This window comes from Anabas testudineus, chromosome 11 (assembly GCF_900324465.2).
Source record: "Anabas testudineus chromosome 11, fAnaTes1.2, whole genome shotgun sequence".
NCBI classification, from domain to species: Eukaryota; Metazoa; Chordata; class Actinopteri; order Anabantiformes; family Anabantidae; genus Anabas; species Anabas testudineus.
In genome coordinates this window covers 8,666,463-8,730,812 of record NC_046620.1, presented here as the reverse complement: position 1 = coordinate 8,730,812, position 64,350 = coordinate 8,666,463, and the positions used below count along the sequence as shown (strand labels likewise).

At 41.1% G+C, this 64,350-nt stretch overlaps 1 protein-coding gene across 1 annotated transcript; it reads left to right on the top strand.

The window, feature by feature from the left end:
• Nucleotides 1–3,704: 3,704 nt before the first annotated feature.
• On the top strand, nucleotides 3,705–53,296 carry efna3a (ephrin-A3a). The gene is made up of 5 exons (XM_026349294.1): nucleotides 3,705–3,896; nucleotides 45,860–46,161; nucleotides 46,440–46,505; nucleotides 48,106–48,183; nucleotides 52,354–53,296. Exons 1-5 carry the CDS (start codon nucleotides 3,787–3,789, stop codon nucleotides 52,470–52,472), a joined length of 675 nt encoding a protein of 224 aa, XP_026205079.1. The 5' UTR covers nucleotides 3,705–3,786; the 3' UTR covers nucleotides 52,473–53,296.
• The last annotated feature ends 11,054 nt before the right edge of the window (nucleotides 53,297–64,350 follow it).

The window sequence follows — 64,350 nt, the reverse complement described above, 5'->3', positions numbered from 1 at the left end:
TCCTCTAAACAGATTTTCTTCACACTTAATCTCCCTGCTCCTCCAGTCTTCTGTCCTTTATGACCATTTACCAACACGACTCCCTTTCCCCAAAGGCTCAGCCCTTATCTGAGCATCCATTTCCCGGTGCTCCCTTTTCATCACAGCCTGATGCTGAAGAACATCGTTCTTGATTGCTTGGCAGATGCCATTATGCTGGGCTTATGTCTTCACAATCACATTAGCTATTTGCACAGCTGGGTACTTACTGAAGCGAGACAGGTTAAGCACCACACTCGAGGGGACAAAACGATGGAGGCCCACCTGGAGCTTAGGCCAGGACTCTACTCAGCACCATGCCATTACCAAAAACACTGTTGGCCTCTCTTCCATTTAGCTAATACCTTAGTGTCCCCCTCTCCATCTTCCTTGTACATACTCCTGAGTTCCTTGGTTTCTACTTTAGTCTCCTTCAACCTTCTCTACCTCTACCCTGATTTCTGCACTGTCATTTCCTTCTACCCCCAACCTCGATCCAGCCGTGCCCCAAGCTTTCTCCATTTATTCCTCTCACTCCGTGTAACTTTTTGGTCCCACATTTTTTATCCATCCTTCACTTTATCGCATTTGTTGGGCACAGTAGAGTTAAGGGACTTCAAAATGCAGATTCATACAAAACGAAAAAGGTAGAAGAAGGAGGATGATGGAGGTGGGTGAGGTAACTGTGTGTCATCGCAGGTTGTTAGGCTGGGTGACGGGCCAGAGATCCATTTTTACACATTACTTTCATACAAAGATGTTTATTTGTCTGTGTGTCTGAGTTCAAAAGGCTTCATCTTCTGTTGTTATTTTTGTCAGACTTACTTTATATTCAAAGTCTGACATTTCACTAGATTAATCAAATAATTTGTTGTTTACTGACACTGCCACTGGACATTAAATCCAATCAAGACAACCTCAATTTAATTCATTAACATTAAAGCTGAGATAATTCCAAAATGAGAGGTAGGCAAAAGAGGAACAGATGGGTGTAGCAAATTACAGATAGAACAGATAGAAGCCAGGAGGAAGAATAAAGAAATCCCACTGAGGGAGAAGCTAGCACATTTTCTACTGTAATATTGCTTACACTAGGAATGAAGTCAGTTAGAAAATCAATATCAAGTCAACAAGGATATATGAAAGTGCTGATGCTGATTGATGATAACAAATTATCTGAATAATCAATAATGCCCATAGCTGCTGCTTACGAATTAATCACAAACGGTCAGCATCAAGGTAACTAGCCGTGGTTACTATAGTGTGCACCGATGCCTATAGCAAATTACACACCATGCAGTTGCAGAGGCCGCAGGAGGCAATGAGCATACATAAATAGTGCATCACATGGTATAAAGTCGACAGAACAACTGTGTTTAATAACTTATGGGACGTTTTACTCAAAATGCAAAATACACAATCAAACACACAAAGCATAGCATAAATATGTATTTGCACCTCTGCTGTTGAGATGGGTCCAGGAAACATATTAAATGCCACTCTCTACATTTTCATCTCACTTTCATTGGCACAGCGTGGTGGGCGCTCACAACAGGAAGCGAGAGATCATCATTTTATGAAGAAATGCGGGAATATTGTCCTGATATGCAGCGCTTTCCTCCTGAGTGTGAGGCGACAAAAGGATGACAAATGTTAGAGCGGATGGAGACGAGTGATCCAGTGGAGCCGCACAGATAGGCGGTGGGACAGAGTGAGGGAGAGTTGGAGGGGGGGGGGGAGTGATGATACTTGCTCTTTCAGCCACCCCTGTACTCCAGTCGCCACGGCAACATGCCTGGAGGGCACTCAAGAGAGGCGTCATCACTGACAAAAACAACAGAGAGGCAGAGAGTGAGTGAGAGGAAACGAGACCAAAGACCTGGCAGCGTATGAATGAGAGCTGAGAGAGGTAAAAGTGACGAGCAGATCCACAACTGACTCCGACTTCTTGTCCTCACTCGAAGAAGTGTGAATTTAACCTTCAGGGACACGGCTAAGAAGTGTAATGAACATTCATTCATCATTGGAGGTCGTTCAGATTAATGTTTGGATCTCTCAGCTAGTTTCACCAACAGCATGTACAACCACGTTTATGGGTGTGAATATCACTGATATCCCCTCCAAAAAGGACACTATTATGAGATATGAAATTGGCAGAGTTAATCAAACCGAGGCTAATGCTTAATATTTGGAATTAACTGAGCCATTAATACAGTGCTGTGTCGTTAGGCTAGATAGAGTGGTTAAACCACCACCGGCGAAATTAAACAGGTTAATTAAAGTCTCAAAATTTTCATACAGTCCACACACTCTATATTGCACAGTGTTACACACACACACATAATTGCTCACAGGCATGTATTATTAATATACTTGTTATGGCCTTGCACTGACTGTATTAATTTTCTTAATCTGTATCCAAATTTTAAGCATGAACCCTGTTGAACAGTGAATCTGATATAATTCTATTTTTAAATCCCTCAGCCACAAAGACCTAAAAAAACAACAAAACCATCAACAAAAGAAATCAAACACACACACACACAAGCATATATTTCTGGTCTCTTCTAGCAAATTAAGCCTGAGACCTGTTGGAATATCACCATTATTTATGCTGGGAACCTGTATAGACATGATGGCTACATGTTGCACACTTCCTATCATATCAAATGATATCATATCACTTGCCATCTTTCACATTAGTGGGTTTACATCATGACGATTCAGCCCTGCACCCTGTTAGACACTGTTCTGGACCATCATCATTTTCCTTTTATTTGTATCAAAGTAATTCCACGTTTTCTGGTTGTCAATAGAAAATTGAACAATGTGCTTATAATGAACTGTGATAATGATTTAATGGGTGATAATGAGTCATTTCACAGCTGGTTAGGGGTTTGGTCTGTTCCTAGTCTACTCTCAGAGTAAACAATGAACCTAACTTATAGACTGAGCAGCCTCCAGACAGAACATGCTGCAGAGGTGATGATTTCTAATTCTTATCTTAGTCTTAAACATAAATGGTCACTCTTACTCTTATACAGCGAGGGATCTGTCCCGTTTTCTCTCCTATTTAAATGGAGAGCTTAACCTTTTCTCCACACTGTTAGTGGAATACACACAGGGACGCACACCGGTGCCCACGGAGCTTGTTTTGAGGGGGGCGGGGACGCAGCATAGATAGACATGTGAGCGCACCTCGGCCATCAGAGGGCGGGTTTGTAGCGTTTTGTGCGCAGCGTGTGGCGACTGCTGCTGCTGCTGCTGCTGATGCTGCTGCTGATGATGATGATGATGATGAGAAGAGCGGCAGGTACGCAAACCCCTCATCGGAGAACCAGCTGCTCGGACGCGACTTTAACGCTGCGCAAAGAACAATAAACACCGGCCGACTTCAGCTGTCAGTTGTGAATGTGGTAGCCAATCTTGCCTTATCCTTACCGGTAGCCTTTGTACTGTTGCTCTTACTCAAAGCAGACTTGCCAAAACAAAAGGTGTGACCTGAAAGTGCGCGGCGGGCACGAGAAAACTAGTCCAAATAGATGTGGAGCGAGCGAAGGTGCCCAAATGGGTCTGGACGCGATGGGATTTGAGTTGAAGAACACGTAACCTTTCACAAGTCGCCCTGGTCGTTAAGGTAGCTGGGAACTTGAAAAAGGTCTTTCCTGACCGCTGGGATGTTGTGAACGACTCGTCGCTTGGGACAGAAGGAGCAGGGACGCAGAAGGAAGAGAGGAGAACCAGGGCTGGACGAGCACCGGAGGGATTATGGCTCTCGCAACGTTTTCTCTCAGCCTCATCACGCTGGCGCTTACAAACTTGCACCTGTCCAGAGCCAATAACCGGCATACGGTGTACTGGAACAGCTCAAACATACTGTAAGTGGCTTTCTGCAGCTGTAACGAAGCCGTATCCGTGTTAACAGCAAATTAACTTGTGTTACTCTTTGTTGATGCGCACCTGTGCTGATAACTTGTTTACAAGACAGTGACCGTCCACTGCAGAGATGGGTTTCTTTTGTCTCCAGCAGGAACCACTTGAAACCCAACTGAGAGACATCTAACAGCACAATAAGCCAATTAACATTTCAGGTTAAAGATTAGGGATCAGATTATGATTATGATTGTCAGCAACTGTCTAATTAAATACTTGTTGTTAGTTGTTTTATCTCTGAAGTTAAAAAAAAGAAGCTCAAATTTCTCTTTCCCTCCTAATTATTGGATCCGAATACAGTAATGCACCTTGAAATGGAGGTGAACCATTTGTTCAGCGTGCCTGCCTTCTTTCCACTCTGCATGCAGAGTGGTTATTGTATAAATATTTCATTTCTGTCTAACGTGTATTCCATCGACTGCTTCACAATAATGACTCATATAAGCAAACATCTTTTCATCAACCCTGCTTTCGGTTTTCTGTTGTCCATCACCCCATCTGCCCCTATGCATCACCCATGTATAATACACACTCAAAATTCTATAAATCAGCAGGAGTGTGTATACTCACTATATATATAAGTATCTATGCCTCTCACACACACACACACACACACACGTGAGCCTATCCTTGGACTCCTATTCCTCCAGCAACAGTAAGGTTGCTTACCTCAGGTAAGCCTCCCTAGGCCATCCTATCCCTCTCTACCTGTGAGCAAGCCAGCTTGCTGTGGGGCAGAGATCGATGTGGATTCTACTGCCTTTGTCTTCTCATTAGCCAACAGTGAATCCATCTTTCTCACATTCTTTTATCGCCTCTCCTCACACAACCTCCCGCTTTGCCCCCCCACTCCTTCTCCTTCTCTATCTGTGTTGCTCCTTTGTCCATTTGTATTCACCTCAGATGCAGGTCTCTCCTATCGCCTCTCTCTATCTCATACTTGGTTATTTTCTTCTCTCTCTGATTTTTCCACTGTTTCTCACCAGCCGGCCTGTCCTCCTCAATTCCCTTACTTCTGCATCTCATTACCGCCCCCCCATCTGCTCCTGGTCCCCCATTCACCTCCCAGGCTCTCAGTGGAGAGCACACATAAAGTAGATGATTCGAATAAGAAATTATATGAAAGTTATTTGAATGTAAGAAGATGTTGAATAGTTCAAATATTTGAAGGCTTCCTTAAGTCAAACAGTGAAGAAAAAGCAGCCAAGGTGATGCCACCCTGTCACTTCCTCCTTAATGTTAATGTGTGAATGAGTCACATTCAAAACTATTTGAGATTTATGACTGCACTTAATCCCGTCAGTGTGACGTGAATAGGGAAGGGGTATATTAACGGAGACTGACTTGCATTTAAGCGCTGTAAAAGTGCACAGGTTTTGAGTGTCATAATCAGTATTAGTCCTATCTATCAATTTTAATTAGTCTTTCAGCATGTGCTCCATCTAAAATGATTTTCATAGCATGGGTATGGCTGTTTAGTGTATTCGTGCATGTCACCGTTAGCACGTTCTTTGACTTTAAATTGACATTTATGTGTTAAAATGACAAATATGTGATCACATTAATGAATTCAGAATCCCGTGTGTGTGAGAGAAGCCGAGAGGGAGGAAAACAGAGACACGGGGCAGGTGTGGGTCTACATGCCTGCGTGTGCAAAACCTCCCCTTTCTCCACAGTGAGATACAAATCTCTAAAATAATGCAAAAATTGACCCACTTTGCACGTAGCAGACAAATCCTCTGAGGCTATGGCAAGAATACTGATGGCCATCAAGCTTTAAAAGGCCCTAGGCTCAGGACCAATTCTCTACTTCTCTGTCTTCATGCATAGAGAACAAGCTGAAGGCCTCACTTGCTCAACGATGCAGCTCCTACCCTCGTCCAGCTGTGGTTATAGAGACGAGCTCAGGAGGGAGCAGTTAGAAGTGAAGGCTGCAACAGAGAGCCAGAATACAGAGACCTTTAGGCCCAAATTCTGGTTGAGGCCTTGATGTTTTACCCTTGAGCACAGCATTCAGCGCAGATGGTTATGGCACAGCTGCAAGAAATGGGATCACTTGGAAGCCAAGCTGTTTGTGCCAAAGCCATGAAAATGGCTTTTTATGATAACGCTCAGCTAGAAATGTCTTGCTCTGGCGTATTGAAAGTCAAAAGGGGATTGTCACACAGTGGTAATACTCAATAATACTGTGCTATACTGTGATTCTTTGCAGCTTTTCTGAGGTAAACAACATCAGACAATTTAGTGCAGCATTTTCTCTGCCTCGTACGATTTGAATTGAGATGTCTCGATTATCATAACCCAAAGAAATAGCTCAGAGTGCTTTGATTACCCTAGTCCGTCATGACCGCACTACCCCCCATTAGAAAGTGTTGCTCTCAGCTTCAGCTCTCAGCACACCTAGCCAACTTGTTACAGATGTCCCTGCTAATGGCTGACTGAGGCAGAAAAAAACACACACCCAGGCCATTAAATCATCTCGCATCTGAGGCCATCTGCCAATTAGAGGAGGGAGATGTGGAACATCTTGAGAGCACGCAGGAGCAGCGGTGCACTGCGGTAGCTTTGCCTACCCACAATCAGCTTTCCATGCTCCTGCCACCTCCTCCCATCAGGTGTTTGGCCTGACTGTTTAGACAGGCCGTTCCTCTCCGTAATTGGGCACCCCATGTCACAATGATCAAAACAACAGCGTAGCTTTCATTCACTCTCCCACTCCTTCCCTAAGTGATACTGTGTCTTTACTAATGCTTGTAACTTAGCAGAACACCAGAGCAAAAAGCCTTTGCACCAGTGTGGGAAGGAATAGCAGGAACTGAGTTTGAAAATGTACCACACATCTCTCTCACAAGTCACAATTCTCTTCCCTGCTCAGTAAGATGAAAGTCTTTCACTGTTTGTGGCTGATCCTTGGTGAATTAGAGCTCTGTGTGTTTCATGCTACACATTATGATGCTGATTTGAACCTCAAATGATGTCTGTTAGGCCCCTAGACCACATGAAGAAAAAACAATCTAGTCCCTGATATACCATATCTGGTGCTACAAAATAAATGATCACCTTGACAAATGGCATCTATGAGAGTTTGAGGTACAAAGGCCTGGTGATCAATGTAGAGTCGACTTGCCGTCGTCCTCAACAGGCTTGTAACCGCCAGGTTGGTCTGTGTGGGAGTGTGCAGACCCAGCAGGATTTAGAGGTGGTTCCCTATGGAGCATTTGCGAACCTTGACACCTTAAGGGAAATTGTAGAAATGTATTTGCGGTAAATCAAAATTATCACAAAAAAGTGAAGAAAAGAGAGATTGATTGATGGAGAAGGTGACGATAAGGAGAAATCAGAAAATAGATCAGTGAAAAGAGAAGGATGCAAACGATGAGAGGTGGACAAAATGCAAGGAGAACATGCTGGAAAGGTACACAGTGAAACAGTCTCTCAGGAGAAGAAAGGGAGTGATAGATTGATTGAGTTGGCCAAAAGTCAGTAAGGGTGAAAGAGAGTACGGCTCTCACCGGATATGGAAGTAAAATTATTTGCCCGAACGCGCTGTAGCTGCTGCTTTTTTTAAGTAGATGATACCCATGGGAGTTGATCCGTGTTAATATGGACACAGGATGGGTCAGTCATGTGGACCAATGCTCAGAAACAATAGCATCTGCCATTCACCTGCTTCTCTGCCCTGCGCAACGTGGCACAGACAGAGCATAGAGGAGACATCGGCGGATTTGCCACCTGATTACATGCGCGTCCGTCTGCCTGCACCTCCATCTCTGCGCTGTCTCGGCAATTTTGCATACAAATGCATCTTATTCACTGGCATTCAATTTATTCTCTTACATTGATTGTACCATAGAAGCGCCTCAGACAGCATTGGATAGCGTGTTGTTTTTTTCCCTGGTTGCAGTTCTGTTAAATGAGAATGTCTGAATATCAGTGATTGAAAAGTACAAATTGACCTTTTATATGCTTTTGAATTTAACACATTTCACTATCTCATATGAAGTATTTCTCTCTCTAACTATTCAAGTTCTATGTGAATGTTTTAATCCTTTATACTTTTTTCTGGCTTCCCAAAGATTAAATTTGATGAACAGTTCTGTTAAATGGGTAGTTAATTTGACAATATAACCTGGCTTCATTATGCTGTAGATCTGCAGCAGTGTCTCAGAACTTATTGGCCTAGCATGTTGTGGCCATTTTTAGCACACTGGAATCTGCTATGAGTCACATAAATGGATTGAGAAACACTGAAAGGATATTTAATGGTTCACATGGATGCTAGAATGGGCGTGCAGATCAATACATTTATATGGCATGGGAAGGTGAATAGACCCTAGCTGAACAAAAACACAACAAGGTTGCTTTTCGAGCCGCGATCAATCTGGGTGCATCAGGTGATCAATGTTCAAATGCATTTTTAATTTGATTTCATGGTGTCAGTAAATTGCCATGAAGTATTCGGGACTAAGCTTGGGAAGCTTAGATCAGGTATTGCCTAGGAACAGCATGCAGGAGAGAATTGATTAAAACAGGCTTGTCAGTCACTGCTCTGGGGTTCATGCTCCACCAAGGTATTTCTACACTAAACAAGGCCATGGTATAGCTGCATCGAAGACAAGGTTAAACATGAGATCAAATAAGAGCATGTTTGAAAAGTCTAATACCTAAACAAGTTACAACTTATTGCTCCCCAGGATAAAAAATACAAGGTTTTTATGTTTTTTTTATATTCGGTGCACTTCAAGGATTCATAGTTTAGGTATGAACATTGATTTAAACTAGTTTTAACATCTGTGTAATGTATTATTTATTTTTTATATTTGAGGGATACTGTTAGAATTTACCACTCTGACAGGTAAATGTATGTGAAAACAACTGTTAAAGACTCAAGACAAGAGCACAAATTTACTACAATGTTCACCGGTGGGCTGTTGCTCTTAGTAAACATGAATTTGAACTCCACTTTGCAGTGAATATGGGTTAAATTAAAAGGTGGGTGGGGATACAGATAAAACCTCAGGAGGGGCCACTTAATCAACATGGAATTTAATAGTTATGAACCAAAGGGAAATTCAAGCACTTTGAATATTACTCTGTGAGAGTAAAGTCTCTCATCTTGGCTTTTCTTCTTTTTATCCTCCAAAGCACCTGAAGCCTGCTCTGCTTCATTATTATGAGGAATTGGCAGGTTTGTTGGGCCATTATATCCTGCTCATGGGCTCTGATGGGAAGCTGCCATGGGACTCATCTAAAAGCTACCCCAGCTGAGAGGGAGTGTTACTTTCTTCGAAGTCCAAAGCAAAACATAGCCAGGCCCTTCATACGCCATCAAATGCCATTAGCATTCCTTGCGCTCCAAGGTTATAAAAACTGCACTTAACTGGCAGTGGGAACCCACAGGAGATAGACCTGATCCCAGACAGGTAGAACCAATTTCAGACTCAATGATTTGAATGCAAATGCTTTCTACAAAGAGGGCTTTCCAACTTCCGAACGGTTGCTCCACAGTACATTACACTGGGAGTCCACGCTGCAGTGCCTGTTACCCACTGGGAAATTACATTGCTGCTATGATGGAAATGGCTGCCACGTAGGTAAAAGATCAAAGCTGTTGATAGGTGGATGGTCACTGACTAAAGTTTGATTATTTGGGAAATGGGCCTTGTTACGCTACATAGCCTGGAAAACGATAGGCAGCCCCAGCAGTTGGTCAAAGTAATTTGTTTTGTTATTGAGGCGCAAGGCCTCTTCTGAGTTATGGCAATTGAGGTGGTATTTTGCACTGACGGTCGCCCTCTGAGTTATCAGCGTTCCTTCATAAAAAAGGCAGCAAGTGAGGACACAGGTTTGTGTTCTGTCATATCTTGTTCTCAGTTCATTCCCTCCAGGTCTTGAGCCGTGACAGGTCTTCCCTCTAATGCTCTTGGGTGCTTAACAACAGCGGAGTTACGAGAAGTGGAAACTGTCCTCACAGCTTAGTGGATGATATGGCTCCAGTTTTCCTTTCATGCGAGGGCAATTTCAAATATGGACAGCGTAATAATTAGGTATTCTGTTATAATTGAGATTTTTCCTATTGAAGATGTAATTATATGAAGGTTTGAGACCCTTTGGCAGCTGTCATCTCTTTAATGAGAATATTTGAAGAAAATTGAAATCTCTCTCTAGTGCTCTGTGCATCCAGAATGACTGAAAGTAATTTGACCCTTCAGCAGCAGCAGCCACCACCTCCGGTGGCTTAATGTGTCCCTCTTATATTGTTAAAGAGAACATTTAAATCAGTACATCTTCAAGCGAAACTGTTCTATTACAAATATGATAGCAAAGTCTCCAGAGCTTGAAAGTGTGTTGTAAGTGGATTGGACAGGAAGCTGTATTTCCTGGGTAGGATGCTGGAGGATTACGCCGCAGAAATGTTATATTTGTATATAAACATTCTGCCTGGTGAATTAGTAGAGTTATGAACTGAAACAATTTGTTTACCAGCTGCTATTATAAACTGTAAACTCTACATATAAACCATTATGCCATGTTTAAGTTGGGACATGATTAAATTAGACAAAATATATTACAATTATATTAATACAATGCTGTTTTACAATAAAATATGGATCACATTTCTACATTATTCTGAACTTTTTATGTTGGTAGTTAACATCTTTTAAAGCAAAAGATGTCAGATCATTTCTAAACTGATCCACTGATGTTTACAGAGTTTCTATTTTAGCAGCTTGGCGATGAGTTGATTATGATTTTAATTATCTTTAATTGATGTCCCAACTGTGGGTTAGCATCTAGTAGAATTTCGTCTTGGCCAGTGATTGACTGCTGTGTAGCTGCAATGTACAATGCAGGAAAATTATGTTTGCAGGTTTGTTTATTGACAGGCAAAAATATGTAGTTCTAACTTTGTTCATTTTGTAGTTTGTCTAACTAACAAAATGAATATTGATACAGCTCCTAAATTTAAAAAATAAGACTCCCGCTGACAGCTGTACTCTTGGGACATTTTACCGTAGTTTTTAAAGGCGTCATTGTCACAATAGCGTGCTCTGACTCAAACCCTGAATACCTACTTCAAAGTCAGCAGATCAGAGTACAACTCTAAGCCACACTTCCTCCATTCATGTTTCCACATCTTCTACCTCATCATTTAATCAGGTCTCGTGTTGGTCTGCATCAGAAATCTATGTGGAATTCATTTGCAGCCTTGATGTGTAAATTCAGCTATGGTTAATGCATGAGCTACGACACATGCATAACCATGTCTCTGTATTCACACGCGTGATTTTTTTTTCTTCCTGGTGTTCTCACCCATTGATTTATATGGACAATACGTGACTCATCTCACACTACTGGCATCCTTCATCAATGGGGGGGTTCCATAACCCTCTTTTTTCTGCCTTCTCTCTCGATCAGTGTCTAGTGTTGGTAAGAAAAACGGCTTTATAGTGCAGTACAGTCAGTGGAGGTGATTTGAAAAAGGTACATTAAGGGGTGAGCCCCTGCTTATTATCACAAAGTATTCAATGTTTTACAATTAATGACTAGATTATGAGGAAATGTCTACCTGTTCACTCCCCTGTTAAAAGCACATGTTCTCCAATTGGCTATGCGCCAATCTGCTCCAGTGCTTTGCTTGTTGAGATATTTATTTGGTTGGTTCAGCTGCTTTTCCGTAGCTTTGGGCTATGTACATCAGGCATCTGTGTGTGGTGTTTTTATGAGTGTACTAGTGTTAAAGCCACTTCCCGTACATGACATTTACTTTTTCGTGTATGGTGATGGTCAGAAAATGGCTTACATACTGTTTTCTCGTGGTAACGACCTTTGTAATGCTGCATGAGAATGTGTCTAGACCGGCGTGGTGTGTAAAACTGGGAGACACACAGAGACTAGCCCAGATCCTCACCATGCTGTGTGTGGGTGTATAGAATATCAATGTCCTGCTGTGCTCTCTCACTCTGTGTTTGTATGTCTGGCTGCTATTAGGTTGCGTTTAAGGTGTTTTCATGTTTCATTGTCTGGGTTATTTGTGTGTTTTTGTGAATGTATGTGTGTATGTGTGTGTGTGTGTACATACATGCGTTTTGATTGATTGTTAGTGAAAGCAGAGTAATGATTCTGTCTTCCTGTCTTGACCCCTGTCTGTCTCTGTTGGTCAGTCTCTACCTCATGCCTGTGTTGTGTGTTTCCTTTCTGCTCGTTGCATTTGGCTCACAGCGTAGCAGCCCTCTCTTGTTGCCGTGTTGTTTGAAGTGTTTTTGCCCAGCCTTCTGTTCCTGCTCCGATCTCACCTTGTGTGGAGTCAATGGGAAGTCCCCGAAGACTGCTTCGCTCAACCGCATTGCCGTGCGTGGGAGGAGAGTGGGCACTGCCGCCCCTTTACCTCCCTTTAATTTATTGCTATTCAGAGAGTGAATCACATATTGTATATTGCGTTATTATTCAGAAATCCTTTTGCCCGCTGCACACTTGCCTTTCTAGTACAGTGTGTAGGTACACATGAGAGAGTGTTTTCTATTTCTCTGCAGTCTGTGTGTTTGTGTGTGTAAGTGTGTATTTCAGTATAGCATAAGGTATATGTACAGTAAGAGATAGATGGTTATGATAAATAGATTTGCTTTTGCAGCACTTAAAGGGATTCTGTGCCACTTCCCAAGAGGAAGAGGAAGAGAAAGTGATAGAAAAAGTTACAACAAATAACCAAAAGGAAGAGGTACAAAGTGAGGCTGGGGGAGGGAAGTGTTTAAAAAAAAAAGGTGATATAAAGATATAAAGCAGTGCAGAGATGTGAAGGCAGGAGTGTAAGTGGGGATAAGGAAGGGGGTGGGTGATGTGGGGTTTTTGTATGTAGAGGAAAGGAAGTGTCTGTATGGAGAATATTAATGGTGTGTCAGGAAGTGGAGTATCGTTAAAAACCTCCACCTTTCTTCTGGTGCTCATGCGTACTGGATCGGAACAAGCAGCTCGGAGGCACTGGCTGTAAAGCCGGGGAAAAAAGGGCGAATAGGCAGCTGCATCAGTGGCAGAGTTCTTTTTTAACCTTTTCATTTGTTGCCAGCAGTAGGATTTACAGGAATCCAACTGTAATGACCACAACAACTGGAAATGAAATATGACGGGGAAGCTGAACAATGTCACTTTTCTTATTTAACAGAACTTGCTTGCCTTTGGACCTTTTTTTCTGTTTTTATTAAAAAAACAGTTGGCCTGGAGGTAGAGATATTTCCTGTAACACCTATTTTAGTGTCTTCTTAGTATTTCCCATTGACAAAGTTTTTTTCTTCCACTCACGTATAGTGAAACGCACTGATTTGTGAGTTACTGTTGTGTCAGGGCTCTCCCTGAAATCTCCCAGCACCTGTCAGCGCCATGAACTACAACAAAAAATAAATAAAAAATAAGAACAAGGGATGGATTGGGAGGAAGGAGAAAGAGGGGGGAAGTGACGCTCATTTACCACATGATGCGAGGAAGAAACATGTTATCTTTTGAGGTAGCCTGTGTCAGAGGTGACAGTCAGTGACAAGGCCAAGAACAGGCCTGTCACTGAGGCAGGAACCATATAGCAAATGATGCAGCGATGCAGAGGGATTATAGGTGTAGAGGGTGGTGGCAGGGAGAACAACAGGGGAGCACATTGTTAAGAGTTAAATGATGTAGTGAAGAGAATAACATATACAGCCTGAGGTCGTTGTTTATGATGGGAAAAGCGAGTGTGACACGCGGCGACTGCAGAAGATGGATTCCTCCTGTGGAAATTGGTCTAATACCAGGAGGTTTATTCCCTTGGAGCCCTGGCTGCTGTTAAAAACATTGTGGGTAGTGATTGAAAAAAGAGACTGTAGATAATCAAATTCACATCTCTGGCAGCCAGAGATGTGAATTTGATTGTTTTTTTTTCTTTCGTTTGATCTGTAGTAATGTAAACATCAGCTCTCTAGTCCATGTTTCTGACTGCTGTCTGACTGCTGACTGTTTCTACTTGTCACAATTATCTAATATCTGCAAAACCTTCTGACTTGGCATTTGCAATTCATAAAATGGGTTGTAATCCCTAATTAGCAGTCTGTAATTTCCCTAATGGGAATGAACTTTTGGATAAATTAGAGTTCCATTAAGTTTTGATTGTAACCTCCAGCTCTGGCTGTATATGGGTAAATTAGTGCAGAGGAAACCATATCTCTAGCTAATGTGCAGTGCCAGGAAGATAACAGCAGTTTCAAAAATGCCAGGGACATTAGCATTCCTGCATGGCATTGTGTGTGCAAGGTCTCTGGTTTTTAAATCTATAAAAAAAATAATAAAATAAAATGCTGTTCGTCAGCAAAAACATGCTTGCCCTCCCCTTTTGCCTCCTCTTCATTAGACAGTTCATCAGCAATCTATCATCATATGTATTATTTATGAGCAGAGCCCAGCACAGGTTTCTTTAGTTATTTAGGTTTTAGCTATATTTTCAAACTAATGTCAGTCCTGTTGTATATTTAGAGCAGGAGAGAGCGCTATGAGCTTCAGAAAATGATGCTTTTCTGCTTAATGAGGGCTTGTTCCCTCCCAGCGCTGCCACCTACATCCGAGTAGTGAGCCAAGTTTGCAGCTCTGACAGCCCCTACTCTGTGTCTTGTATGCAAATATCCATTTTTCAATCAACCTTGCTCTGGCGTTCGATATAGGTCTGGCCTTCTGCGAGGTAATTTACCCAGCATTCCTTTGACCTCCAAGGTCAGCTGGTGAAATGACACCTTTAATCACTAACCTCCACTCAGTGTTCATGGCCGCTGAAGAGACACAACGAGGTCACTAAAAGTAAACTGGTGGTGAGTTTGTATATAGAGAAGGTATTTATGGTGGGTTAGTGACACTGATGGAGTCTGTTTGCATTAAGCCAGCTAAATGCTAAATCACTGTTTCTTTGGCAAAATGACTTGTCAACACCAGGTGTTTCAGCTCAGTTCTGCAATTACCTTTGTTCACATTAAAATACCAAAATGGGCAATTGTCCTTCAATCCGTCATGCACAGGGGAGAGATGCACCAGCCACAGAAAACCACTGAAGAAGACAGAAAGAGTATACTAGTGTTATTTTCACATTGATGCAAGCTGAAATTCACCAAATTTTTGGAGCTATCTCATCTCCATCAAACAACTGGAGAACAATAACGGAAAAAGCAAATCAGACTTCTTCGTCTGTAGGGATGAAGTCGAACTTTTTGGGGGAGTGAACCACTTTTTTTATCTGGACAAAGGGGTCAAAACGCAGAGAAACAGATGTGTCACCTAAAGACGTGTCACCTAAAGTCACTGTAGGCCTACTCATCAGGTAGTGTATTTCTGCATGAAGGAAAATGTAACCCAGGTGTCACTTAAAATAATTGGATTAAATTCTTTAATAAAAATATATTTAGAATAAATAAAAATATTTAATATATAAAAATATGACGACATGACAATGTGCAATTATTTACAGAAGCAAAAAAAAAAAAAAATAAGATGTTATCGGAAATTTAAAAAAAACATTGTCTTTGAACATAATTTGGCAGAACAGTCTGAAACTGATGTTCTTGGGCCATAGGGCTGAAACATCTGGTTGTGAGCTCTTTCAAGATTTACTATCAAGGTGCCCTTGAACAAACCAATAAACTCGAATTAGTCAAGCTATATAATGACTAGCCATACACAACTGGTTTTACTGTTTGTGTCTCTTGTGACTTTAGGCCGGTGCTGTAAAAATGAGTGTGGCCTGTGTAAACAAGTCTATACTAAAGAATTCAAAAAGTGTAGTGTAGCATAGGGCCTCTAATTTATACCACGATGCACTGTTATTCCACTTGAAGATACTTTTACGTCCTCCGTGCATGGCAGCAGGCGCATGTGATTCGACTCAGATAAAGATTCCCAGGTGGAGGAATAATTGTAAAATTGTATTGACTATTGAGAAATTATGCAGATTTGTTCCACCTTTTTTTTTTTCTCCAAATACATGTAGAGTAATCACCACAAATTGATTAAAGTTTTGATTGGAAGAGTTTTTCAATGCTGTTATCAGTGATGTGCTTTTATAAAACAGCTAATCAACCAAAAAAGTCTTTGTACGACCTGAATAACATAATGTCTAACTAATCAGGGAATGAAGGGGCTGCACACACACAGACACACACTCATATATGCACAGACAGAAAAGCTGGTAACTCTTATTCCTCTCTGTAAAGCCCTGCAGGTGTGGTCCATTCCTCCTGCGCTGGCTATTAGCACAGCCTATCATTGCTATTCGTTTCCCGCTCCTAATTCCCCCACAGTATTTTTTTCCCCTCTCACTTGACAGAGGACCGTGGGTTAAACGCCGGGGGGAGCGTTCCATCACGACTAGATCTGATCCAATTAAATACAGATTTAATTAGCACCGCAGTCAGCAAGTGAATACGCAATGTGATCAGGCCAGTGATAACTGGAGCCCCAGCAGATTGGGCACTGGTCTCCACCCCAGGTCTGGAGGATTAGCTTAGTGGTTGAGGAGACACCTTCATCCTGTCTGACTTGTCAGTACAAGTGTGCAGAGAGAATCATTTTTACTTTTAGTAAGTTGACAATAAGTTGACTGCATTGTCCGCAAACCGTTGCTCTGAAGATTCCTGGTTTGGTTTTGTGGAGCAACTGCAAGATTTACTGAAGATGCAAGCTCTCAAATAATACATGATTTAGGTACTGGATTAATATCTATGGCAGGCAGCGATGATCTGGAGGAGGTTAATCTTTCATTTGCTGGCAGAGAACCGGAGCGTGCCTACCCATGGTTGCGTCAAAAAATGTGGAGAAAAACATCTCTTCCTGCCAGAGAAGGAAGATTTCCCTCCTTTCTCCCAAATGGCTGCAGCTGCTGATTGTTGAAACCTTTTACTCTGCAGAGGAAGCAGTCCTGTGATATGAAGTACAGCTCCCCAGTGCCCCATCAAAGTCCACTGTAAATGCTGTGTCACCTTCAGAGTTCCGAGGGAGGATTGTACATGTGGAGCTGCTGCAGAGCCTGCTAATGAGGAGTCATTGGGAAACAGGTTGCTTTTAAACCTAAACCAATGTCCGAGGTCACAAATCCCTATATTTAGTATGTGATGAAGCAATTCTGGCTGCCACTCAAATGTATACCTGTAAATGTGTAACGCCTGCCTCAGTTAGCCGCATGGCACGCAATGCTAAAATAACACACCGCTGCATTAAGTGCATTATTTAGTGCAGTGTTTAGTTTGTGAACCATATCCAAGCTGGCAAGCTGATCAGCCTGGCTGGTGAATTTAACAAGCTGGGGGTTTGTTCCTCATCCAGCATGCCGGTCATTTGTTCATGCAAACAAGTTCCCTCATTCTCTCTCTATTTAATGTTTATAGTGATGAATTATGTGTTATCAGATCGTAGCCTCATATCCTGAGAGTCATTGACATTCAAAGCATTCCTGCAACCTTTATTGAAAAACCACAGAGGACACATGCCTTGAATTATTTGCATTATTCAGAAAAGCTTATCTCAGCCTATTGTATGGAGAAATTTGCAATTAATACAAAAATTACTTTAGGAATCTCGTAGTGTTTCCCAGTGAAAGGTCTAAAGAGGTGTAATTTGCTAATTACACTGTGAAATGATTCCAGTTTATACTGGGACACATTCAGCCCCTGTGGAGGGCATCTTTCTCTCTTCTTCCACCTCAGATCAGTAGTCATTAATTGTCTCTTATGTTTGGGGGAAGACTCACCTCACTTGTTATTTCCAGGTGTAAATGAGATGAGGAGAGAAAGGTTACCGTGAGTCTCATGAGGCTGTGCAGTCCTTCAGGATGGTCTCAGCTCACCCCTGCCCTAGTCTGATATCTCAAACAGAGCTGTGTTTGAAGTGCTCGGTTGGGTGCCTGCGCTTTCTGCACTCGGGCGAGAGTCGTGGTGCTTGTTCAACTTTGGCAGCCACTATGTAAGTTCCTTCTTTTGTATTTGCATACCGAACAAACAGGAAATTGTGTTCATTTGTATGCAAATGTGTTTGTCCCCAAGGCTGGGATTTTGAATTAAAAGTTTTACCGTCCCATTAATTCCAAATTACACACAGGCACTGACATGGGCTCCTCCGCTCAGCAGGGGGGTATCCGACTTGCCATCCAAACGCATCTCTGTCAGTTTAGGCTGTTTAGTTTGCCATCTGCGAAACGGAGACGGAATTTGGATTTAATCTGGTCCACTGATTTGCAGATTGATCGTCTGCACCACGTTGCAATCTCCTCTTAATTATCTCACAAAAATATGCAAAGATTTCGTTGTGATTGATATTTGAGGATACTACTAGAGACAGACGTGAAGGGGCCTTGAAGTGGTTGACTGACAGGTTGTGAGGAACATGGTGAATGAGAGGGAGTGGTGAAGGCCGTACACCATGCCGATGTAGAACGCCTCATCAGCCCTGCTCATTAAAATAAACGTAGAACCTTATGAAAAATGCATGACCCTATCAGTGACGTGTGGCATGTATGGCCCAATGCTGACAGTCAAGGTAATATGAAAAATTAGCACCTACACATCCACTGCTAGAAGGAGCTTTGCATAAAAGGGCTCATCTTTAACATGATGTAGAACAAGAAATATCATTGTAATTGATTTGTTCAAAATATTGATTATAGTGACTGACAAATAGACGTCTTATAATAGTTTGAAGACCATGCAACTGGACATATTCAGAAAAATATACATCTAATCATCAGCATCTATGAACGTGCAAAACCAATTTATTTTTGCACAGAAGGAAAAACACACAGACACATACACAGTGCTGTTCACAAATTAATAATGCATGGAGCACATCTTGTACACATGCAGCTTTTGGCAGACATCTGATGTCTCTGTGTGATGAGCCAAGGGGGACACATCATTTTTGACTATCCAGTCAGAGAGTGATGGTGGCTGACTACTCAGTTGCCAGGTTTGCTAATGAAAGGGGGCTTTGTGTCTTTTCAAAGACTGTAAATGGGTTATGTTCTTTGGAGGTGGTGCAGTCCTAACCTGGAAGGAGCGGATGCCTGACAGGCTAAAAAAATGACTTTGACAACAAGACAGACTCACAATCAGTAATGTCAGCTCCAAAGGGAATTCTTCTGTTGGCTGGCAAACAAATAAACACAAGACTACAGGGTTTAAAAAACTCAGGCAACATTTATAGATTAGAAAATATTTTATCATTGATTTGTTTTTAATTCATCTTTGCTTTCCAGACAAAGTGAGAAACTTTTGTTTTGTTAGAATAAACACGTTTTGCAGTGTTGTTGTTTTTTTTTTCTGGGAAATGTACTGGAGGTCAAAATATATTCTCCTGAGAGATAAAGAAGAAGCTGCCTGATAAAATAAAGAAATAAACCGTATATTGAATGTGACACAAAAGACATTCAAGTTTATATCGTGTTTACCAATCTCCCTGTATTGATTGTGAGAACATACAATAAGTGCTGCTAATACTAATTTTTGTAGTTTTGGCAATACTTTATCAAAGTAATAGAACAATATTCAGAACATCCATTCAAACAAATTGGATTGCACATTTCATACAGCTGCTTATTATTTGTTACGGGAAAAATCGATGTGAAATTTATCAAGAACAGATGGAACCAGCATTGTTTTGCACCTGAACAAAACCATTTTTCAACACTCGGAAAAAACACCAGGCAGATTTTTGTTTTCATTAACAGAACTGGCAACCACACTCCATGCTCACTCTGATTGCACAAAGAAAGTAAAATCCCTTATTGACTTATTTGTTGTCATGTCAGACACTGTGCAAGATGTGCAATTTTCAATACGAACTCCTGCTTTTCCTGTATGTGCAAAACAGATTGGATTTTTCTTTCACAGAAATTCTCACAAAAGTTGTAAAATAATGAGTCATTTGTGCAACTTGATGATAAATATTTAAGTTAATAATGTAATGTAAATTTCTGCCATATATAAAGATAGTTATAACTGTAGGTCTGGAATAGATGCGCAGAGGCTTTAGATTCTGGCAATATGAGTGAATGTAGATATGATATCATGGTGCTACTTTAACTAAGGGCCTTCTGCTTTTTTACCATGTGTGACAGAACGTATTGCTTTGTAATGACAGTTGTTTATATGTTTCTGCACCAGTGCCACTGAGACAAATTAAAGTCTTTAATGGATGAGGTGAATCTGCGAGGAAGATATAGTTTTTCAGCATGAGCTTATTGGCATACAAATCATTGCAACAAATTATTATGTTACAATGGAAAATAATGATGGAGATCTGTTTTTAATGTGAATTTAGGTTAGGCTTCTATTTGCAGCATAGAATAAATCTTTCCAGTATCCTCAGACACATTTAACACACATTGATGCATATGGAAAATAAGTGGATGGTTTAATCTATCACAAGACAGAGCAAGTGACAGCTGATTAATATTCCCCAGAACAAAAACCTCAACTGTGATTCTAAACCCAATGCAGAAAAGCTAATCCATTGATAACCACTGAATCTGTTGACGGCTAGCGTTCCTGCTTGCCGTTTCATTCCCTCCGCTATTGTTCTGTCCTTGAATGAACTGTCACAGAGCACAATATAGAGTGTAGTGTATATTTCCTGAGATGGAGAAGCTTGTCACAATCGCCACAAATCATTGCACGTCATTCTCTCATGAGCGGTAAAAAGAAATACGGTCACTTGGAACAGAGACTTGGGCTGGTGGAAACCTGAGGCTGTAGGAAAATAGTTGGTGAAAGAGGACAAAAGGTTAAAGGACGTGGCAGACAAACGTGGCACAAAATGTACCAGTGCCATTATCACAGCCCCCAAATTGGACACCCTATGCACCTGTTATTAGTGCTGAATTGGGAGAATTGGATTAGACTGACTTGTCTTTGAAGGCTTTTAGAATCTAGTTGCCAAATCCTTTCTGCCTTTCTGCCCGAGAGCCAGCGAGGGTCAGCGGGAGTGCGTGAGTGGGCAACGGCTGGCAGTCACAGCCACTCAGAGACGCCCTGGAGGGGGGAGAGGAGAGCTGACCACAGCTTGGCAGCTCCACTGGAGTCTGATAAGCTTTAATGGCATCGCCACAATGATTCACACCAAGTGAGACACGCACACACTCAGTCATGCACACACACACACTCAGAAACACCAACCTCTAGCAGCCTTGTGAGGAATAATTTCTGGACCCTGGATAAATTTGCAGTAGCAGGGAGTCTCTATTTACCAGTAATTGCATTTCTCTGCCCTCTTTCAGCCGTGCCTTCAAAAATGTTCTGTGCCTCAGGAAGTTGAAGGTGGCTGGGGAGAAAGCAACAGAACATGTTGTCGGCCTCACACGATGCTCTGCCACAAGTTGACAGTTTATAGGCCAATCTGTACCATACACGAATACAAGCTGTGTATGGTATAGAACGTGTCAGACAGCCGTGTGCCGTCATCTCCATTTCCTGAAAACCTGTTCAGCCAGAACAGAATGTATTTAACCACCGTGCATGTGTGTGTACTCACCGTACAACAACTTAATTGACCTATTTGCGCACCATTACAGACATAGGAGAACCACATTACAGCAAATGAAGACAGTCAAACACGGCGTCTGTATTCAGTCTGTTCTGGCGAAATTATGATAAATGTGCAAAACATATGAAAGTACACACTAGTGAGAGGAACATTTTTTAAAATGTCAAAATCAAAGCTGCAGAGCCAAAACGCTGAATCTTACAATTTGCATAATGCAACACATCAGTATCTTCCAGTAGACCCCCGCTGCCTGCTAAACATCCATGTCTTTAAAGTTCTGTGACCAAATTCTGTGATATTTTATTTTATTTACACAATTTAAATGCAGTATTTAGGAAAAGAATTATTTATTATAGTTATTAAATTCAAGTGGTTCCTGCTCATTTTCATTTCTTTACTTCCTGTATATGTTGATGTATTTTTTTTAACAGGATACTGAATCCCAAAACTGCTTCTAATGTGCAGAATATTTTTATGCTTTGACAAAAGCATCTGAATCAAATAGAACAGAATAAAACAATAATAATTTAAGAAGTTGAATATAGTGAATATAATCTTGAAGGTATATGACCATGCTGGAGTGGAATACAGAAACATAAAGGATGGAGTATAGTGTCAACACAAAGCAGTGCCTCCACTAAGCAGGGATCCACCACATGAACAAAAAAATCAATAGTTTGAAATAGTTAGCTGAATAAAAAACCCGACTGCGTCCAGCTCGCTGCAGTTTTTGAAGCTTCACTCTCCCTCAGTGTAGGAAAAGATGTGCTCCTTGTTAGTACAAAGTCACTACAATGCAATAATGTACTTAGCAGCTTTGTCTGTAGAGAGTGACTGCTGTGCAGACTGCTAGCAAGCGGAACAGATTGCAGTATTGCATATGACTCAAAATGTCCATCTGCCCCCATTATGTGTGCAGTGTCTTTTTTTTTTCTTTCTTCTTTCTCTCTTTTCCTTTCGCTGCTTTCAGCATTTTTCTTAAAGTGTGCTCACACATCTCTTTCTGCTTCTGGGAGTTGTGCTTTTTTTTTTTTTTTTTTTTTGCACATGAACACGTAGGGGGAGGTACTTAAACACACAAGCAGCCTCGGTACAACAGGTAATTATTTGCAAAGAATGGAGCAAGTGCGTGGGGTGCAAATTGCTCTGTCTGGGACTGAGAGATGTCAATTGGAGAGGCTGCCATTTTTACGTACACCTCATCTATTGTTCTCCATGGTGAATTGCAGGGGGGGCAGTGTTACTGTATTTACATTTACCTGCTAGAACGTGGTTGTTTTTGTTTGTCTCTGTCAGAGAGGATGATTTGCCACTCACTGGAGGACACTGGCTGTGCACAAACTGCCGGTAAATGGGAATACGAGTTTAGCAATAATTCTGAACCCCTCTTGAGAGCGACACGAGGTGTGCAGAAAGCCTGTCGCCACCTGTCATAACCCTCAAAACAGCAGGGAGGGCAGAAAAAACCACCTGCCTGTCAAAACTCTTCTCTCTCTCTCTAATTGTTCTATGCACATTACCAGGATTACTGGTTTAATTCTGCTTTATAATCACTGCTCATTGTTCCCACTTATTGTTTCCTTGCTCAATTTGTTTGTTTGTGTTCTCACTTTGGCTACACAAATGTTCTTTTGTCATGCCAAGCAAGCAATTTGTGTTCAAGGCAATTGAATTTAATTTAATTTAAGAACATAGAGGAAGAGCAAGAGCGGGAGAAAGGGATGGGGATATGAAGAGGCACCTACACATGTTGGAAACGTGCAAAGCAAAGGATAAAAAGTGTTTTAGTAAATCTTTCTGGTTGCATAAAGATGTCTAAACCAACATACCTGACGAAAAAAAGGACACAATTACCATAATAATCGGCTGGTTTTTAATACATGAATCAGGCAGCTATGTTTGATGCCTATTTAGAGGAGCCCTATCACCTTTTGCTGCCTATGTTTATGCTCTATGAGTTGGGTTTGATCACCCCAAGTCATTATATTACTTATTGAGATTAAGCTCCAGGTTCCAGTAATTCTTGTTAAGATCTCTTATTCATTACAGCTGCTACAACTAAGGTAATGTTGCAGCACTTTCCAGTTACTAACAGCAGATATACTCTTTTTGTCACATGAAAACATTCAATTACTTAATATTAAAACTACAATATTAAACTTTGTGATAACAAGATAAATAGCTGTTGCAATGGCAACAAGAATATCAGTCCTATTACAGCTATAATTGCTTCTACAAGCATGTATGATATGCTTTATGATAAAAAATGTAATTTCTAAACGCTCCACTATTTACAGTATAGGTTAGGCCTGCTGTTTTATCCGGGTTGGTATAGATCGGTACCTGTCCTGTGAAGTGTGACGTTCTACAGACTGGAACAGACTGTGGAGCTGGTTGGTGGTTCAAGGCCCCTTGCCCACCACGTACTGATGCTCAGGGCCAGCAAGAAAGGAGACTGATCGAACTGGTTTTACGCTGTGGTTGTCAGAGGTCTTCTAACTTCCTCAGAAATCAATATGGGCCTTAAACTCCAGCCAAACCGGCTGTAACCGGCTGCAATTTCCTCCCGACTCAGGCTCTGGCCATGTTTCTCATCAGTAATGACTGAGCAGTTTGAAGTGAGCCAAACGCCCCTATGGGCCAGAGAACACTGACTCATGTTGTTCGCACACATTAATAATGCATTATAGCATGTAACACAGGATAATTAACTCTGCTGCTAAATACAAGCTCAGTCCAAAGTGCCATTCTGCCAGGATGCTGTTTGCAGAGTGAGAAAACATAGGGTGATGACTAAGCCATCCATCTTTGTTGTGAATGACTGGTGCTACAGTAATATGGGTTTTAATCGGCTGCTCAATTGTCACGCAGACAGAACTGTAATCCCTTAAAACGAAGATATTCAACCTAATCGTAATTAAAATGTGTGCAATACCTTTATGTAGGGCTGGGTATCATGTTACATTTCCACCTATAGTTGTCGATACCTGAGCTTCAGTACAGATATATCATTTTTGAACATGAAGGATGAGTAATCAGCTAACTGACTAATCATTTTAACCCAGATATAACTCTTCAAATGTTGCTCATGTTATATAAACTGAATATATTCAGTAATATATATTTATATTAATTACTTATCATCAGGACAAGTGAAAATGTATTCCAAATAACATTCTGACAACACGACAACAAGAATATTGGAATACAGTTACCAGCTTTTTCATTTTTCATATAAAAATGTCTTCATTAACAAATATGCCAGGTTTCTAAAATACATCACGACTTTGCCTGAATTAAATACAAAGAATTTTTAACCTAACCTTCCAGATTTCACTGTTTCAGAAAATGTCAGGTCAAAATATGAACAAGCTTAAGAATAATTTCATTTGAAGAGTCATTTTGGTCAAAACTAAAGAAGCTGCATTTTTAAACACAGCACTACTTTTATTTTATAGCGTTCCTTTTCCTCAGTGCACAGAGTGACTCAGTAGTTTACATGTTTTTGTACGTCTCAGCTGTTTCACTCTTCTTTCCTTGTACTTAGTGTGAAATCCTGTTTCTTTCACTATCTTCTTTTTAGTTAAGACAATCCATGTTACATTTGCTGCCCATTACAAATAGACTGATTCACATTGTGCCTGCCCTAATCTAAGCAATGTAACAATCTAATTGATCACTAAATGTAATTGGAGTCATTTGAAGCTTTATGCTCTAATCCATGTTAGCCATGCTTCAGTCCCCTCTAACACTACTTTATTTTCTCTCCTCCTTTTCCTCTCTCTCTTTATCCCCAGTGGTTCTAGTCCACTGCTCTCCCTCCATCTTCCTTGCTCTTTATTGACTGTTGAGTGTAAGGCGGTGTTAAACCAGCATCGATGTAATAGTGGGCATTAGGCCTTTGAACTGCCCTTAATCTGACTGTAATAAACTCACATCTATTTTGGTGGCAGAGGCTTTTTTCCTTGGACAAATATTTGGGAATATATATCTAAGGGAAGCATGTGTGTGCTTGGAGTTGTGGGGTGTAAGGGAGAGAACTGGTCCCTGCATAAATGGCGATTGTTATGGGGATAACACACCTATATGTAGTGCAACGCCTGTCAGCTCTTCTGCTGCGCGGCGTACTACAGCGGTGCCTGAGACTTGCCTTTAATTGGAATGTAATTGGAGAAGCACCATTGATCATGAATCACATTGAGCTCCATCTCTCTCCTCCCTGAACTCAGGGCCACTCCGTTTCTCACTGACTGGCTCTGACTCTTTCTCCCCCTCCCGGGCACCTCCTCCACCTCCCGTAAGGAGAACGTCAGTCATGTGCAGTGGAGCGACGCAGAGGAACAAGGCCCCCTACTGGGTCCAGAGCGTGTGGGTCAATGTGCGTCTGGGGCACAAACCACAAGAAACAGGAGGGGAAAAAATGAGGAGGGGTGTGGAGCTAAAGCAGAGCAGAGAGGAGATTAAGAGAGAAAGCGATGAGATGGAGCGCACAAGTGAAATCATTTGTAATAGCCTGTGCGCTCTGTTGCGCCATTTCATCCAGCATTTAGTTAAGCGAGATTTGTTTTGTTTTGCCTTTGTTGTTAGGAATGCTCGGAGAAGTCAATTTGTTGGCTCATTTGTCAAATGCTGGACTGCGTCGGTGGCATCTCAGCGGTGTCATGGAGCGGAGAAAAGCTCTCTCACTCAGCTGGAGTGTAGATGGGAATCAGGCTTGTGGAGATTGCCTGTGTACAATTTTAAATGTGGAGTGGAAAACAATGAAAACTAAGGGCACTGGCACAGCACCTGTGTCCCAAAATTGATTCTTAAGTGGAAAAGGACAGCGTGAGCGGAAAGGTGGGAGAGAGGTGAAAAGAGAAACTGGGAAAAAGAGAGAAAGATTGCAAAATGCTATAGGCAGGGCGCCCAGCTGAATGAGCAGTAGTTTTATATTGAAATTACAGTTTGATTCTATAATAGCAAAAAACTGCCATATAAATTATAATGCCACATAGATAACCATCTTAACAAACCGTAGGAGGTGAGAACCATTTATTTCCCAAATTATTATGACTGTCGATAACAAACATACTCAGCTGTATCTAATTGACCAAAGCATTGAGACATTTTTAGCTGTTGTTTGATTAATGTACTCTGAAAAATTAAGAGGTGTTTATTTTTTATGCAGTATGTTGAATTCAATTAGTCTGTGAGTTGTGGACTGTACTGAAGGTTTGTGCAGCAACAACAGTTCGGTGTTCAGCAGCACAGTAAAAGAACACGGTGCTGTAATTTTAAGCTGACCTCCAGCACTCAGGACTGCAAAGCAGCTCATCTCACAGTTTCTAAAGCTAATGTTAGCTCAAGCAGACAGCACAGAGCTCAGGTCTTTTGGAAGCTGTAGCAATCGCACCCAAACTGCAGGGAGGTGTAATCGACAGCACAAAGCATCTTTATAAAGTTAAACAACAGGCAAGGAAAGTGATGCAGGAGCTCATTCTGCTGCTACGATTCATTCATTCAGCCAGACATTCATATCTGAAGTATCTTTACATAAATACTTGCAAAGTACAACACACAATGTGCAACAATATAGTCTATACCTATCTATCCAGACGATCTATGGTAGATTAGCCGAAGATGGCATTTTGAGAGACTAACTACTAACAATTCATATAGAAAAGATCTTTGTCTCACTCTGTGTTCTCTATAATTTCTGAAGTATGTTACCTAAACCCCCGACCACCTGGATTCCTGGTCCACCTGCAGGTAATTTTAACTACAATCATCACTGTAGCAAGCACTGGCCTCTCTTTCATGTTAATACTGATAAAAACTATTATTAAAAGCTTTATTGGTGCCCATGTGGCCTGGCTTATGTAAGCCAAACAAAAGAGCTTTAAAGTTGCACGTTACAGCACATAAGGCGGGGATTCACCATAAGAAAGAAGACTTTGTTACCACATGAAATCAGCAGATAGATTAGTAGCTACATTATAATTTACAGCTACTGAACACTTTAACTTTTCATTCAGAAGAGGAGACATTAAAGCCAAATTTAGACACATCAGACAGTCTAGAGGCTTTAATAAAGTGTATAGCATCATTCTTCTGAAATGTCTATGTGTTCTTTATTTAATGTCTCACCTTATCTCTGCATTTGATATAGCTTATATTAATGTGAATATATATTGTGGATATTTCACTTGAGAGTCCAGACGATTTAGTTTCTAACCATCGAGTACATTTACATCAGCACATTTACATTCTGCTTTTGTCATGAATTATTTCAGTAATGCTGTTTATTCATATCATCAAGGTTAGGGATAATATATGCCCAGATATTCTATTTTGTCTATCTTCTTATAACACACTGTATCTATTTATTAAGACAATGTTATGTGCATGTGTTTTATGTGAGTGTGAGTATAAGATATAGATCATACCTGTTAATTTGCAAGTAGGGTTGAAGGATACAGGAACTGTGCTGGTGCACACTGTGTGTTGAACACTGCAAGAATTTACTGTAAACAGAGAATTTATATACGGTGTGACCTGCTTTGTATTTTAAGCTGCGAGGAAGTTATGTTGATGCTATAAAGATCAGGAATAAAATCTGTGCTAAGGACAATCGTCAGTAGGATATATTAGGTAATTGATGTAAAGGTCTGATCAACTTCGACAAGGGCCGAACTGTCATGACTAGATGGTTAAATCAGATCATCTCCAAAGCATCAGGTTCAGCTTACAAATGAATATCTCAGTTCAATGGGTCTGGGTCACAGGAGGCCTTTGATATTATGCATGTATACACTGCAGTTTTTTATTTTCTTCAAATTATTCAGCTGTATTATGGAGCGATGAACGAAAACGAACATGCAGAAGAGAGAAGCTCAGTGCGGCAGAAACTAGAACAGGGTCAGAGAAACTTCTTGGATATTTATGAGACATAAAGAGTGACATGAAAATGTGATCAAATGGATGAGACAGAGTGTGAGATGAGCGTTTGAAAGAGCGACGATTACAGATGAGGGGCTGGGAACCGATGTTGAGCTGCAGTATTAGAGAGAACAAGAGCAAACAACAAACAGACGCAGAATAATCAAACAGACAAACAAAAAAAAAACCGAAGATGAATAAGGGATGGCAAGTGAAAATAAACCTGGGTCGTGAAACGTGAGGAGGCTAGGAGAGAGGCCAGAGAGAGGTTGGGAGTCAGGGCGGAAAGAGATGGAGGGAAGAAGGAGGGGGAGGATGGAGAGGGGGGAGTAAAAAGCGAGCAAGCAAAAAGGGGGGGAGGATGTTGTTTTAAGATCAGTACGGGTGAGTGCGTTCCCCTCTCTTGGGAGGGGGTCCATCGACTCTCTGTGTCTGTCACTCCACTCATTCCTCGCTCTGAGGGAGAGGTAAAGTGCGCTGCGTCGTTGTGTGGGATTCTGTGCATGTGTTCGAGGTGCCGCATGAGAAAATGGGGACAATTTGAAAAAGGAGTGTAATGGTCTTTTCATCACCGAATGAGTCACCCTTCCTTTCATTAGGTTGTTTTTTCCCCCCTTCAACTGCTCTTTTTTTTTTTTCATCACTGTCCCTTCTCTTCTGCCAGATTCTTCCCTCACAATTAGGTTGCACTGTTCTTCTGGCTTGTTGCCTTTTATTCTGGAGAACACACAGTTTCATATCCTGTGATTTGATGACAGACTGTGGTACTGTACAGTGGTAAAGTACAGCTTAGACATCATTTAATCATGTTAGTGTCGTTGCACGTTTAAAACTGCACATTAAACGTTTAAAAAGTGACACATAGAATATTAATAGTCAATATTTTGTGCTGATAATTAGCTCTTTCATTGAATCAGTCCTTCATTTATTCCACTTTAAAAGATTAAGTGATTTAGGCCCATTTAAACATATTTAATCCCCCACTGAAATGTGGTGGGAAGAGTTAAAAGTTTTAATCAAGCAAAGGTAAAATGGTTGGTTTTGAAAATACAGGAGTAAAAAATTGACTTTGTCGCAGTAATGATGGTAATTGCAATTAGTCACTTTCCACCCCAGCTGCTGACTTAAAATCCTTGACTAATTTAGAATTGGCAGGACTCTGCATACTCATGCAAAAGAGCACAGAGGAGTACAAGCTCCATCAGTGCTTTTAAATAAAAAAATGAATTCATAAAAAACATATTGAAGGATTAAAGATGAAATTGAAATGGACTTTACTGTGGGTAACCAAATTCGCTGCTCGCTGAACTTGTGTTATGAAGTCTTCCTGGCAGCCATTAGATATCGAGTGTCCAGGATCTGGTTTGTTGTTGGAGTTGTTTAGGGAAGTATTTTATTATTACACATAGTTCATGGTTATATCTTGTGTTCTTTTTACCACTCCCTGAAAGGTGAGGTTTGCAGGAAACACTTTTGTTTTGTCTCTGTCTATGGGAGTGGAAGCGGAGGTTAGTTTTATTAAATTTCAGCTCGTTCTGGTTTTGCAAGTCTTGTCTAAGCTGTCTTTGCAGGACTGTGACATTAAAGGGAATCTGGACAGAGGTTGAGACGAGATACTCTCCTTTTACTGGAATTGTTAACCCCATAGGAAGTTCTGGTAGGATATTAGGTCAGGTTGACCTGGAATGGTGATATTATTGTGTGTTGAGTTTTTCTGATGTAATGAGAACTCTGCAGCTCATATTAAACTACTAGATTCAACTCCTCCTCCAACACCTCGCCTTCGCTCAGCGCAGCTCTCTCCTTTTAACACATTTTGAAAAATATGAGAATAAAATAAATGTCATTGCAGGTTTTATGGTCTGTTTCTAAGGATCTGTAGGGGAATTAAATGCCATTATTTTATTTTATAACAGTGACTGGCTGACATCTGATATTTAATTAAAGGCCAGTATCAGTCATATATGTTACCAAGCTGATTTATCAGTCTAACCCAAGCAATAAGTAATATCCGCTCTGTTATAAAATTAGCAGTAAAATATGAATCTGCTCCAGCGTGATAAGGTTCATTTGGCTTAAATTACAACATGTCAAATGTTCCATTTTTGGTACCAATAATTGTATCAGAACGTAACTAACTGGCAGAAGCCTCAAAAGCCCTCCCAGACAAAGTTATCATTGTTTTTGCAGGTAGACAGGCCTGTCACCCTCAGTGTGTGTTTAGCCCAGTTGCCATGAAGGTTATCAGGCCAGCACACAAACTAGACTAGAAGTGGAGGGGAGGCGGGATGGGCTCCCCACAGGTTATGAAGCATAAGTATGCAGCACCAGTTAGGTGCTTATTTTTACCTGGGTGTGCATGTCTTCACAGAGCTGCCCATCCATGTGTCTGTTTATCCGCTTGTCTCTTCGCGTGTTTGTGTGTGCTCGTCTACTTGAGTGTGCGTGTGTGTGTGCGTGCGTGCAGAACCTCCCAGCAGGAGCAGCCAAAGTGCATTCCTCTAATGTCATCCTGTGGCCGTCCTCCAACTAAAAGCCAGCGGCTTGCTCCCTCTACACCACTCCCCCAATGTCACCTTTCCTCCCTTCACTTTTTACTTTCTCCCCCTCTAACACCTCCTCCTCCCCTCTCTCTCTCTCTCTCTCTCTCTCTCTCTCTCTCTCCCTTCCCATTTCTCTCCCTCTCTGTTTGTCATTTTTCATCATCTGTCCATGTTTGCTAATCTCCGTCCTTTCTCTGCTCTCCGTCTCAATTCATCATCTCTACTTGGGTCTTGTGCTGAAGGTTACCGAGTGGCTGATAGAGAGGAGGAGAGGAACAGACGATCATAAAGACTGACAGGGAGGGAGGGGGCTATCCTTTTATCACTCACTCTCTTTTCATATTTTCTCTATTTCTTAGTTTTTCATTTTCTGTGTGCCCTCCTCTCTGTCTTTTCTTTTTCTTTTTCCTTTCTTTCACAATCCTCTTCTCCGTTCCACTACTCTGATCCCTGCCCCTCCATCTGCTTCTCACTGTCATTGTTACCCTGGCACTGCTCACCTCTTCCTCCTTTTCCTCCTCCTCGTGCTGATCTCTCCTTACTGACAGCCGTCAATATGAGACAGACGGCCATACTTCACAGAAACAGCATGTGAAGAATGTGCGTGCGTGTGCCGCTGCCTGTTTGTGCTTAATACACTGTGAATCCTGTTAGCATGAACCGCGCACGAGTGCAACGCTTTACTCTGTGTTTGTGTTACCGCTCTGAACAGGATGTATTTGTAATTTGATTTGTACATGTTAAATACGGTCAAATCACTTTGCTCTGTCACTCTCCTGCACAATCCGTAGCCACACACACACACACACACACACACACACACACACACACACACACACACAGCTCGGTACATCAGGCTGTTAGAGCATTCTATCTTTACACTCATAAGGTCACATTCAGCGCTCCTGTATGCCTCACTACACAGGTCGGCTGCATTAGGCCCAGGAATCATGGCAAAGCGGACTGCCTGTCTCTATCTGAAATTCTAATCACCACTCGCAGACATTACTATTCACTGTGCTCCCGCTGGCTGCCTGCACAACGGCAGCGCTTTGCACAGAAGTTTTGGTTAAACCGTGAAGGCCAAAACCCATTTCATAACACCCACATTTGTGTTACATATTGATAAACGCAATCTGCCTGTTACTTTCTGCTCTCAATCTGCAAACTCCTTCCCTCACCCTACCCTGTCAGTCTCCATCCACCTTGGCCTTCGCTGGGCCCCTTGCTTTAACTTCAAAACAGTGTTTTTCTTTCCCCCCATATTCAGAGCACATTCAGCCAATCCGCTCCCTTTGTCACAAGTTATTTATGCATTACGAATCTTTTCTTAATAATCTCGTCTCTCATCTTTCAATTTCCCCTTCTTTGCCGCCCTCTGTCTATGCATCCCTTTCTTCTGCTTTGCTTAAAGCATTTCACCTCTCCACTATCTCCATGCCTGGGCACACTTTGCCCCATTTGACTCAATTCTTATCTTCCCTTGTGTGTTCGTTCATCTTTTCTTCTCCTATCCTTTTTCTCTATCTGTATGCCCAGTTACCCTTACATCCTGGCTTTCTGTGCCCTCTATCCACTCCCTCTCCCCTCTGCCCCCCGGATGACATTAAACCCTGTCGGCGTGAGCCTGGCCCAACCACATCTCCCACTGAGGCTCAGCCACACGGACTCAAAAAACAGACCTTGAAAAACAAGATAAAGTACATCAAAACTGCAGTATGTTCACCGCTCCATGGGCAGTGTATATTTTTGGATACCATTTCACATTTTACACTCTCTCCACCCTTCTCCACCCAGTCTGTCTGTGTTTCTCCCCTCCTGTCTGTTGTGCTCCATCTCTCGTTGCCTTGCCTTCCTCCTCAGACAGACACTGTCGCAGTCTTGACGGTGAGGCGAGTCTGCAGTGATTAACATTGATTAAAGTGGCTAACGAGTCTGCTTTTCATTCTGTTGATGTTGGGCTGTGTATGTGGGAGATGTGTGAGAGTGTGCGTTTAATGCAATGAACGTGTTTCCGTGAGTGTGTCGCTGTGTTCAGAGCATGTCCATAAAGGTGTCACTCATCCTGGCTGGGTGTGTGATGAAAAGAAAAGCCCAGCTGTGAGTGCTTTGCAGTGGAGGTGTCTGTGTGTTTAATGGGATTGTACACAGGCAAATGTGTGTGCTCATTTGTGTGTACATGTGTGTTTGTGTTTGTCTACATACTGTAGTGTACAGTGCACATGAACACATTCACTAATTCAGCTGCCTGTTTAGCAGAGATTCTCATCCTTTGTTATGCTGCCACATGAGCAATTTTACCCACAGATCCACACAGCGCCCTGCATCTTAATTCAGCATCTAAGCAAGTGAACAATCAAATCAGTTATTTTACCTCAAGAACACATCACGTCTATGTGGACTCACAAAGGCGAATGGTATTGAGCTTAGAGTGGATAAAGGAATATTTTATATTAAAAGTGTATGAAATACTGCATATATATAATGTATACTGTCAAATGGGTCACCTGTAGCTCTGTGGAGAACATAGTGGAACTAAAAAGTTAGTCAATTGCCATAGGAGTTGGTGAAGGCTAAGACAGAGCTAATAGAGATTCCTAATGTTGCTAATGTATAAACACAGTAAGCACTGTTATAATAATAAAACAGTTAATAACAGTGCTAATATTTTTGCCACAGCAACATACCTGTGTTTAGTGTTTGTGTTTAGTGCTGGTTTCACTAGTGCTAGAAATACAGATCTGAATACCTTTATGAATGCAGTTTTATTTATCACAATCACAAATATAAGAATCAAACTCAAATGCAGGTATTAAACTTTTAGAAACTTCACTAAATAATGTTTGTTTTTAATTACACACACTTGCTTATAATTATGACAGAAGAAAAACGTACTAATTGGTGTAAGAATAACTGTTACTATCATTTCATCACATTGCAGTTTCTCTGAAGGACTATAAATGAAAATATTCCTTTTTTGTCCAACCCTATTGTTGGCTTCATAAAAGCATAAAAAAACGACTTTCCTAAAAGGTGGTTTAGTCTGTGGGGGTTTAAACAAAAGACTTGAATTTGCATGTACCATATGACCCAGGTGTGATTTAGTCCTGTTTGGTACCTGAGCGCAGTAGCTTGAACATTGGCTCTTCCGGATAAGGTGGTGTAGCCTGAGTGAGCCTTTGAGGCGCACAGATTCACATCTGACATGGTTGCCTGAGCCATAAGAACAACTCCATGAATTATGAAAGGACACGAGCCCTTTGCTGAGAGGGGAAGAGGTGGAGGGAGAGATAACTGCACACTGTAGATAGATAGGAAGATAGTGTAGAATGAAGCAAAGTGGAAGAAATGAAGGAGAGGAAGATACACTGGCACAATAAGAGGGAGATAAGACATGCATGTGTAGCGGAGTGAGAGGGTGTTTGCTTTGGAGTCAGGAGGAAAGCGTGCGTGTTTCTTTGTGTGAAACCGTGCCAGTTTGTGTATGTCTTTAAGATCGACGCTGCATCGTTCCCAAATCTAACCAGCTGCATGAGGATTTGTTAACTATGCCACTGGATTTAGCCTCATCACTAGTCCCACAAAGCCAGCCTTTTTCTATTTTTTTTTTTTACACAGACGTACACCACACTAGCTTTGTTCCAGCCTCTTCAAACAGTTTTCACTGCGGAGGTGTGACAACACACCAGGCGGGGATCTGCTGCCCACCAATTCCAAACCCCAGCAGAAAACAGAGAAGAGACGGAGAAGCAAGATTCTTTTGCACCAATTATCTAATGTGTGATCTTGGGGCTTGGCTGCCTGTCATGTGCAGCCTCTGGTTTATTTTGTCTTTTATTCTTTCTAGTAATCTTTTTTTTTGCCACTGCTGAGCCGGTGTCACAGCATTGAACTCGAAGACAAGGCAATTCCATTAGGTGATGGCATGAGGCGGCATTCATTAATGGCCCCAGCCAGATGCTGCACTGCACATTGAAGGGAGGCGGGGGGGCATTTGAATTTTATTTGATACCTCAGGATAATGTATTGTGTTTTCATCACAAAATTGTTCAAGAAAGTGATGTTCAATATTCAGGAAGAGGCATTGTGAGTATTGAGAGAGCAGGTGGATTTCCTTGAGCATCATTGTGTGGTGTAACAACCTCCCTCGCATCCCCTGCCACCCCTCACTCTGTTCCAGGTCTATCTCTGTGAGCTGTCTCTGAGCCTACTCAGTATTCAAGCCACTCAACTGTCCACTCAGATTGTCTCTCAATCTATTGTTTAAACAGAAAGCAGTACAAACATGTAGTGTTTCTCCCTTCACTGTCTGCATGCATTGCAAAACAGCAGCTGTGGTGTCAGAAATTGTCTTGAAGAAGTAAATATGCCAAAAGATGCATCGCCTCTTCAAGCATGTCGTATCACACTGAATGCTTTCAGAATGCTCCTATCTTTATCTTATCTCAGTTACATAAGTGCCTGTACGTTCGAGCAACCTTGACAACTTATAGCTTTGGGAGACGGCGATTGATGGAAAGTAGAGGAAAGTGGGAATCAAGCAGAGTGTGGGAGAAAACAAAAAAATGGAGAGATGGAAAGTGGAACAATAGAAGGAGAGGAACCGAGCAGGTGACGCACAGGAGAGAGGAGCAGGAAAGCGTGGGCTGCAGCCAGTCAATTATTCAGAAGAGAAAGGTCCGTAGTGCCATGGGAGCTGCTTTGAATATGCCTGCTTGGCATCACCTGCTAATGGGCCACAGATTGACATGCTACCTGAGCAGGCTCTCCCCACCCTGCCTCAGTAGCTCTCTTTCTTCTCTCTCTCTTCTCCTCTACACGGTCTTATCAGTGCTCTGCTCTGGTAGAACGTGTAAATAATTACTCCATGACCACTCTGCCGTGCAAGCTGGAGGGTTGTTTGCACAAAGAAAAGAGGATATGTTTTAAAAGGGCGATGGGTTATTTTAAGAAAAGGGGTGATTTACAGTATTTATGAAGGCCTGCTAAGAAGTGTTTGTGCATTTGTTTGTCTGTATGAGCGGAGATCACAGGCTAGAAATGATGTAATGTGAGGATGTTTATCTGTAAAAATAAACGTGTAAGTTAATTGTATTCGGCCTCCGCAGTGAGTGAGCGTGTATCGTATTGCTTTGAGGTTTCTTTTATGGTTTTACAAGTGCATGAGTGTGTGTGTTTGGTAGTCTTTAGGGGGGCTGCGTACCTACATGAAACCCTGCAGTTGCCATGGCTTGGAGATAAAAGACCAGATTATTCTTCTTGGCATCCATTAGACCGGTGCTGCCTGAATATTGTCCATCCTAAATTTGACCCAGAACTACTTTCCTTCATCTGTCTTTCTTCCTTTTCCACCTCTTCTCCTCTCCCTCTCTCCTGTGTTTGTTCTCTTCCCTCTCGTTCCTGAGAGAGGGATATGTGTGTGAGTCCAGACTAGGGGCTTAAGGACTGAGGTTTTTGAAAGTGAACACCCTACTGTGGTTGACTTCCTGTTAAAGCAGCCAAGCCCCTCACACGCTGAACTTCAAAGCCTGCATATTACACTATAAAGATAACACACGTGGTCGTCTCGTGAGCCTCTCTCTCTGGATTTACTTCTGTGGTATATTTTACATATTTTTCCAATGTGATACTTGTCAGTTTATTCGTTAAATGTTATTTTATATTAAGCTGATGTGTGTTTGTGAACCCTCTTTGTTTTTTTGCTGTCAGTGGCCAGACAGTTGGAGATGGGCGAGATAAGCACTTTGTTTTTGGACATGGCCACGATGCTCCAGCGGGAGCTGCCTGGCGTCCTCACTGGGGGTGTGTACTGTGGAGAATTCATCTTGATGAGAGCTCTTATTGTGTGTCACAGTCCCCTTTGCCATCTCACTTTCTGTCTGCCTGTGTCTGTCCCTAAGACCAGCATCCTTTACATTTAAGCTGACAATATACTACAAACGTAATCCAAATATCCCCTTCCACCGGGTGTATGACAAAAAGGTCCACCTCATGCTTTGATTGCCACAATGTGCTCCAACATCCACTCAGAACCTCCTAAATTCAATCCAACATTTCCATTTCCACTTTGGGTAGACCAACCAAATTGCTTGTTGATGTTTATTGTACAGTTTGAGATTTACCTCATCTACACTTATTGTTTTGTTTTTGTTTTTTTCTAAATTCATGCCATGTGTGACACAGCAGTTTAAGGTTGAGTAGATTTTTCTGCACGTTTTCAGTAAGTTTTTTTTCCACTTTTACATAATTTAATTGTCTAATTTGCACATGAGTCATTGTTTTTTGAATTAAAACTGTTTTGTGCCATATTGCAGCAGGCACCATATGGGCATGAGGTCCATTAGGTGAGGGTACTTAACAGATGCTTAGCAGAATATCAAACAGACCATACGTAGAAAATTTACCATAATACAGAATTGAAAATACAGTGTGTATCTTCTCTGTTTTGGAAAAAATGCCACAGATTTAATTATTCTGTGAATAATTATCTTCTTGTCAGTGTGTTGGATTTAGTCCTGAACATGATGAATGGGAGAAATGTTTTAGTTAATGGAAGGTGCTCATTTTGGAAAATCACCAAAAAAGGAAAGAAAAAACGCATTCATGCACATGTTGAGCTCGTCCACAGTCATCATTCTTTTCAAGGAAAAGAGAGATATCTTCATTCTGTTCAGATGAGGCAACGTGCCATCTCCTATTTTTTCACTCAGGCCAGTTCATATTCTTTTGTATGAATCTACCTGTAAAGTATTCACAGCCAAATCTAGTGCTCTCTTTGTTTTGAATAGCAATGTCTGCATTAATTATGGGTGTCATCTCCTTCTTAAATGCCAAAACATACTGATTTGCATTGGAGCTTTACAGTACACCCTTACCTGAACACATACATAAACATACAGGTATTTTCAGCAGGTTTGTTGCTGTCTTTCATCTCTATGTCTGTATCAATGTGGGAACATTTTCAGGAGCATGAGCTCCTTTGCATGAAGGAGAGTTCAGTGAGTTCTGCTTTTTATCCTTTGAGTACATACAGTAGTTCTATAACAACAGATAGAGAGAGACAGAAAGGAGTTGGGAATGAGACGGCAAGTGAGAAGCAAGCTCCTAGAGGGAGCAAGAAAGCAAATGTGGGCCTTTAGCATGGAGGTACAATTAGAGTCTCACCTTGAGAGAGTTGGACTCTTGTTATCACAGCTTGTCACAGGATATAATCACACCAAGAACTCAGCAGGATGGACCACTATTCAAGGTTGGGCATGAGCGATCTGCTGTCAGCAAGGGAGGAGTGATTCCTATTTTCACGTTCCAGTTCATAGTTTAGTATTTTATTTGTGTGTCACCCTCTTGTTTTTATTATTAAAATTTCAACAGAGACTTTGGCGCTGATATTTTAACCACCAAAAATCCCAGCTGCATCACACTAAACCATATTCATTAAAATGGGGTGTTTAATTGCTGGATTTGAGTGCTCACTAAAGTGTAAGCCATTTGCTGCCAGTTTGAGTTGCCACACCAGTGCAAAGCCCAAAGCCCAGGGGCCAATTACAGCCAGAAAAAGATTCCCAAGTGGTCCTTGGAAAGAATCCACAGTAATAAGAGCAAAAAAGATGCCTAGTGGCCTCTGTTATATTTATTTTATGCAAAGTCTTGAGTTGAAGGAGGAGGAGAGGCACAGTTTAATATTCAACTGTGTCATCCATATTTCTGTTTGATATTTAAACTTTCTCTGCGGATGTCTAGAAAGTAAAGAGCAGCTTAATACACATGGACTAATCAATGAAATGTTTGTCTGATCATATTTCCCCTGAACCCATAATGCTTGGCAGTGATTTAATCAGTGGTTGGAGGTGTGGAAATGGCATTATTATGTTGAGAGTGATCAGTTTTGTTGCAGTTCAAATAAGCATGCCCACTGAGCCAACTAGAAAAGCGCCCTTTATATCAGATCAGTATATCCTAAATGTTTTGGTTTATGACTCCTGGGAACGGAGTAATGTCTGCCCACAACCCCAATTAAAATGTTGCATACTGTGTATACAAGTTGTGAGCAAACCAAAAGAGGATTTTTACTTTTTATTTGTTTTGTTAAACTTCTTTTGAAGAGCAGAAAAGGTGGAGCTGTCCATGAGATAAAAGCTGAAACACTAATTTGAGCATACATAAACATGACAAATCCAATTTTGCCTGTTATCAATAAATTGACAAAATACACAATACCCTCTCCATCCACTAAAGGCACACCTAGAGCAGGGCTGGGGGAGACAGATACACCAAGCAAGTAGAGTGCAGGGTGAAATAGTGAACAGAGAGACTGTACTTTAACTGAAAGATCCATTTCTCAGCATCTGTGTTGGCAAGAATTGGCCCCGCAAGCTGCTGGATGCTGTTCTTTAGCTGAGGCTGCAGTGTAACCTCCTACTGAGAGGGAAAAGCAAAGCGATTTCGTTTATAGGAAATCAATAAAATATCACTTTAAGTCTGTAATCTGTAAGTTTTTGCATGCTCATGACTGATCATTCAGTACTACAGTTATGAAGTTGTTTCACCTCATTGTTGTTGACATCGGTGTAAATGTCATGACCGAACAGCATGAACACAAATGTATTAGTTAATTACTGAAGGGAGTTATTCATTTGAAAGCGATGGCATTTCAGAGTTTCTCAGCACAGTGTGTTTGAGCAGTTTTCAATCTTAATAAAATGGATATTCTAACAATAAAAATATGAGCTAACCTCCACTTTCTTAGCTTTAACATCCTATAAACCTCAGATAGTTGCACTTTTGTTTAATGTACACTTAACAGAAGCTAAAGCAAACATGTTTTTGCTCACTGGGGTTTAGGCAGGGAGCAAAACTGAGCCTGAACACTGAGCCCTGATTGATTTGAATTGATAAATGCTACTAAGATATTTTATTCGAAGAGATGATTCCTTTCAAGGTGTCCTTGGGCAACACTTGTAATTACTTGAGTAGAACTATATGCTGGAGAGCAACTATACAGAAAAGATCCTGGGGGGATGTCAGTAAATGTAAAAAAAAAATCTTATTGCTAAGCCTTCTGTGAATAAATAAATGCTTTTCTTATCCAAAAAGCTCTGCAAAGGTGGAAGGCTGGGGAATTAACCATGGGAAGGTTTATAGAGAGATGGGCAAATATGAAAAAGTAATGTTCTTCAATTTCTCTGAGGCCACAGTGGACAGAGGTTGTAGCGGGAACCAGGAGATGACTCCCTGTGGTCTAATAGTAATAGAGGAGAGTTGCTGCGTGTGCCTCTTCCCACAGCCTGGCTCAGCACTTGTTTCACCCTCAATCCTCCATTTTGGATCGAAATGTTGTAAACCGTGCTGTTAATTGCAGCGTTAACTCAATCAGTGACGACTCACAGGAGATACTGTAGTGTGTGTGTGTGTGTGTGTGTGTGTGTGTGTTTGTGTGCGTGTATGCTCACATTCATGTCTCATGGTTGTCTGTGTCTATTGTGCATGTGTAATGAGTTTTGGTGCTGAGGTACAGAGAAAAACAGCAGAGCCTGGCTTGTCTCCATGGGACTTGATTGGAGGATTCGTGTTGGTGATAAACAGACGACTGGCGAATGGCATTAAGTCGCGCCATTTCGTGCATCGATAGTTTATCCTCCTGATGTTGATTACCCAAGAGAGAGTTTCTAAGGTCATCGATGATGATGACACGCTGGCCTCATCTTTCCTAAGAGAAGCTTATAAAACTCTACACAGCCAGTACAAGATTTGACATAATTACTTTAATAAAAAAGTTGTATGAACTCATTTATCATGGCAGCCATGTTGGAAGGAAGTAACTGACAAACACCAAATAGCACCTTTGTAATGTTAATGATACATAGATTAATTACTGCTGGTGCACAGAGTGTGATAGTCAAGAACATTTATGCAAAAGCCAATTCTTTAAATTGAATCACACTGAATCCATGGTGCCCGTTTTGACACAGTAAAGGTTGTATTCATCTTGCTGTTATTTGTAAAGCCCATCAAACAAGTGGGAGAAGAAATAAAATTGAATTCAGACAGAAAATGGAGCCAAATAAAGCACATTTTGGAGAATTTGTAATAAAGTAGTAAAAGCACTTTGCTCTAAAACAGTTATTTGGCTTCAGTGTAACATTTTCATTTTCCAGTGTGCATCTATGATGTTACTCTATAAGTGAGTCCCTAACAGTCGCTGATATGTGCCTCTGCAAAGGATGCTGCTGATGTAATCTTATTCAGCATTAATACCCACAGTCAGAATATATTAGTGTCTTTTCTACTGCAAGGTTGGACTATGTTCGTCAAAAGCAACAACTTGTCTCTTGCAGCTGTTTATAATGGATTTTTGAAAACTGTTGAAGCCTGTGGCAATAATGTGAAGTAAACCTGCAGCAGAAGAAACAGTCTGTGAAAAATACCTCAGTGGGTTTAGACTTTTCATATCTATTCATGTCAAAAACAAACACAAAAAATACAAATGCTCCGGTAATATTTTCATTTAAAGTCAACAGTGCTCATGCTTTTTATGAAATCTGGCAAAAATATTATAGAGAAAAATGACGGGGGACATGGTTTTGGTTTAGTTTTAAGCTCAGTTAAGCAAAACTAGAAATGATTGACGTCTCTCATGTGGAAAATGTTTCCTAACGCTTCCTGTTCATTCTTGCTATTTGAAATGCTTTTGTTGTGGTGGTTTTTATAGAGGGATTAAAGGTAGTGGTAAGAGATGCTCTGTTTCTCTCCACTGCACGTTTTTAAGTGTCTTTAGTTGTAGTGCTATATTACCATTGTTATTTATTGATACTGGCAGTATTCTCTAAAGACTCTTTTTAGCGCAGATGTGAAAGGTGCGGCGCTGCTATCTTTGTCTTAGTCTTCCTCGCTTGTTCTTTCTCTCTCTCTCCTGCTATTTGCATCACCTGGAAGTCTTCACCAGCTTGTGCAGCCTTTACCAACCGGCCTCACTCTCCCACTCATAGGAAAATGATGATGAGACAGCAAAACCACCACAGAGACAATGCACAGTGGAAATAGAGGCGGAGAGTTGGTGAGAGGGAATGGGCTGCGGGAGAAGAGAGACGAGAGAATGAGAGCCATCAGTCTTTTTATGCACTTTTACTGCATATATGTTGTTCCCTGGGGAGCACTATGTCTCTGTCTAGGCCTCTGCCTCCCTTTCCATGCCTTTCTCTTTGTTGTCATCATTCAATGCACTTTCCTCCCTCACCCACCACCACCACCCCCTCCCTCTAACATAAGTTATTAAATCTCCTCTCACCTCCTTCCTCTCTTTCCTGCTCCTCCCTCCATTCCACTCTGCCCCGCAACCTTTCTGTCTTGTGCCACTAAGTGGACTGCTTATATAACGGCGTACACCTAGAGGGACTCCCCGCCTCCTCTTGCCCAGCCAGCCCGTTCTTCTTCCTCAACCTTTTAGGTCTCTTTTCCTTCTGCAGCGCCTTACTGTTGTCCACCTACAGTCATTTCCTTTCTCTTCCTTTCTGCTTCTGCTTCCTCTGTTGCCCACTGTGTTTGGAACAAATGGTCCTCCTGCTGTGTTGCTTCATCTAGTGATGCGATTTGATAATTAAGATAGTAAAGAGTAAAGTAGCACGGTCACATTTTCAGCTTGTAGAGTGATTAGTCAAGCAGCAGATAGAAATGTACCCGTAACACTAATCAATTACAGGTAATTGCTGATGCTAAACATTCCTCTTTGCCTCTTTTTGCATTGTGGTCAAACAAAGTGACACCCCTGTGTGAGCCTCTAATGGTTTTTTGTCACTACTTACTGATGTTTTATAAATAATTACTAGAATCATCTAAAAAACAGTATAATTTTTGCAGGCCATCGTTCATTTATAGCTTGTGTCCAGGTTGTTATTATTCATTTCAGGAGCCTCTCATGTCCACTTTGGCATGATTCCATCTTTCCAGCCGGTCACTGAGCCTTAAAATGACAAGAACAAATGTACTAGTGGTGAGTTAGCTGTATATACACTGTGCTGTCTCAGTAGTACCCAGGTTCGTTTCATCCATAAATACTATTGAGTGCTCAAACACACAGGCACACACTCCTTCTCCTGCTTTCTTGAATTCAGCTCCTCTTGGGCACCCCTGTCCTCTCACCTATTTCTCACTAACTGCGTCACTCTCCGACTTTTTGCATACCACTCGCATCCGAGATTCTCCTCATTGCAGGTTTTCATATTCAACACACCCTCCTTCTCCCTCTTTCATCTTGGGTCTATCTACTTACCATTCTATCTATACTACACCCATTGTACCTCTTTATCTCTCTGCTCTCCCCCATCTAAAACTTCCTCCTCTGCCACCACCAACCCCCTTCTCTAAATATAGTGCCTTTGAAGCATAGCTGTATTGTCTCTTCCCACAACACTGCAAGACAAAAGTCTGTCATCCCACATCTGAGCAGTAGGGATAGACAGCACAGATAAGATTGATGGGCTAAAAAAACTAGTTAGTTAGAGAATTGATATTCATCTGCCTCAGCATGTGTTTAAATGAAGGGTGGGCGGAGATTTTTTTAAAAATAAAAAGAGGATGGGAGTGGTAGAGAGGATCCAGAAAAAGGAACAGCTGTAATGGCACAATGAGAAAGATCAAGGCAGAAATAGAGAGAGAGAGAAAGAGAGAGGGGGAGAGAGGTGTTCTGACATTTCTCATTTTGCAATTGAATAACAATCTCTGCGGAGGCCTGACCTAGTAACGTATGCATGTTTCAGCTGTGTCCACAGCTCTGTGTGTGTATGTTGTGGCACGATGTATACACACCGAGGGGGGGTGTGAGTGTGTGCCCCTTTAGAAAATGTTTAAGAAAGAGGAGACAATGAGGAGAATAAAATGAGTGCAGAGGCGACAGAGGGGAGGTTTGCTCTTCAAGTAATACAGCACCATACCACCACCTACTGGTGCAAAGGAGTCATTACAGATACTCGGTGTAGGTTACACATCACTGCAGCCAAGGACAATTCCCAGCTCATCAGCTCACCTGCAGGAGCCTTTCTAATGACTTCTACTTTGTATAATTACAGATTGTGTAATTTACATAATAAGTATACTTAGTATTATGAATGGTGACGATCACAGCATGGTAGCTGAATGTGGAATCACATCATATGATCATCTCAGTCGTTCATTCAGGAGCCTTAAAGCGTTACTGTAGCAACATGTACATCACACACACACACACACACACACGCTCTACCTAACAGTGTGGCGACATACCTGCTAACTGCCTCCTCGTGAAGAAGCGGTGGTTGCTAGGGGAGCTTTGTCCATCATATGGGATGTACTGTGTGCAGGCCAGTTCCCCTGTGACCAGAGCACGCATCGCCACTGACTAGATCTCCTTCAGCCTCAATAACCTGGCCTGTATCTGGCTCAAGGGGAAAGACAGGAGTGCAGATTATTATTCACCGCACCATTCTCGCCACTCGCCATGAGACCTTTAGCGAGAAAATCAGTGTTTTTACAGAGGCAGAAAAGTATGTTAACCTTATGGATATATCTGTTTTTCTTTAATAAATCATAAGATGTGATCTGGTGTTCGTCTAACACTAAGATCTGTCATGCCTTCATGTAACATTCACAATGCTCGTAGAAAAAACATGAACCCGTGGATTAATAATTGGTTGAGCAGCAGTCGCCTCAGATAAGCTCCTTCTGTAGCTGAGGATCAGACCTGTGCAACACTCAAGAGGAACTTTGGACCATTTTTGCTTACAAAACAGCTTTAACGCAGCCATATTCTTAGCAAGTCTGATGTGAATGCCTCTCTGGAGGTAATTCCACAGCAACGCAGTTGGATTAAGATCTAGGCTCTAACAGGCCCACTCAAAAGGTGGATTGTCTTTGTTTGAAGTCGTTGTGTAGTTACTTTGATGTTTGGGGTACCTCTGCTGCATTATAATTAACTGTAACGTCTGCTAAGCTTCAGCTGGTGGACAGCCAACTCAACATTTCACACTGTTAAACTTGAAAATTCATTTCCTCTCGATGATGGCAAGTTATCCAGGCCCAGAGGCAACAAAGCTGCTCCAAATGGTGGTGCCTCTCCAACACTTCACTGCTGAGTTGATGGTTTTTTCACTATAGTGCTGCAGGTTCTTCCCAAACAATTCAGCATTAGTTTGATTCGTCTATAAAACATTTTCCCAACAGAGTTGTGGAGCGTCAAAATGCTCATTTCAATTTACAGACCATTTAACTGTTCCTAAATGTGACCTGATCAGTCTAAACTACTTTGTAACCCTTTCCCACTTAATGCAAACTCAAGGCAGAGTTCACATCAGCAGCAAAGTCTACAAGTTGTCAAAGTAGCTCTAAGTCAGACCTCCCACACCTACCAAACTCTAGGTTTTCTAACTCCTGACTCCAGTTAACTTCTGTTATTGTCATTAGCCTAGAGGCTCGCATACTTTTTCCAGCCCACACTGTAAATGTTTGAGTGATGTATACAGTATGTTTTAAGACCAGTAATAAATTCCAAAGGGATTTCTGTAAAAGCAGTGGGGCAGAAAGATGTACGAGTTAATCTCTTGGTACCTGAGAAGTAAAGTTTGTTTAGGGAAAAGAAGCATCTTTGTATTGCTTTTTTGTCTACTTAAAATGTGATTAATTAGGGTTGGTAGGCAGAAAATTAAAAGACAATTGACTAATCATTTAAGTAATTTATGAGTAAAACCTTCAGTCACCTATTGGATCAATTAGATTTTCTCTTTATATCATTGTCCATTGGTAAAAACCAATTTGGTATTTAATTTAAAAACAAGTCTTTGATTTTTTTTTTATTAATTAAAAAATTAATAGATTTATTGAACAATAATTGAAATTCCACCTCTTACTGATCTCTACTCATCAATATCTCTGCACTTTTAATTCAGGCTACGACGGGAGGGATACACAGTCCAGGTCAATGTCAACGACTACCTGGACATCTACTGCCCACACTACAACGTCAGCCAACGAGGGACGCTGGAGCGCACCATGGCTGAGCAGTACATCCTCTACATGGTCACCTACCGTGGGTACCGCACCTGTGACCCCCAGCTGGGCTTCAAACGCTGGGAGTGCAACCGGCCCCACGCGCCTCATGCGCCCATCAAGTTCTCTGAGAAATTCCAGCGCTACAGTGCCTTCTCGCTGGGCTACGAGTTCAATGTGGGCCAGGAGTATTACTACATATGTGAGTCTATGTATATTTGTGAGTTGTTTATTGTGATTGATTGATAAAGCCTGGAGTGAGGTGATGTGTGATCAATATTTTGATCTGAGATTATAATGAGCTGCTTCAGCTGCCGTCACCCACGTGTATTGACGGTGTGTAGGTGTAGCTAATAGACTGTGGAAGTTCAGTTGAGGATGCTCAGGAGCAGCGGTGCAGTTTTCACAGCTGATAGTTGAGGGCGGTGTGGCCTGCAGAGGGCACAACGTTGACATGTGTGTGTTTGCTCTCTGTTTTAGCCACGCCCACCCACCACCACGGCCACAGCTGCCTGAGACTGAGGGTCTACGTCTGCTGCTCCACCGGTGAGACCTAATAACTCCCATTCGCTTAAACCACACCACTCTTTGGGTATCACTTCATCTCCAGTTTCCTCTCCCAACTACTTCTTTTTATCTCCCAAACACACAAACACATGGAGAAAAGGAAACAAAGAGTCACAGAGAATCAGACTGAGAGACAGGGGAAAAACTAGGATCTGACAGTCTTGTCTCAGAGAGAGGCTTTTCTGCCTCACACTGTCTTGACAAGGTTTTATGATGGTGGCGTCTTTTCCCTCGAAGCAGTGCTTTGAGAGCGATGGCTTAATGTTATTCTCTCAGTGCTATTACAGTAATTTATTATCTCTATCTCTGTGAATGACATGCTCTCGTCAAGCCGTACAAAAGACGGGAAAGAGAAAAAACTGACTCAGCAGCAAGATCCAGCTCTTCCTCTCCTGCCTCTCTGTCACTGTCCATCCCTCTGTGATCCAGCCTTCCTGTCCATCTCTACTCCCCCTTCCTTCTTCCTCACTGTCGGTCTCTTCTTCTCTCTCTCTGGCTCTTCGATGCCTGCTGCTCCGTATAGTGTGTGTGTTATTTTTACCCTGGTAGCCTGCTCTCTCCCCTGCAGGCCTTTGATCAGGGAGCCTTGTGCTGAAAGCCTCCCCCTCTCCTCTAACCTTGTCAGCACTAATACATCCCACACTCAGGCCAGTGTCAGCCCCTGTGTACACAACACCACCACCCCCCCTCCCCCATCCCAGTGTCATGGCTAATCTATTGATGCGTCTACCACGCCTCCCTGTGCTTCTATGTGTGTGGGTGCGTGCATGGCTGTGTGTTAAAAGTGTAGGAGTTTCACCGTGCGCGTGTCGACAGTATGTTTGCCTTACTTATTTTTTTTATGTGTGTATTGTGTGAGCATGACTGGCTATGTGTGCATGGGCGCATTTAGCCGGTTTACGATCCACAACCTTTACTCAGCAAGGTCGGTTTAACAGCGAGCCATCAAAACTGCTGTTGATTCCAGCTTCCTGCAGACTGTGTTCATTCTCTCTGCAGGTCTCCCACATTAACTCTTACAAGACTGTAAGATCAGAAGGCAATGTGAATATTCATAGCATGTGTTTTACATCTGCTAAGAGCTGCTAATTGATTGCTACCAGCTCCTATGCAAATTCTCTGGAAATGCTTTTTCATGTGCCTAAGTGTGCATTGGAATCATTGGCAAACATGTATAGTTCAGATGCACAAAGATGTATACATCTGTACAGCAACAATCAACAAACCTACAAATCATTCATTCATGGATAATCTGGCAGAGCTGAGTCAGCGTCTAGACGAACAGTATATAATGATCTAAATAATGATTTCTGTCTCCCATTTCTAAATACTTTACTCAATACAATACTTTTCAGATGGGAGTGTGGATTTACAGTCTCTCAGTGGCAGGGGCACTCACACACACAATAGTAAACAGTTTAATTTAATTTTATTCAGTATTGTGTTGTTAATGAGGTTGTTTTCTCTCCTTGTCTCTGTCTCACCCTCCCTCCTCTTCCATTTCTCCATCATTGTTTTTCCTTCTCTTCTTTTCATTTCTCCCTTTCTTTCTCTCTTTGTGTGCATCTGCGATGATCAGTCTCCCAGGCAGATGATGACTCCAGTCAGACATCTCCCGACTACACAGTCAGGCCAAACATCAACATAGACAGCATTGGTGAGTGACTCCACATTTGTTTCTGAGTTGCTGGAAATGAACAGCAGCCAATCGCCAGATGCTGGTCAATATTTGGCCGCAGCTGCAAAGCTTGATTTGTGTACCAATCGTTGTGGAAAGGACCCAACCATTTGTTAGTTTTTGATTCTGTGGTTGGCAAAAGAAAATCCACAGGCCGTTACTTGTCGATGAGTGAAAGTTGGGTTTTCTGCTCTTGAGAGTTGCACCAAGTAGGGAGCAGCATCAACACAACAGTAATGACACATACTGTAAACGGTACTGACTTTATTTACTTAATTTATACTTACATTCATATGTCCTCCAACATCTTATCACACAGGAAACTGAATCTGTGACCAAAATCCTTGCAGCAGATACACTTGAGAGAAAAGCATTCTCATTATCACCTAAAAGAATAATGCCCAAAGCTGTGAAAATAAGTAGTGTTGAACTAGATTAAATTCAATAAACCTCCTACGGTGTATCATACTCAGGTAGAGCTTTCCTTTTTCCTTTGGACACAATCTACAAGGTCAGTGGAGGGCTTGTAAGGAATAAAAGGTCTATGTTTACCTAAGCAGAAAGCATGTCAGAGAGCTAGTCAATTGTGTAGCTGAGCGGTTACGTAAAACCCTCTATTTTTCTTTCTCTTTCTCCATCCCCATCTCAAACAAAAGCCTCTTGCCGGGAATCATTTAGAATGCTTGTTTCTGGGCGATGTAGGCAGTCTGTGACGAGGGCTAAGAGAGTGTGACCTGCCTGAGATGGAAACTGAGACTGGCAGAGCCACAGTGAAAAGGGCTCTTGAACCATCAGCTACAAGTACCTTCAGAGAGAGAAATAGAAGGAGAGAGAGAGAGGGAGAGAGGGAGGCAGGGGGATGCCAGGAAAAGGGAGAGACAAAGTGAGACAGAGAAAGTCAGAGAGATAAAAGGCAGGAAGGAAGCAGTGAAAGAGAAATGCAGCTGGAGAAAGCCTGACAGAAAGAGAGGCAGATAAGGCAAAGAGAGCGAGAGAGAGATAGAGAAATAGGCAGAAAAAGAGATAAAACCAGAGTGGGGGCAGAGAAAGGGGATGAAGAGAGAAGGGGCAGAGTAGAAAGAAAAGCTCAGTGGTGGGCGAATTGCTCAGCAGTAACTCAGGCTTGAGCTTACATAGAATTTAATATAAAAAAAAACACACACACTGGCAGAGAATCATAAAAAATCATAGCCTCTAGCATTGTGGTGCATTTTGCTGAATACATTTGGAGAAATAACAAAATCAGGACACACAGATTTATGCACACTCACTCTCACACACACACAGCCCATACCCCTGATGGCCCAGCTGACCGCTGGACACCCACTCTCTGACTCACCCTCAGGACCAGACCAGCCCACAGACTTGCTTAGCATAAACAAAGCTCTCCCTCTCTCCACATATGTTTTGACTTGCTGTCATCCTCTGTGCTTTATTATTAGCTTTGCTTCTACGTCACATTTGTCTTATTTTACGTGGTGTTTTAAGGATAATTCTGGTCTGATCATAACTTGGGTCTTATTTTTGTAGGTTTGCGAAGCGTCTTTACATTAATTACTAAAATTTGATGGTGAAAAATGATGGTGACATTGCTATCAGGGGTTTTTAATTAATTCTCAGGTCAGTCAAACCTACTTGGAGCAGCAATTAAACATCAACAAAGAAACAATATCACGTGTGCTGTAAACATTCATCACCGTTTGTCATCATTTGCAATGAGCACAAAAGAAGTTCTTGTGAATCTCATTTGTTTTATTAAACAGCCCACTGCTGGCTCATTTACACCCTGTCACATCATCTGACTCACTTGTCTTTCTTAGAAAGTATTTCCAGATTTTACAACTTAGTTTGGCAAGTCCCCCTCTGGTATGTATGAATTAACTTGTTTAGGGTTTCTATTATCTTACCACAACCTCTATTCTGCCACTAGCATTGATTATTAATAGCAGAAATTAGTTACAGTAGAACTTTTCATATTAAACTGGCCACAGTCAGTAAAAATATAACATCTGTATTGTTGCTTCCAGTCTGAATTAATCATAACTTCCATTCTATCTATCCATCTTTGCCCTTAACAACTTTCATCCTATACTTCTCTGCAGCAGCGATTTAACCAGAAAAGGGAAATAGAAACAGACCATATTAAGATGCATCAATACACATTAGCATCATAGATGGAGCTGCTCAGTGGCTGATTATGAGCAGATTTCTTCACTGAGCAAACCAAAAACCCAAAGAAATGAAACCTCAATTCAGAAACATAGACAAAATTTTCAACATTTGTGTTCACATGAACTGTTCTCTTGTTGAAACTGAGCTATTTTGCTTCTCATTGTTTTAACCAATCTTCACCCTATTTTTCATGAAGCATCGCCTCTGTAGCCTTGGACAGTCATGTATGCGTGAGTTCACAATGTATGCTCTAGCATCAAAGCATTGATCTGAAGGTATTAAAGACTGGGCCAGTTGAATGTTCTCCACACTATTACACCTCCCTCACTGACCTGTGGAGCTGTAACCATACATGAAGGGTCCATCACCTCATGTTGTTTACACCTCACTGGAAGTCTACCACCATTGTGGCATAGCTGGCACGAGGATATATTAGACCAGACAGCCTTTTTCCTCTCATCGACAGCCTAGTGCTGATGTTTCTTATCTCGCTTTAAACGCCTTGGGCGGTGTGCCGTGGACAGGAGAACTACCCTACATGCTCATCTGGTATTATACACCATACAGACAAGACTGCACTGGATTGTGTGCTGCGAAATTGATTGCTGTATCCCACAATTGTACTGTGATGTTAGGTGTCATACTGTGGACCTTTGATAATTTGTTATGGCCCGAGGCACCCAACGTCCCCCACATTCATCTTCCAAGGGCAGCCTCCCTAAATAGCAAGAGTTTTGAAGATGTGCATATTGTGCAGCTTTGGGATTGTCAAAGCATCGAGCACCCACAAACAAGCCGGTAAGAATCAATTCACATGCAAAGCAACTGTGGAAATGTGGTTCTTTATGTAATGCTCAGGAGCAGTCCTTTTTTCTGGTACCTTTGGAACAAACTAGATGATGGGAAGATGCCTTCACGACCTGCGGGTCCTACCTGAGCCAATGCTGGTTTTATATTCTCCCCCCTGTGTTCCCTTTATGTTTTCTATTTGAGTCACCCTAGCTGCAGACCAGTGTCTTATGTTTTTAGTTATTGAAGAACAAGTTATTGTCACAATGAAACAACATTTTGAGGGTTTCCTCCTTCCCTAATTTGATGTAGCTCCTGTTGAAAGACAGTTGAGTTGATGAAAGAAAGTTTAAGCACTTTACTTTTTAAAAATTAAATACAACTTATATTAAAAATAATATCTCATCTCCATCATTACGTATACATTTAAGTGGTTAAACCTGAAGAATTAAGACCAATGTAACATCGGTACATTACATCTCAAGGCCCTAACTCTTTACCTACAGTTCTTTCATGTCTCACAATTCACTATAATTAGATTACTTCATTGACAAATAACATCTCAGTGCCGCTGTCTCAGATTGTCCTGAAACTGTGACTGATCTGTGAGCAACAGAGCTCTGCTTGGTTTCGTTTGCTTTATTTTGGCATTCAATAACCCCTTAGACATAATGGCTAACATTATGTCGAGACAGAGCATAATGACTCTGTGTAATCCATGTTTTACAGAATATTATAAAATGTGTTCTCCAAGCTCTTTCTCCGTCTTTTCCCTCCAGCTAATGTTCTGTTGTGTCTAATCAATGGCGAGGCCATAGTAATTTGGTTTGATTGAAATCCCTTTAGGATAGAAACATCATTAGTGTGAAAAGAGGAATATACGAAAAAAAAGATCAGAAACAAACGTGTTTTTAATTTTCCCATCCCACAGGGGGAAATGGCCATATGTAGCACTGTTGATGATAATTGGTGGTTTGTTGATAATTGCATCATGTCTCTTTCTCTGCATATGTTAAAGCACAATTTGCATGCATCACACATAGCCTTTAGTTTGATGAATTAATAATGTAGTAATGGTTCATTTCCTTCTGTCTGGCACACACACACACTATCTCTCTCACTCTTCACACTCACGTTCCTCTGCTTTCTCACTTTTCTCATTTTCTCTTTCTTTGTTTTTCTCTACAGATGAATTACACTCCGAAGTTCCCAAACTGGAGAAAAGCGTCAGTGGCAGCAGCCCATCACGTGACCGCCTTCTTCTTACCGTGGCAATGCTGCTTGTGTCTGCCGTTCTTTTGTCCTAGCGACTGTCACCATAAGTGACACTTCGTGCATAGCTGGACCACCTTGTCCAAAGGGCTTTGTATCCCCCTACTGCGAGTTTTTGATGTGAAATTTGACGGAAGCAGCGAAGAGAAGGGAGAGAGGTCAAGAAGTGTAACAGGTTCACAATCAAAACAACACCGAAAAAAATTCCTTAACTTACTGGACTTAAAAAAAAAGGAGAGGCCTTTTTGCTGTCATATCTACACCAGTGTATTTTAACACTCAATGTGGTCATTATCATATGAATACCACAGCATTTCATGCAGGTGTGTCAACATGGAGACCACAAACAATATTCAGAATCAGACTTCTGTGCCGCTAGCGTGTCTGGCAGCCAACAGGCGAGTGAGAAAGTGTACCCACTCGCCCGTTGGAACGAGTTGGATGTAGACTACACACTGTTATTGTAGCATGGATATCAAATCACCTGAGGAATTTACACGGCACCGTCTTCAGCTCATGAAAACAAGTTTTTTTTGTGACTGTGAGCTTTGAAGAAGGTGGAAAATGTAACAGGAGTAGGCCTTGGACCACGAACCAAGTATGCTGACGGATTAGGCTCAACTTTGATGTAGTAAAGACCAAGCTGGACTCTGGAAGTGATCTTACCTGGGGTACACAGGATATTTAAATAATCAGTCAGTGATACGAACTATTGCCACTGTCCTGGACACAGAGGAATGTTTTCACATTGGAGTGAGAGAGCTGCTGATAATGACAGCTCAAGGTATTTCATAAGAAAAGGGAAAGACTTTGTGAGGATATCCACAGACCTTTCAAGAATCCATTTTCTCCAGACATCAAAAATACCCCTGGCTTTGTGATAGGTACAAATGCAAAGCCTGCATTCCTTAGAAGATAGTAAGTGGCCTCTCACAACTAGTCCTTTGTCTGCATTTCCTGCCTTCACACTGTAACAACCCTGGAAAAATACAGACCCAGGACTAGTAATTTGATGGCACTTAGATGTGGTAGAAGTGTTAGACATGTGTTTTATTCCAATGCATTTACCTTCAGCACTTCGTGTAGACTTTCCAGATGTCAGACCTTTTCTCCTCGCAGCAATCACCAGAGTCATTCAGAACACCACTAATTTACAATTATTAAAAACCTCTCTGAACAGCAAGTTCCCTTTTTATCCCAGACAACCCGTCTATTCCTTTTCCATTTCAGAGGTTCCCCGCCAATCAGCACTGATGGCCATTACAGCAGTCATGGTTACCATGGAAACGACCCCATACAGTCGCCTGAGTGCGGCAGGTGCCTGAGGAGAAATTGTGCTTTGAGTCTCAAAGTAACGCTGCCGCCATTTTGTTAAAAAAAAAAAAAAACACACACACACACACGTCTGAATGTGCAAATAAAAAGAAATTCACTTTTTTTATATTGTAATACAGGATAACGTAGGCTGGCATTAATCAGATTACAATATTGTGCTTTTTTAAGTTATTCACTTTTCAAATGTATTTATTTTAACATTAAAGTATATTATTTATCTACCTAATTTATTAGTGTGCATTTGTAGGCCTTTGCTCAATAAGCTATTGTGCCATTTTTTATTCTTTTTTTTAAACAGTGGGATTTTTACTGCAGCATTTTGCTTGTGTAGATAAACTAGTCAGATGTAATTCAGCCTGACAAACAAAGGGGGTTATTGGTTATGACTAATCAGTAGGGACATACGCTCAGTAACCCTACTCTCATGTAATAATCAGATTATGTTGCTGAAGAGCATGTCATGAACTAACTGTGAATGCACAGACAGAGCCAATGTTGATGGAAGGGCGGCATTGCTCAAGTGCTGCACTTGCAACAAACAAAGGAATCTGCATTGTAATGTATATTTATAATACGTGCCGGTTATGGGATGAGTGTGTGTGAGTGTGTGTGTAAGAGAGAGAGAGAGTGAGTTTGTGCATGTGTGGGAGCGAGCAAGCGAAAAAAAAACAAAACAAAACAACATATGTGTGCACATTTGCGTGCGTATGTATGTAGAACGTATTTGTCCGCGCTTTTCGAATATGTGGCATTTAGAAATTTCGTACCCGTTAAGGAATCGTTTGTAGGATCTGAATATGCAAGTATGTATGAGAGAATGTGCTCCTCTGTAATGTTAGGTGACGTTACGGGCTTTGGCAAGCAGGCGACAACCACAAGAAATGTGTTTACCTTTCACAGGAATGAATAATAAAAAATAAAAAAAAAGCTGTAAATTGAAACAAGAATGATTAAAAATAATGCCAATAAAATCTTTTTGCAAATTTCCTTTGGTCTGTATTTTTAGGTGCACAACAAACTGATTAGTCAGTTTCTTTACACAGCTCAGTCTCTTCCTCCATCTACCCTTTCTTTATCTTAAGTGTCTCTATCACCTTTGCTTTCTTTTTACTTGAGCCTTACTTGAAAGCGCCCTCCTACTTTTTCTCATTCCACTTTTAAAAATGTTGGTAAATCAATAAATAAACAGCAATCTATTTGCCTCTCTATAAATCTCGTCTGTCCATGTCGCTCTCCTTTCCCTTTGCCCCTGTCTGCTTCATCTAATCTTCATACGCAGAACAGAAAGAAGCTGGCAATGGGGAGGCACACGTGTCTCAGATGCACTAATGTCCGTGTCAGAGCGGGACGGAGAGGGCAGATAAGATTGTGTCTTTGATGTTACACATCAGCCCTGAAATCACATGAGAGAGAAAGAGATGGAAGTGGAGCAGATTCTGCTGCCGGCTTGTAGCTTTCACTTCCAGGTCCTGGGTCAAACTGCATTTGCAAGTGTGTGCCAACGAATGTTCCAAGTTAATTTAATATGCTTTATGTGATTGAAGATTACCTTGACATAATGTGAGTCACGCTTAACCGAGCGTGTTACGTTGAAGTGATCACATTGATTAATGTCTGCTTCACAGCCGTTTGACTCTGGTGTGAGGGAGCAGCCCCTCATTCTGCTTGACATTTTTGCATTTAGCTGACAGACTGATAATTACAGAATAGTACAGTAGGCCTTGGCTCTCAGTCCCTTGCCTGCTTATGGGTTTGGACTTTGCACATAAACGTTTTAGTATTTTGACATTGGTGAATAGGGGAAGGGTTTTGGCTTCTGCTCCGGGGGCTGGAGTTGACAACTTAAACCATCATCAAGGAAACAGCCTGGTTTTTTTTTGCCCATTTTTGGCAGCAAGGCTATTTCTAGTTAGTTATGTAAGGGAATTAACGCTGTCATCTTTACACCTTAAATTCCTGACTGGAAGAGCTTATGTTTTGCTTGTGCCTAAATGAAACACTAATTGATCTGCTTACTGTTCAAATGAGAGGATCAGAAGTGTTGCCAGTGGATTAAAAAAAAAAAGCCTACCTTTCCCTGAGCAGCTGACACACAGCTTGACATTTCTACTGTGAAATAGATATCTAACAAGTGCTCTGTCCAGACTCTAACTAAGGAAGACATTCCATTAGGAAAAGGCGAGGGCTTCTTCTCGGTTTGCAGGCATATTATCGTTTTCTGAATCGTTTACTTTGAGATAAGCCATCTGCAGCATGGGCAGCCCTGTGCCGTCGAGAAGAATTCCCCTGACAAGCTGCACCGTCTGGCCCAAACAATGAAACAGATGCCTCCTCCTCAGAGAACTTGTTATAGCTCAGGACATCAATGAGACAATCTCAGAGACTGGTGCTGCCTTCAGGTGCTCCTTGGAAATTCCTATTTCAAGTTATCGAGTCATACAAGTGAGCTGTGGCTCACTCAAATGCCTCTAGCCAGATAATGATCTAACGGTAGTGTCTATTTTTGGTATTTTATTTTGGAATAATGCATCCAAGATTCAAGTTTGGCAGATGCTTAGTCTTTGCATATTCAATTTGTGAGACATACGTAATAAAACCATTAACCTTATGATTCATGGTCAGTCTATACAACCTTTTATTCCAAACATTGCACATAAATGACTACGAATTAAACACAGTCGAGATGAAAACATATATCAGTCTCAGCTGTTTACACAAAATGCTACTCGGTTCACAGTCTACTTTCTCTGGGGCTCAGCTTGTATTGTGCGTGATGTTTATTTGCCTTGAAAAGCTTGCAATTGAGAGTAGCTGGAGTGCCAAGCCTTTTTCTGCCTGTCATTATAAGTATATTATATTTTCTCACTTTTCTGCATTGGGATGCTCCTTTTAGTTTTCTATGTATTATCACTGACCTGCTTTTGAAACCTCTTTCATGGATCGGTGGATTATTTCTGACAGAACTTCGAGGTGGTATACAGCCGTGCATTTATTGAGTATACATGTAAGGTGTTATGTGCTCTCACAGTGTCAGATGCACTTACAGATTTTCTGGCTACAGTTTCAAAAAAATACAATGGCACGGGAAACAAAGCATCTCATAAACAAAACAGTAAATATAATTTGAAATTTTTTACTCAAAAAGTGGTTCTAACCAACTGTACTACTTTTGACCCATAGGTGTCGCCACAGCTTCCTTTTGTTCTGGGATTCTGGTGGAGTAGCAGACAACTAGATGCATACTGTACAAGACATCTGAAAAAGATTATGCAACACATTCATTAAGTATGTCTGCATTTAAAATAATGACTAAATTCAGAAAACCAACGCTAACAAGGCTGATTAGATTTATAAAGTATGTCGTCTGTGCAGCCCAGATTTAGCTATCTTTGTTCATTTCAGCAGGTCTGAATTATGGGTTAAGCTGCTAAAGTTCAGTAAGACTAAAATTTAATATCCTCTGAAACTCATTCAAGCAGTTTAGTGTGACATCACTGCAGTCCGAATGTGATTCATGTTTGACGGTGCTGCCTGTGAGGCTGCTCAGGGGCAGTAAGTATTAACAACATGATGAATCATTGGAGAAAGTTGAGAGAAATAAATCAGATTCTAATAAGACCATCAAAAGCAACACAGAGGAAACTAAAAATAGCGTAATCGAGTATCTGCTCTTACGTAACAGTTGAACTGATGTGCTTACCTACTGTACTAACAATTTTTTCCTGGATTATATTAGTTCACTGTGATTGTATTATAACGTCAGCTATTTCTGTTTTACAAGGAAATCTAAGTCTATTCTTGGCTTAATCTGGGACTACTGGGGATGGGTTTGTTGATGCGTTTTGCTCTTTTAATACTGGGCACAGACAAAATGTTCTTTCAGTTCACATAATTTATACACATCACGTCAAATCAAGAAAGGTCTGATTCATCACATAGTCTATTTATTACTGACAGTAGCTGTCAGTGCTCTGAGGACTGATTTTAGGAACCTGTGTTAGTTCACACACTATGTAAAGATACATACTTAGATATTTTACTATGTGATTCCAGTGTAGTTTGAGCATACAAATTGTCAAAAGAGCTCAGTATTTCTCAGAATAATCTGCCGTTAGTACCTCTTAAGCTCTGCCTTCTTCTATTTTGTTTGTTAAATCCAAACAAGAACCCAGCTGTGATTGAGATTAGCTAACTGGCTGCTGTCAGTAGTTTCATTTGACAGATGTGTTTCCAAAAATGTCTAGTTAAAGTGTACCTAGTTATGTAAGAAATAACACATGAATCCTCCTGTATGAAGTAACTGTGATAGCACTGAGTGAACTGTAACCGCCCCAGTACCGTAGATCCAACATGTACCTCCTCAGCCGGTTCCAGGTGGTATCTCAGATCTGATGTGACCTCTGCACTGAAAGTAACCTAATGGGACTCCTCAAATCTTCCCAGGATTTAAGTTGACCCTCCTCCAGCTTCAGGTCACGGTGAGTCAACTCTCTTCTTCCACATATTGGGATCCAAAATGACATAGTTTAATTCCCTGGCAAATGTGATGCCATCTCCCGCAACAAAGATACTGGGAGTATGGGATGCAATGACGTGATGGTCTGCTGGTGATGTAGATGAAGTAATCAAGGCAATTACCAAGTGTGATATGTCAAGCCTCGCTTCATTATGTTTCACAGCTGCTGTTACGTTCAACACTCAGGGTGAAGTTGGCATGCAATCGCAATTTTGTTGACTTCTGAGCTGCTAATTGACCCCACAGAGCAACAGGAGTCATTTTAAAATCTGAATGTGAAATCTGAAAGCAAGAGCAGGGCGGCTTCCTTAAAAAAAGCAAACTTGATTTTATGGAATAGAGCACAAATTAGATGAAAACATCAAATTTTAAAACAACTAATTTACTACTAATTTAAGGTTTTATAAGACACACTTTTTTGGACATGTTGTTAAGAGACAATGTGAATGTGCATCCTAATTGGGACGGTGTTAAGCTTCCTAGAGAGCTTTGCTTTTTGGGCACATTAATTTGGGCTCTTGCCAATCCTCTCCAGATCAGTTGACTAATGTGTTGACAAGTGGAGAGAAGTTATCACAGAATATCAAACAGGCCACATTTGCCATCTGTAGCAGCCTCTAGTACAAGCAGCAACAGTGTGTGTGTGAAAATGTTTTGAATATTAAAGAGGGCAGGATTTGACTGCGACTCTTGGCTAGAAGAAGTTGGACACAGATACGAGGCTGCAAAAAGACAGTCATACCATTTCCATAGTTAAAGTCCTTAATGTGTATTTACATTTATAAACATATCAGCGAAGTCAGGCTCACGTAACCTTACTGTTTTCTGTTTTTCCTTTTAGTTTTGCTAATAGGGTGTTTGAATGCTGCACTCTGAAACACCATCCTGGTCTTCTGCCATGTGTAAGTATATTAATGGATGTGAGATTTGATACACTGCATTCACAGCTTCTTCCTTCTTGCATTAATACTGCCAACCCTGCAGATTGAATATGGTGGAAGTTGAAGAAATCAATGAATTTGTAATGAAAAAACGGCCTCATAAGTTGCCTCCATTGGGATACGTTTCCTTTTTTCTGGCCTCCAGCCTCCCGTCTCCTCTTCCTTCCTGTGTCTATTTGCTTTCTCGCATTTTCTCTGACTTTGTTCTACATCTTGTCCTGCACTCTGCCAGTGGCCTTTTATAACTTGTGTCATCATCAGATTGCATTTCCTATTTACCACTGTCTTCATTTTAGACAGTGGTAAATTCCCTCCTTCCCTCCAGTCTCGACAATGTTCCCTAATCACCCCCATCCTCCTCTTCCTCTTTCCATCCAGATTTAGCTCTAATCCCTCATTTCTGGTTGCTACATTTGCACAGCACTCAACAGCTGGGGACCTACTCACACAAACCTTGTGCATGTGTGTGTACAGACATGTACATCTGCCCACACTTTGGGCATCTGGTCAAAACTTAAGCCTATGAATAGCTATTGCTTGTCTTCAGAGAGATGAAAGGCTAAACGATTCAGGATGTTATAAATGGACATAAATAAGTATCAAAGAAGATATATTATGACTTATTATTTCAGAAAGCTGCAGTGAGGCAGTGAACATCTTGTCTGGTTCGTAAAAACATTTTAAAGAGGAAGTTTGTTTAAAAGTTGAAGTTTTTTATTACCAGGAACTTGGATTCATGATTGAATTTCTTTTAAAGTTCAAAACAGAAGATCAGTTCATAACATCACAAGAAGACAAACTCTGGAGCATCCTCACTCATAAACCTCAAGAGACCTACTTTAAGTTTTAATGTAAGCTGCCCAATATCTTAATGTTGACATATACACAGTTGTACTAACTAAATGAAAGATAAACAACACTAAGAAGTACAGTCACACAGTGTGGGAAACCAGGTACAGGCTTTATTGGCTAAACTGTCGTGTAATCAGGATGTTCAACCAGGTTTCAATTGGCTATTCACAAAAGTGAATGTGCAGCAGAAAGACTGCAGACACTTGGCACTCTACTCCTTTGAACAGAGAGAAGCGGCTGGATGAAAGGTTGCACATAGTGATTGTACCTCGTTTTAAGATCAAGTCCGCCCAAAATCCAACTACTGAAACTAACCAAAAGTGCCCTGTAGGCATTTAAATAAGTGACTTTTCCTCGTGTATTTCTTTAATTAGATAGTTTACGCTGTGAAACTGAGCATTGTGTCTGTTTTCATGTCTATAAAGCGTGACTGAGGCTAATGGGAAAATCATTAGTTTTGTAAGTGCAGGATAAGTGTTACAAAAGTACTGACAGAGCTAGATAAAAAAGTCAAGGGATCTCCAGTTATTGCAATTTATTTGGGGAAAAACACAAGCAGCTGCTCCAACTTTCATGATCCAATTGTTTTGGAGACATTTCACTTGCAACAGCAAGTTCAATGTCACCAAAGGTTTGTCATATGAGGACATGAATGTCTGTCCCGAATCGTATCACAATCAATCTAATAGTCGCCGAGATACTTCAGTCTGAATCTTCATGGTGGACTGACGTCTGACTCACACTATCATCCACAGAGTCATGCTGCCAATTGTGTCAGAAATAACTATTCAATGCAATGTCCAGTTATTTATTTATTTATTTTTTACATGTCATTTAATTAAATTGTATTTTATCATGTACCATGAGACTTTCAAGGAGGATGTTTAGCTGAATGACACATTTATTTTGTCACATGTTACTTTCATTCCAGCTGCTAAATTCCCCAGACTGATGACGAATCACGGATATGGGGTGTTTTATAAAAAAGTAAGACGCACTGTATTTCATAACGATATTTTGTACCTTGTGTAAGCATGTGTCAGATCCACTTACTTCAAGTGACTGCTTCAGATGTCACAAGGTATCTTGACTCACTTCCCTCCAGGGATGTTTTTCCAAATGTCATATTGACAAACTAATTTTGCAAATGCCTTTCAGTTTCTCTTTTTTCTCCTGATTTTTACTTCCTTTGATGCAAAGTTAAACTGACATGTTGTCTGACTTTAAAATATACATTTCGAATGAAACACAGAAATACGGAAACAAATTTCATGAAAACATTCATGATATGCAAACAATCTGCGTTTATAAGTTGTCACTGTTTTCATCGGATTTCATTGACAGCTATATGCACTTTAAACAGAAAGCTATTTCTTATACTGGGGCATAAATAATCTTTGAGACTGAAGCCAAATACCCGTTCACAGCACATAAGATTTGAGCGCTACATTACACCAGCAGCCACAAAAGTGTTAATTGCCACAATGATAGATGAGATGTTAACACAGGCTGGTGAAGCATTCAAATGAGGTGAAAGAACTGAGTCACATGTCGTTGATAGAATTTGATAGTGTGGGAAATACACACATTGAAGGCTATTTTTATTAATAGGCCAAATAATAATGTTTTACTTTTATGTCAGTAGCTATGGGCGTTTTTTGCTATGTGGGACTGGCAACATCTGTGCACACAGCGTTTGAAGAGTTTGTAAGGTTTATGGGCTGTGTTGCATGTCCTACTTGCAAATGTTTTTCTCCAGCTGGCAGCTCGTATTTACAGGAAACCCAACATGACATGAACGCAGCATGAGTCTTGGTTGGAAGCCAGCAGAGGTCCAGCCTTTAACAAGCCGCACCTGTGCCTAATCAAACCTCTGCCTTTATATTTGCGAGTTTCAGTAAACACTGAGGAAGGCTGGGACTGAAATAAAGAACGGCTTTTACTCTACACACTACACATGTAGTGCTGTGGCACATGTGGTATGTTTCAAATGGTAAAACCTTGCCAAACTCAGCCACAGTGAACCGTGAGGCGTACATTGAAAAATAACCAAGAATTCGTCCAGAATGCACGTTCATACTGCAACTCATAGGTGTAAACAGGGTCACAGATACATTAATGTCATGAGCAGGACAAGCTATAACCCAAGTGATATATTCACTTTGAGTTGATAAGAGAAATGTGTCAGCCAACAGTTTGATATTTACACATCCAGCAGATATTGAGCAATAGTAGCATTAAAAGAGCACTCTGCATGTTACTGTGGGAATAGTTATATTATATAAGGTACAAGAGCTGTGCTGACTGCTGTTTCAGAGCAAAAAGGCAATTTCCTCGTTCTACGTTGTGGAAATTTCTGCAATACTAAAATATGTTACATTACACCTTTCACCCCCAACTAATATTATGATAATTTATCAATAAAAAATTACTAATGTTTGCACATATGGTCTGGTTTTTGCTAAATTTCCAGTTTTACCTTTGGTTTGTGGCCATAATAATAGCTTAGTGCCACAAACACACTGTAAGCTTTTGTTTTGGTAATCTTTGGCTTATTACATGCACCACTGATCACTGAACAGATTATCAGTAAAACCAGGATAGCATCCATGATTAGGAAAACCTGATTGTTGCTGTCCCGGCCTGGTTTCCCTGCAGTGTCACAGGTCACAGCATGCTTTGGTGTCACAGCCACATTAATAACCACTGAAATGTTTTGCATTGCCAATGTGTTCAATGGAGAATTGATGCAGATGTCAGATTTGTTTCCTCTTTTGCTGTCATGTTTCCCCCTTTCCACATTTCACCACCTGTTAGCTGGGCTGCAATAAGACTGCTGTCTCCATATATATAGCGCAGGCAGGGTGCAGAAAACTTTAATTTATTTTTTGCAAACTAATTCTTACATTTACTCACTGTGAGTTTCTATTAATTTGTTCAATAACATCAACAAGTTGTCAAATTAATTGTAATATCTTCCTATATTTGAAGAAGCTAGATCATGCAGAGGTAATTAACAGCCTGCATCGCAAATTAAGACACAAACACATTACCTCAAGGTTCTTCTTGTGCATGTGTTTTTACTTTCATTTCATTGAAGCCAACTTAAATTTTGGAACAGCTTTTTTCCACCTTATTTACCTGTTTCAAAAGCAGGAAAACTCTGTAAACACTGCTTTATTTAAGGCTAAAAAGTTGTGATCTGAAAAGTTATTTAACATTAAATCATGTTATCCTTTTCATTCCTAATATATCTTTATTTGATTTTATAAAGATAATGACTTTCAAGTATTTGTTATGCAACTTTTATGCAATTTAAATAAAGGAAGAAGTATTATACTAACTAGTTCATTTCCCCTTAAATGATACTGAAAAAACCTCACTCCAGCTGTGGCATCGAGGTCTCAGAATGGGCACAAGAGCCACTAGTGACAGACACTGATGACTTCCAGGCACACCCTCAATTTATCCCCATACCACTAATGTTGCTCTTCCTGACTACACCCTATTAACAGCAGTTTGTGAGCAGTCCCTTTGTAGAAAGAGGCTGATTTAAAGGCCTTCTATTCGTAGTCAACTAACCCACAGTATTATGAAGGAAGTTTGCTGTTGTGACCTTTGTTCAGACAAGCAAACCTATAGCTTCTTAGGCTTTGAATCTATAAATGGATACTGAAAGAGCAAATGAAGTCGATGCATGATGAGTAAAAATGGCGTGTCTGGTGTGTCTGTGTCAGCAGGGGCTTGTTTCAGTGAGTTCAAATGTGTGTGTGTGTGTGTGTGTGTGTGTGCATGCTCGAGGCAGTACTTATTCAACAGAATGAAAACAAGTCAGAACATGGTTACATGGTTCACCTGTCCTGGCTGAGCTGTTACACAATCTTTGCACAATTAAAGACGCAACACAGCACAACAGACTTAAAATAACCTTGATCTGCAGCTGATATTCCCTTGGAGTTATTAGCTCTATTCCTTTCACATCATTATCACTTAATTAGCCTTAGTGTTAGTAGCGGTGAGCCAAAACTGTATTGAAGCTTTACATAAATGATATTGCTTCCCTGACGCCTACTCTGATTATTAGTGTTTTTTTGGGTGAATTTATTATTTTTCTGGCACTTGGCCACACATGGAGCAGATGATGTTGTCAGGTGAGGTTGTGTTGATTAAGAGAAAAATGTCTCTCTTTTAAACATCTCGTGTATGTGTGCGGGCGTGTGTGCGTAAATTTCCATGTTGAAAATACAACCTCGTGCAGGAAGTAAGACT

Excerpts from the sequence above, each read along its gene's own strand:
- efna3a (XM_026349294.1), top strand. The coding sequence starts at position 3,787 with ATGGCTCTCGCAACGTTTTCTCTCAGCCTCATCACGCTGGCGCTTACA. Across the intron at positions 3,897-45,859 it reads TGGAACAGCTCAAACATACT|GCTACGACGGGAGGGATACA; the intron begins GTAAGTGGCTTT and ends CTTTTAATTCAG. Across the intron at positions 48,184-52,353 it reads CATCAACATAGACAGCATTG|ATGAATTACACTCCGAAGTT; the intron begins GTGAGTGACTCC and ends TTTTCTCTACAG.